This window comes from Rhipicephalus sanguineus, chromosome 2 (genome assembly GCF_013339695.2).
Source record: "Rhipicephalus sanguineus isolate Rsan-2018 chromosome 2, BIME_Rsan_1.4, whole genome shotgun sequence".
Lineage (NCBI taxonomy): Eukaryota > Metazoa > Arthropoda > Arachnida > Ixodida > Ixodidae > Rhipicephalus > Rhipicephalus sanguineus.
Window position 1 is genome coordinate 88,539,236 of NC_051177.1, and position 72,089 is coordinate 88,611,324.

Genomic DNA, 72,089 nt, shown 5'->3' on the forward strand with positions numbered 1-72,089 from the left:
CACAAAGCTCGAACGCATAGGCGTGCGCAGGGTGCCCCATTAGGGGGGGGCAAAGGTTCGTTGCAGCGCCCCCCCCCACTCTACTAAGTCAATGTATGGGGCAGATTTTGCGCACCCCCCCCCCCTCTTGGGTGACTAGAAGGGTTAATGTACGGGGCAGATTTTGCCCCCCCCCCCCCCCTGTGCGCACGCCTATGCTCGAACGTGCGCGAGGGGTAGCCTTTGGCATGGTACAAACGAGATCGTACCCATCACGGGGCCAACTGAGCCATTACAACACAGACATCACTCCCCAATGCCCAGATTTCAGAGAACTTTATTGTTCACTCTCGCACATGCTATGGCAATGTCCCGCGTTACCTCAGGGACCTCTCACCAGTGAGTCCGACTGGGAAGAAGCACTCAGGAGCTCCGAGCTCCACCAACAACTCAAGGCAGTCCAGAGGGCCCAAGAACTGGCGGAACGCCATCACGTTCCCGCTCCGACTCGGGCGTCGCCTACGGTAGCGGCTGCTAGGGTGTCCCCCCTGGATCCCCCGGCGGCCTAAACTCCTCAGGACCGATGAATAAAAGTTCTTGACTGACTGACCAATTAAGAACTACGTAAGTTGTGGACGCTGTCAAAATCGTTGACGCCACAGTGAGTTGGTGCAAGGACTCCCAAGGTGGCGTCTCAACCTACATTTTCTTTTTGAACGTTTTCTCGCATAGCAAGTATTCATTCTAAAAAGACAGGGCGTGCAAACACGGACACAAGAAAGAAGTTAGGGCACCACAAACGCTGACTTCTTTCTTGCGTCCGTGTTTGCACGCCCCGTCCGTTTAGAATGAATACTTACCAACTAGCTCAGCTCTCTGTTATTCTAAATAGCATACATGTATATTCACGCGGCAAGACTTGTGCTTTTGGTATTGTGAAAGGGTAATTTGCTAATCCGAGAAAAATCGTGTTTTTTCTCTAGTGTCCCTTGACCAAGGGTCGTCAGAGCACGAAAAAGCAAGAAAAGAGAAAAAAAAGCAAAGTTGATTATTTATATTTTCAGCTTTATTGCCAGTATCAGTTGTACCTACGCTTGTTCTCTGAGAGCTCCCCTGCCTTATCCTAATAGCACGCATTCTTGCTCATGCATGCACCATTCGGTTTTGATGGTTTTATTTGAAGTTTATGAGTTATGTTGGATACGTAGCATGTTGGAGCGTAAGTTTATTTAATAGCCAATTAACTGTCAGGATAATTCACAAAAGTTAATTGATTGAGTTCATTTAAAGAGCAGACGGTTTTCTTGCGGCACCAGGCTGAGCAGATCTCAACGACTAGCTTGTCTACGTGGCTTCTGCAGTGCAGCAAAGCACGAAGTCAAGCCAAGGAATACACCAGGGCACGCGCCAGAGGTGCGAGTGCCACCACACGACGCCTAAGTCAAGCATTACAGAACGTATTTTGGGCGCTACCTTCGCGTCGCCCATTTCCTAATATGTTCTTTAACTATGCCTCGGTCTCTTATGGACACCATACTCACGCTCTTGAATAAGCTAAATACCCCGACAGCCCGATTTGCCCTGCAGTTGATGAAGGTTCTTCATCCAGTGTTTTCAGCACTTCAGTAGTCACCGGGGCTCACCCCCGACACTTTTAAAGGCCGCAATTCCTCAGTCGAATGCACGTAATTCGTGTAGGTTAGAGAAACTCTGGCCTCAGTGACCTATACTCTACTCCTGTGTGCGTGCAGTGCTCGCGTTCTCTCTCTTTCTCGTTCTTATCCCCAGTGCCGGGTAGCAGGTTAACATCCCTGCCTTTCCGGTTCTCGCTTTCACTCTCTCCCCTGCTCAGACTCATCCCTCATGAATCCACTCACGTAGCAAGTTACCCTCAAGGACAGTGATTTCATTGTCGGTAGGATTAATTTGGTTGTGTTTAACAAAGAAACAAGCCCCTCGAAAACGTTTTGCTTTCTTTCTTACAATGCGGTTTTAGCGTAGTCTTAAAATTCGTGACATAGAAAAGCGCGCATGTGCGCACAGACAATAATGTCACTTAGAGAAGATCTTCCATCCAAGTATCTTTTACCGCCCTCTTGTTACGTCACCTTTCAAAGATTTCAAGGTATGCGCGTCGCTTGCGATCATCGCCTCGGCCCTGCGAAGACGACTCGAATCATCGCGTCTGCGGCGTTGAAGGGGAAGACCCTGCGGGCGTTTTCCTCGCCGTTCCGCGGCGTTCTTGACCCGCCTTGTTTCGCGGCGTCCGGCTGACGAGGGCCTCGCATTTGTGGAGGTCTCCACGCTCCCGCAACACATTACATCACCGGCTTTTCTGCTGGCCGTCCTACATTCTTCGCGCCGCTGCCGCCGATAACTCGCGTGTTTCTAAGTACCTCGCTGGCTTTTGACACCACGCAATTCAGCGATTGCCTGTTTTATGAAGCCGACGTCCGTAAAGCGCTTCGCCGTTCATGCGTTTTTGTTCTGCTGATTCCTCGCTCCCCAAATGTGATCGGCGTGAAATCTTTCCGATCGTATATTTGAACGCCGTTTAGTGCACGTTGTCTGAAGGGTGAAAAGACGATGAATGACTGCTTTCGAAATTCAACGAAACGACTGTATGCGGTGTACATGGCTCAGAGGTAATCGTATGAGGTATTACCAGCAACATGTGGCTACTCAGTTTTGAGCCACTCAAACCTTGGCCAACAGAACTTCGAGTTGGATATGTTCATTAGACACACGTACGTGACAGTTGTGTCTAACACGACCCTCGTTTGCCGCAGTACTAAAGTTCTCGTCTTGTTTGAAATAGTGATGTGAACAGATAGACAGGTTGGTTCTCATATTTTTATTTAACAATCACACTGTGTTCCGTAAATAGGAACAAAACACCCCCTAGCACGAGTTTTATTTATTTTTTTCAGCTTAAGTAGACAAAGAAAAATAATCGTGATTGTCGACGACTGTTCCTCTAAGCTGGTAGAAACGAGAAAAAGAAAAGTCTGTACAATTCGAGAAGAGAACTGGAACAACAAAATATCCTGCACGCATTAAAAAAAAAAAATTTTTTTTTTTCGTTGTCTTCTTTCAAGACCGCATTGATCAGCTGTGGAGAACACGCCTTCGGGAAATAATTTAGTGGCCGCACACCGTATACTCAATCGTAGAAGCAAGCACGAAAAGTCAGTTGGACAATCACGCGGTCGTGGTCGATGACGCAACGGTAGTCGTTGCTGCGTGCGTCGCCTCTACCTTTGAAGCGGTCGACGATTCTTCCATCACGGCAGCGGCGGTGACTGCTGGTGCTGAGCTGGACTCTGTCGATCCGTTCGTCGAAGTCTGCATTGCCGCCTCGCTTGTGGTCGCTGCTGCCGGAGCACCAGCCGTCGTCGCCGCCATGGCTTCGGCAGTTTGGGTAGAAGCCACCTCTGTGGGCTTGGATACTGCGACGCTGCTCTTGTCCGCGGACTCCATCGCTTCGGCGACTACGGCTGCAGTCGTAGACTGTACCTCAGAGACGGCCGGTTTTTCGGACGAAGAGGCAGTGTCGCTAGTCTTTTCCGCTTCCGTGCTGCTTTCGCTCTGAGTAGACACCTGCGTGCTGCTCTTTGTCTCCTCTTCTTGCGCGGCTGCTCGCGCAACCACTTCCGTTGTTGTTGCGGCGGTGGAACTCTCAGTGGAAGACGGGGCTCCGGTGCTAGCGGCGGTCGTCGTCACCGAGGCCTTCTCTTCAGTGTTCTCCTGCTTGGTCTCCGGGACCTGGCTAGTTACCGGAACCGCGGTTTCAGAGCGTCCTTCGGTGTCGGCTGCCTTTTCAACAGCGGCGGCTTCGGCGACGGCTTTGGGGGCTTCCACCGTGGTTTCGTTCACGGACGATGCTGCCTGGACGGGTTCCGCGGGCTCTGCCTTGACTTCGGTGCTCGCCGGTGTCACCGTAGTGCTAGCGGGGCTCGACGGAGGGACGTTTTCTGTTGTGACAGCGACCGGTGTCTCGCTGTGAGCTTCGACGGCTGCGTGAGCAGCGGCAACCGTAGCTTCAGTGCTTGCGGCTGATGCCTCGGTTGAAGCCAACGAGCTCGGACTCGCTGTTGCCTCCTGTGTTGCACCGGCGGTGGCGGTTGTCGCGTCAGCGACTGCCGATGCCGACGTATCCTTGTTCTGAGCTTCGGTGGTCGGAGCGTCTTCCCTGAATTCCGCGACCGGAACTGGTGACGCCTCCGACGCCTTCTCCATTGCCTCGACAACGACAGCTGGGGTCGTCACTGGCGGTGAGTTGGTGCTCTGAAAAAACGGGCAACAAGAGCAGAGAAACAAGGTCAATAATGTGCATTGAATAAACGACATCTTAGGAGGGCTAGTTTAACAAATCAGCTCAATTCTAGAAGTTGTCGACAAGGGAATGCTGCTGAAGCCAACACTTCTTTCGCTAAAGGAAGACCTTAGGAAGATGCTGGATGCAGGTATTATCTACCATTCTGTAACACTTTATGCATCGCCGATAACCATAGCGCCCAAGGAAGATAGGAGCCTCGGACTTTGTACTGACTACTCAGCAATCAACAGCCAGACGCAACTAGTTCTCTTTCCCATGCCTAGAATAGATTCAATTATAGACGAGAGAGGCGGATTTAATTGATTTTCCAGGATATACCTCTGTGAAGACTTCTGGCAAGTACCTCTTCAAGAGGTTACGAAGCAATACACCGCTTTTATAACCCCACTGGAAGACAGGGGCCTGGTGACGTTCCCTTGTTGATGCGCTGGTTCCAGCGGCATTACTTGTTCGATGTCTCATCCAGTGAAGTCTCCATCCTCCCCTGAACTCCTGTCTTGTTTAGCTCAGTACTTCACCACTTGTAAATTCAGTCTCCCGCCCAGTGTAATTCGCCCTTCATATATCGACGTTCCGTTTTCAAGCTGTGATAGAATACCGCACTTAGCTGCATTACTGTACTTTCTGCTCGCATCAACAATAATGATACCGCCGCGCAATCACTAAGTGGTCAGAGCCACAAGGTCGCGTGCTGTTCGCCGTTCTATAAAAGACGAGCGGAATCGGAATTCACGCTGTGGCGTCCTTCGGCCGCTAGGAGACTCCTTATAAGCGATGACCGCGCTTATTCACGTTCATAAATGACGCATGAATGCTCCCTGCATTCGACCTTACACTCTATTGAGTTCGTGACCTCAGACGCGAATGCGTCGAACAGAACATATGTTCACTATTATATTCCAGATCGTGTTACTTCAGCGTTTGGGGGACGCACGTTCTTTTCATGCGGCTATGCGATCATCTCTTTGCTTGTCTTGATCATTATCGTCAGGTGCGCGCGTTGGAAGTCTCTGATCCGATGCAGCGGCTGGACGGGCCCATGCGTGCGTGCTCACGACCAGGCGGCTGCCATTGTTGCTTCCTGCTTGCATGCATGACAACGAGCCGCTGCTGGAACGCGCGTTATTCAGTCTTCTCCTTCCCTTACCTGATCGCCAGATCGGCCTTCCGCTTCCTCCTGGCGAGCGGCTGTTGTGACCGGCCCATCGGTGGAGGCTGTCGCGTCGCTCTTGCTTGGCTGTTCCGCCGCTGCCGTCGCGGGCTTGGACTCGCCGGACCGCTCTGCGACATGGGAACGGATGTCGTTACACTAGACAAACGCTTGACAGAGGAAGGGCACGCATGCTGTAGCGAGGGATAAGAATGGAGCATGATCGAAGCGGACAGGCGAATCAGGTTGTACTCGTACTATATGCCGCTGGGTGGTCCGTGACGCTTTGACACTGAGGATCTAGACAAAGGAAACACGCACTACCACTACAGTGACCTAGAGTTCACAGTGTCTCATCTTCGTACTTTGATATCACAGAATCTACTATCGCGCTTATCACTTGTCTTTCCGCAATATCCTGAGTATCCTGCAATATCCTGAGTATCATGACTAGGAGAGCAGGATCAAATAGGTTATTGAAGGTAAATGGTTTTCCGAACTACCATGTTAGGGGCGAAGCACCTTAGGGTCTCGGCTTGTCGGCGGTGCATCGTCGTCTGCTGTCGCCGCGTGCATCGTCGTGACCCATTTTCTTGCATGCATCATCGTGTACCGTCCATTTGCTTGAGCGCAAGACAGGGCGCCACCGCCTCAGCGCTCACCGTGTGGCGAGAGCGAGCGAACGGTGCGCGTTGACTATGGAAACGTTCTTTCAGCGATGAACGCTGAACTACGAGGAACGAGAACGCGCCTTCGCCTGCGAGAGACAACGCCGACGCAGGCAGCGTGTGCTAGCGAGTTTTTTAAAAAGAACTGACTACTAGCGCTGCACAACCGTTCACCGGCGGCCACCCCGTATACAGAGGCTCTGGATCTTGACCTGCAATGTAGTGCCGCTGGGAGATTTCTCTTGTGCATAGTTGAACAAAAAAGATTCGCAGCGTGCACGTTAACTGAAAACGGACTGCGGGTCTCTGTGTCTAATCTTTCTTCTGTCTCTCATTGAATCTTTCTTCTGCCTCTCATTGCCCATTAGCAGCGATTTTGCTGTGAGAAACACCGGCGCACACTGCATGCTTCGTCCCTTCACAGGTTTCACGTTAGTGGAGCTGAAACACCCTTCCCTACATGCTTCGCCCCTCCCCAATTTTTTTTATCCCGTTCGTAATGCCTCTGCTACAACGTCAACTGACCAGAAGGCGCTGCGTTGCCCGCACTGCCCCGTCCCAAGTTCGCTGACATTGGCCGTTAGGGGCACGCAGAAAACAGACGGGCGCACGCGTCCCCCTTTGTAGCCCGGCCACAATCCGCCCACTCATGCAGGGAGGGAGACGTGCGCATCGCGTTCCATTTTGACCGACCCCGTCTCATTATTGCTTTTTTTATCCGCTAGGCTTTGCGTTCTGGCGCTGCAGTCGCACTGGAAAACTTGACTGTACGGTGCCTACACTCTGCAAATCGAGTTGACTGTTCGCTTTAGGCTAGGTATCGCGTTTACACAATGGAGTTCCACACATTTCGTTCCGTGGCACACAAATGGAGACTGTACTCATGGCAAGCTGGATCTGACTACATGTGAAAATGAAACTATGTGCTTCTGATCTACTTACAGTACAGGACAGATTTTCGCTCCCAGTCGCGCATTTCGAATTGAAAACGATGTCTCACCTTCACTGGCCGCCGACACCACTGGCGAAGTCTCCGGACCAGAGGTGGCGGTCACTCTCACGGTCTTGTCTTCGTGGCCTGCTTCCATCGCCGCTATGGTCACTTCCCCAGCTGTGGACGCAGACTCCGAGGGCGAAGAAGGGTTCTCCGTTGAGGACGCCGCCACCGTCGACTCGGCGGAAGCGGCAGCTGTGGTCACGGATGTGTATGAGTCTCCGACAGTGGACGCTCCCGCCTCGGTACCACTCTGGACCTCGGCCTTGAAGACGGCGCTGCTGCTTTCGAGAGGAACGGCGGTCGTGGTGCTAGGATCGGTAACGGCGTGTATGCTGACTTGAGTCGAGGAGCCAACCAGCGTCATAACCGGCGCCGCGTGGGACAGAGACCAGGTCAAGGTGGCGCACACCAAGAATGTCATTGTGGTTAGCTTGGGGGACCCCTAAACACGACGAAAGAAGAAAGGAGAGGAAAGTCGGGAAGTTTAGAGACGGTTCCACTTGAATGTACTACAGCCACATCAGGAGGGGCAATGCGTATTTCAAACTTTTGTATTTCAAACTTATGTGCGGACACCCATTTGAAATTGTAAAAGGACAGCTCTGCGATCTTAGGAAGGACATAGCTAAACAGTTCAAAAAGGACAAAGGTGAAGAAAACAGGCAGCGCCGCTTCCTGTCTGTTTTCTTCACCTTGTCCTTTTTGTGCTAATTAGTTATATCTGAAGTCAATTCACACCAACTAGCCCAACTCGCATCTCTAATACTGTTACTTTAGGAAGGACGCTAATATATGCAAGCCATAAGGGTGTAAGATAAAATAGAGTGCAAGAACGAGGCGACCTTCTGGAGATGTGTACCCATACACCACTGAAACGAGGTCAGGGCATCTCTCTCCTTTTTTAGTTCTCTTACTTTTCAAAGCAAAGTTTTTCCGACAGTTCAAATATTATAGTGCTGGGCACGCAATTGTAGCTGTCCTATAGGCTAGCGTCTGAGAGCTCCGGAAACAAGTAATGTGTCTTTTGAACAAGCCCTTTAACGTCAATGCAGGACCTCACTATTATTATGTTGGCCTCGTCATGAAGAAAAAAAAAAAAACGCAAGCAACAGTTGCTCGATTGGCACCACGTGCTTCATATGTAATTGATGTTAAATAACCAATTATTTTCCACTTCTTAATCAATCTTGGCAAAAAAAAGTACATAATGACCGTAAACACGCCAGCTAAATAGTCTGCAAAGTAGGAGAACGTAAAGAAGTTGTACTGTTGCAACACCAGGGTAGTTTTCCAAAACAAATTACTTGTAGTGCTCTTCACAGTCCTCCTCAACATGAAAGTAACGCTTCAGACCTAACGACTACCTAATTTGAACGTGAAACCAACTTGCAATATTACATTGATTGCACAGACGACAAAAAACTTGGAGGACGCTTGAGCTTCGCCTTCAAGGGTAGAACGCAATAGCGTAATCGGGCCCCGTGCGCATCGCCTTCTCAACTGCTAGCCTCGCTTCGGTTCTCGGTGCATGCCTCAACCGTGCCACAAGGAAACGAACGTCTGTGCGTGTAACATTGGCCGTTTTAAACTCTCCTAGAATGCCCACAGCAAGTACAGTTGTGCACTGCCCACTACGCCATAATTCTTTCTTTTGAGAATCAGCGAAAGGCCCACTATACGCGTCCGTGAGGCAACACGTGAAACTATGCAGCTGCTAACTTTGTTGATGCTTTTGCTGCTGGTGATGATTCAATATGTTTGAGCGCTTTGTGATGGGTGGGCCTTTAAAACACCCGCTCAATGCGCAATTCACACGTTTTGACGCCTGGCGCGATTCTACGTTCCTGCCACGCAATATTGCATGCGTTAAAGAGAAACTAAAGGCAAATATTAAGTCGACGTTGATTGTTGAAATAATTAACGTTCCAGAAACCTCGTAATGCTTGTTTCGTGCCAAGGAAATGTTTATTTTGAAAGAAAATCGCGTTTTAGTGGTCCGCACGGCGTTAGCGCACTTCAAATCACCCGCCTGAACGGGCCTGCTGACGTAGCAGTTGCCGTACCCAACGTTGCCCGCCTTTACTGCCCGGCCGCCGACGTTATAGTTTCTTGCTCAACAGCGGCCATCAACCTTGCCAAGACGCTGCCACGGGCCACTCCGAAACTGTATAGTTCACTGTAATGGAGCTTAGCTTGGCCAGCAGCAGCAATATAGAGTATCAAATAGCGAGAGCCAAGCACACGCAGCAGTACGCGGTACCGAAACTACCACTGAGACGCGCAGCTTGACGAAAACGGAACTTCTGAGCCATCCGCGCCGTTCCCCATGGTAACACCAAGAGGTTCTTTTTTCTATGAATCAAACAGAAAGGAACACGCAGCATTTTATTACGTGTTGTGATGCACGGAAGGTTCTTCTTTATCGCAACTAGTTTGATTACCAGTGGTTAATTGTACTCGGGACTCTCGACGTCATCGGGATCATTTCCAAAATGTCCCACTCGTGACGCACATCGTGTCCTAGATTTACCGCAATTTCTCAATTAGTAGAGCACTGCTGTTGATACTTCTGACGTTTTAGACGTTCTCACACATTCACCTTTCACTCTGACAACTGTTATTTATCATTTATTATTATTATTTATTATTTTTTATTATTTATTATATTTTATTATTTATTTTATTTGTATTATCTCGATTTTTCGGTCACGGAGAAGATGATGATTGTTCGCTCACAACCAACGACGCCGACGCCGACACCGGAATTTCTGCGAAACGAGCTCTTTAACGCTATCGCGTTAATACCTAGATTCGGCGGTATTTTTTAAATGCGAAGCATTTCTTAGCGAACCTCAGGCACTTTCGCCGTTTTTATCTATCTATCTATCTATCTATCTATCTATCTATCTATCTATCTATCTATCTATCTATCTATCTATCTATCTATCTATCTATCTATCTATCTATCTATCTATCTATCTATCTATCTATCTATCTATCTATCTATCTATCTATCTATCTATCTATCCGCCTACGACTGGGCGCTCTCCTGGTCGTCGCCATAGCTTGTAATATACCAAAATTGACATAGCAGGGGATCAGTGTATGACGAACACGATTCACTGGTCATGACATTCATGAATAACGCAAAACGTCTGGCGCGTACATCATGAAATTCTTTCCCTCAGTCACATGTGGCACATACAAGTGGCGTAGCCAGGGGGGGGGGGGGCGCACACCGGGCCCGTGCTCCCCCCCCCCTCCCGAAATATTTTTTTTTTGCCATGGCATAGAGAGCACAAAATGACACTCGACCACATATGCCTCCCCGGCCCCTACTTCAAATCATTACGGACAAGTATAAGCACTACATATCGGCTTACCGCGTCTGGTGTTGGTAATACCTATGTTGCTGCTGGCATCGTTACGCAACTGTAAACTGCTGGTTATATAACACATGTGCGACTCTTCAACATATGTGTGTGCGTATACCATTTGCACCTGTCTTTAGCGTCATCTCGTAACGTCTCGCGCAATGTAAAAAATTACGTCACAGACACCTTCCTGCTGCATGCTTGGCATTACATCGATTCCCACGGTACGTGGGATCTGCAGAATTTTCCTTTTTACCTCGATTCATCAACGGCATCCTTTTCATCGCCATAGAGAGAGCCGATAAAACTTTGTTTCGTATCGACTATTAGTTTGAATAGTCATTAAGATGAGTGGCACATTTTACGAGCAAGCACTTTGGCCGTTCAAAATGAATATTAAATACAGTGACAATAAACTCCTTATTTAAGAGAGCCGAATAGATTTTATCATCACATTTCAACGATTCATTTTTTTCTGCAAAACTGATGACTATGTGGTCGCTAAACTGGAACTAAGGTTATAGCAACGACAGTGTTTATAGTACACGTGTGCTCAAAACTAGCTTCATCGGAAAGTTTGCGTTGCATAAAGCTAAGCTGCCCAAAAAAAGTCACGTTGCGCGATACTTCCTGTGTTTACATTTTTGTTTCCTTCCAGTTATGCGAATGTCGGCGACAAGTGATAAGCTCTCGCTGGAATACGCTATCTTCAAGGTTATTATATATAAAACTTTGTAAAAAATTTGGGCCAATAAACAGAGCACGAATTTGTGATCCGGGCATAAATGACGTCATTTATAGATATCTGTGTGCACACAGAATGGAGCGTAGGCAACACTTTAATAGTCCAGCGGTAACTTTGCGAAATAAGGGCATATTGTTAATCCAGGTTTCAATTTTCTCTGTTGTCACCCTAAATGCAACAACGAAGCACACGAAGAACGTACAAAAAACATTGACGTGAAGTTTTTTAGTGCCGGCAAGGTACGCAGGGCATCGACAAAACTGCGTCTCATTATCTGGTTAGTCGGTATGCCTTAGCATCAACTACTGCTGTACGATAACAACTATGTCGCTCATTCAAGGATTGCACGTTCGGCATGCATCGTCCTTTCGATCTCATTTTTTCAACACCTTGGCTTTGCTCTGGACGGAAGCCCTTTATCACTACAAAACATTCATTTGAAACTTTCCCGCGTGGTAAACCTCGTTTTGTTTTCTGCGCGAATTTCTTCAAAGCGGAAATCAGGAACAGCGCTCGCATTAGATCCCACTTTTCTTCTTTCGAAACTGGTTGGAACAGCTTCATTTAGGACGTTTGCCTTGACGCGCCGAGGGCCAAACAGGGCGCCACGTGGAATGCAAGCACGTTTCTTATTTGCATGATGAATCACAAACAGTGGTGAACGAGTTGCTCGCGCTCCTTGAACGCAAGGATGAGGTCGCCGTTACTAAGTCCGATCACAGCTGCAGTGGGGCCAGTGAATCTCGACTCTTTACTCGATGCTAGTTATAGTCTGCGATTATTCTGTGTTAAGAGTGGGTAATAGCAAAGCGTATGGTTGCGTTATCAAGGTCTACTCCGAGGCCTTAGGCTACTGAGGTACTGCGTTTATTGGTGAGATACCGACTACGCGGGTGATTTGATGTTAAAACTTCAGGAAACATTTATTAAACTATTAAATATTAGCCTTGTGGACGCTCGCCTGAATATGTCGACACTTTGACAACGTCAACACCTGCTTGCAGCTTAACAGTACAGACAAAAGCATCATCTTGCTCAGTCCTAGTGCATGTACTCTGAAAGAAATAATCTGCGTATTCATCAGAAGTTAGTGAGCCTGCACATCTTTTCAGCAAAGAACTCCGTATCCAACACACGGCATACTCTGTGGCACACTAGATGTTCTGATTCACGCCTGTTCGGTCACTGTGACTGGTTAGTATTCACAGTATTGAGAGCATTACGGACCTACACTCTATGACAGTTCGTATGTCACATGCGCCGAGTGTGACGCCCCGAACGCCCCAATAAGGGGGATTACGAGTGGAAAAACATCGCTTAAAAGACGGGACGAGAAAGAACAAGAGAACACAGCGCCGTGGTCCTGTGTCCTTTCTTGTCCCGTCTTTTTAGCGATGTTTTTCCACTCGTAATCATGAACAAATTAGCGCAAATGCGTACCCATACCCCAATAAGGATCTTGCTTTATCAAGAATACGCGAGGCAACCATGGACGTGGTTTAAATTAAGCATCTGACACCTCTACTGCCAATGTTTTCTGCAGTGCTGTCCCGACACCATCAATGTGCGCAACTGGAGTTATTTTTCTCATTCGTTTCCCTCCCCATTCATGTTCACCGGTTAAGCATTTATTGATTAAATGCAATTGAGAACGACTTACACTTATTTGTTCTCTAGACGGTCACAGTCATAGTAACGGGGCAAGAAAACGAAACTGTAAACCTTGGCTTTGCCTTTTTGGATAGAAACATGATACCTAACGAAGCCTGCAATGTCTTCAGCTCGTCAAATAACCCGTGTTACTACAACCACACTCTAAGAAAGGTGTCCGTTTGACTTTTCTTGCGTACATGTGAGAGCCACATGCGTAGCACTCTCTTTAGAGGGGCATGTTGACTCTCTTTGGAGAGTCGTGGGATGTATAACTCTCTTTAGAGAGTCACATTGACTCCCTTTAGGAGAGTCGTGGGACGCCCGATTTTCCGAAAGAGAGTCGATGTGGCTTTCTAAAGAGCGAGCTACGCACGTGAGTCTCGCATTATAAAAGAAGAGTCAAAGGACACCTTTTTCTTAGAGTGCAGAATCAGTACAGGGACTCTCTCGTGGCGTTTGTATCGAAGGAAAGAAAACGAATCCCACAGGAAGCTTTTATGGCGAAGGCAGCCTACGAAATTTCTCGCGGTCAGCTAGCACGGCAGCTTTGACCCAAACGTGCCACACGCAAGGGGGAGAGTTCTCGGCGGCGCAATTGGGGACGCGGGTCGCGTACGGCCCGTCGACCTTGGCAGGCGCAGCTTGTCCTTTCCATCTCCGTCATTGTTATCAACTGCAGCGGTGCCGGCGTCCGTGGCCAGCGAACCGCGGACTCAGACCATACCCTGTACTCCGCGTGCCGTGTATATGTAGGTGTATATGTTTTGTGCCCGCGCATACATGGATGCCCGTAGGTTTACCGTGTAGTGTTCTGCAGTGCAAGCACGTAGCCACATAGACCGAACCGCGCATCACTAGCGATTCCGGAGAAGTACACAAAAAGTAGGCATTTGCTGTTGGTGCGAGCGGTATGTCGAACTGAGCGAATGGCAAACGTAGGTCTCTTGCGGAAACGTTCAATCGCGACAGAACGGCAGCGGTGTATGAATGAGGCATGTGCTGTAAGAGGCCTCAAAGCAGATAGCGGGTTGTTAACTTCGCCCAGATAGTTCAGAAACAAGATGCTCGGAAACTAACAGATAAAAAAAAAAATCCTGTCAGTTTTCATCAGTCAAAAAAATGAGTACCAGGAGAAAAATGAGCAATCATTTTAACGTTTACAATGATGATTCTAACATGTAAGCTGCAGTTACTTGGAGATCGCTTCCAAACGATGTGCCAGACGCTCTGGGCTTTCTGATTACACTGACTACTTCTTGTTTGCAACTCGTTATTAGTTAGTTCGCAGCTAGTTATGTTAGTGTCAAAAGGCATCTTGATCAAAAACAAGATCAAGAACTTGGAGTAAGCTTGAGCTTCGCCTTCAAGAGTAGAACGCGATTGCGTAATCGGGACCTCGTGCGCATCGCTTTCTCAATTGCTAGCCTGGTCTCGGTTTTCAGTGGATGCCTCAACCGTGCTGCAAGGAAACGAATGTCTGTGCGCGTAAAACTGGCCGTTTCAAACTATCCTAGAATGCCTACTGCAAGTACAGTTGCAAGGTGCCCACTACAGCACAATTATTCCTTTCGTAAATCAGCGAAGGCCCCACTACACGCCCGTACACGCGAACCTACGCAGCTGCTCACTTTGTTGATGCTTTTGCCGCTGCTGATGATTATTAAATATGGCTGAGCGCTTTGTAATGGGCGGGCCTTTAAAACAGCTGCTCGTTGCGCGATTGAGATGTTTTGACGCCCGGCGCGATCCTACGCTTCTGCCACGCAATTTTACGTGCGTTAAGGAGACTCCCTCCACTACATCACATTCATACAGTGTTTTTTTTTGTTTTGTTTTTTTTTTGGGGGGGAGCAGTTTCAAGCAGTGGCGTGCTCTGTGGTAGAACACCTGCCTGCCACGCAGAAGGCCTGGGTTCGATTCTCACTCGAATCCGAAGACTTTTATTACTTATTAGATGCGAAGCAGCTTTTGTTCGGGGCTGTGTCCGTCCTTCCGTTGGCGACCGTCTGCTCGGGAACCATGTGTGCTGGCACGCGCTAGCGCGTTCGGGCCTGTGTAAGGGGCTGGGTAAGACACTGTGGCCTCTCCCCTTTATACTCTCTCAGCAATCACGTGATGGCGTCGGGGAACAAGATTCTGCATACGCGCGATAAACCAACGCGTTGTATCCTAGTCAGAACGCGCTGGCACGCGCTAGCGCGTTCGGGCCTGTGTAAGGGGCTGGGTAAGACACTGTGGCCTCTCCCCCTTACACTCTCTCAGCAATCACGTGATGGCGCCGGGGAACGAGATTCTGCAGACGCGCGATGAACCCGTGTGGCGGGCTCCTACAAGAGTTCGGGGCGAGTAACAGCAACAGCTGCTACAGTGAATTAATGGTGTGCACCACTTGCAAGGACGCGTTAATATCGGGCAAGGTGCCCGTGATGAACGGAACTTTATGTCGACCCATGCGCTGCTTCGCATCCCCACATGGTTCCCTTTAGTGGGAGGTGGTGTATTTTTTTTTATTTGCCTCTTTCCCGATTTTCCACTCACGGAAAACGCTGATTTTTCCCTCACAACCGACGACACCGACGCCGACACCGACGCCGATCGCCGACACCGGAATTTCTGCGAAACGAGCTCTCTAACGCTATCGCGTTAATATGATCGTGGTCTGACCGACGTTTCCAACCCCGCCACGATGGTCTAGTGATTATGACGCTCGACTGCTGAACCGAAGGTCGCGGGATTGAATCCCGGCCGCGGCGGCTGCACTTTCGATGGAGGCGAAAATGTTTGAGGCCCGTGTACTTCGATTTAGGTGCACGTTAATGAACCCCAGGTGGTCAAAATTTCCGGGAGCCCTCCACTACGGCGTCTCTCATAATCATATCATGGTTTTGGGACGCTAAACCCCAGATATTATTATTACCTATGTTTCCATTTTCATTTTTAATGACCTCATGAAACACCGCCAAACACTTTCGCAGGTTACACGACGCAGAAGAGACACGTACTTAAGAGTTAGAAGTGTGTCCAACGCCGGAATTTCGCGCATGCTTTAGCACAGCCCATATTTCAACCGTCTGTGGTTACATCTCCTTTGTGTTTGATATATCTGACCGCTCGCGTGCGTGCCTTCACTCTGCAATGCGCGCCCACGCTGCCTTTTCTTCTGTGTTTCGCTAAGCGTTGCACGCTCCCGGTGCCGTTCGGGAGAACAAAAGCGCGACCCGCACGGAAGAAGAACCCGGCAGCGGTTCGGCCTTCTTCTTATCACCCGCCTCTGTGTTCTTCCTGACCACGGCGATGCGGGTAATGACCGGGCGGCTACACTGCTGCTATTGTTTGCCGCTGCAAGCGTGAGCGAGCTGCCGCGCGTTCGTTTGTGGGTAGACATACATGCATGCCTATACTCTCAACTTGTGGGCAACAACCCGTCATCTGGGTCAAATGTGTTCCGACCGCTCTTTGACTTTCACTGCTCCGTTCACTTTCGCTTTCTCTGCAGAAACCAAGTGTGGCGACCAGCTCCTTTGCTAGCTTACTTCCTGCGTTGCAACGCCGTTTAGAGTTACTTGTCACTGTAAGTGAAATAAAAAGAGAAGGGGGACGTGCGGGACCTAAATAGAAAAATGATGCTTTTCACGCTAATTATGTCGTCTTATAATAATTTATACAAATGCGCTCGTTATGAGCTTCTCAACGTCCATTTGGTTTTCGCCATATATGTTCTTAAGCGGAACAAGCAAGTACCTACTTTCTGCTTTTCTACTTTAAATTTGTTTTCAGGTTCGAGGTCAAGCCATGAACTCCATTATCTGTCCAGATAAGTTTGCAGTGAGCCACCGTAAGTCCTTTACAGCTTTAAATTGACTCCTTTCTCCCTTTTCATACACCCTTTCCTCTTCCCCTATACAATTTAGGGAAGGAATCTTCACCCTGCAATGAATCTCTGTCTCTTTCGTTTATATATCTCGGCAGAATACATCCCTACTCTCGAGTAATGTGGATGACCTTGAGCATTGATATCTCACAATTGTATAAATAACCCCAGCTCGTATATGGCAAAAGAGGTGCCCAGCTGCAACGCAATATTTATTTGGTACTCTTTGCTTCGAGCCCAGTCACTAAATTTGTCACGCACACAACTTCCGTGGTTCTTGAGGTAAAAGAATTTGGTTTAGCTCAAAAATGAAGGAAGATGAAGGGACAGATTCCTGTGAGTTAGAGGTGCAAGCCTAACCGATTGCCTTTGCTACGGAACGAGGCTATACATGCACAGACAGCGAAGAAATCATCATCATCATCATCATCATCATCATCATCATCATCATCATCAGCCTATCTACGCCCACTGCAGGGCAAATGCCTCTCCCATGTTCCGCCAATCAACCCGGTCCTGTGCTTTCTGCTGCCACGTTATACCTGCAAACTTCTTAATCTCATCTACCCACCTAATTTTCTGTCTCCCCCTCACGCGTTTGCCATCTCTTGGAATCCAGTCAGTTACCCTTAATGACCACCGGTTATCCTGCCGACGTGCTACGTGCCCGGCCCATATCCATTTCTTCTTCTTGATTTCAACGATGATATCCTTAACCCCCGTTTGTTCCCTGACCCACTCTGCTCTCTCCCTGTCTCTTAAGGTTACACCTATCATTTTCCTTTCCATCGCTCGCTGCGTCGTCCTCAATTTAAGTTGAATTCTCTTTGCAAGTATCCAGGTTTCTGCTCCATAGGTATGTACCGGTAAGATGCAGCTGTTATACACCTTCCTCTTGAGGGATAGTGGTAGACTACCATTCATGATTTGATAATGCTTGCCGAATGAGCCCCATCCCATCTTTATTCTTCTAGTTATTTCACTCTCATGGTTCGGCTCCGCGGTTACTACCTGTCCTAAGTAGACGTACTTCTTTACAACTTCCAGTGTCTCGCCACCTATCGCGAAGCGCTGTTCTCTGCCAAGATTGTTCCACATTGCTTTAGTTTTTTGCATATTAATTTTCAGACCTACTCTTCTACTCTCCGTATCCAGTTCAGTAATCATGAGCTGTAATTCGTCTCCCGCGGTACTCATCAATGCAATGTCATCAGCGAATCGCAGGTTACTGAGATACTCTCCATTAACTCTTATCCCTAATTCTTCCCAATCTAGGGCCCCGAAAACCTCCTGTAAACACGCGGTGAATAACATTGGAGAGATCGTGTCTCCCTGCCGTACGCCCTTCTTTATTGGGATTCTGTCGCTTTCTTTATGGAGGACTATAGTGCCTGTGGATCCGCTCCCAGCGAAGAAGTAATAATTAACAAAACCGCCTTTTTACCTAAGTTTACTTTTGCGTGCGAAACAACATAACCTGCTTGCTTTTAGCGGTGTCCTTTTTTTTTTTCGCCCCACTGAGTAACAGGCCAAAGCAATCTTGAAAGTTTGATATCTGTAGTTTAATATTATGATTTAATTTTTATGCGTTACACGTTTGTGTTGTCTCTAGGGGTGTGCGAATATCAAATTTTTCGAATACGAATCGAATACGAATATCCACCTTCGAATATCGAATCGAATATCGAATATCAAAAGAAAAATGCCCCCACAGTAACAATATTTTATTTAACATGTAGCTATTTGAAAAAAAAAAAAACATTAACAGCCTGACTGGCAACACAACATACACTGCTATCTCCAGAACACAATGTCCAGGCTAGCACAATGCGCATCACAACACAAGCAAATGTCACGGCACAATGAAAGTAATGACTACATGTTATCATGAAGAAATATGAGTTGCTCCACATGATCAGGCAGCAGGCGCTCCCTTGTAACTGAGACAACCCCCCCTCCCCCCTGCCACTGAAAAGGCACGCTCGCTTGGAACAGAAGTGGCTGGTATAGGGAGTTATATGGGGCAAAGCTTTGGCAGACTTGGGTATCTGAAGGTGCCTACAGTCCGCCACCAGTCACATGCGTCACTGTCTTTCTTCAGAAATGGCCCCACATAGTGAACGAGTGGTAGTGCGGCACGTTACGGCCGCATAATATTGAAAATGTACGGTTACATGATCGCCAACAGCGCTGCACGTCGGAGGTACACCAGCAATAAATCATACGTATTGGGGCGCTCGTCGCAGGCAGATATCGTGCCTCCGTGTACTTACGATGTTTATCGCTCCTCTCGGCAACGTTTTTAGCGATACGAACGCAGCGGAAATGTGGAAGACGAGTTATTTTATGCATGATAATCGAATCGCATATTCGAATTTTTCGTATATTCGAAACTTTTCGAATACACAATTTTCGAATCTGAATACGAATATTTCGAATGTAATATTCGACGAATATTCGAAACTTTCGAATATTCGCACACCCCTAGTTGTCTCAGTTCCCAATTTTCAGGCTGAATGCTCCGGAAATATCTGCGAAATTTTGTCTTTCCATCCCGCACCTTTCTGTTCTTCCTTTGCTTCTGTTTTCTCTCTCTTTCTCTCTCCACTCCTACTAAGACGCGTGTGGCTGGATACATGTGATGTCTCTATAGAAACAAACTGTCTCTTCGGTAGCTGGTCAAAAATACCTTGTACACATTTGCCGAAGGCCTTTTTGTAGTGTGTTGTTCTGATGCGGACGCGTCAAGAAAAGCACAGTATGTTGCATCCATTCAAGCACTTCTCTTTTTGGTAGAGTACTCAATGCATTCGCCGCAAGCGTAGAACGATTGCGATAATAAATAGGAAGGTCAGTTCTTATTGTCGATCACAATAGACGCCTCTCGTGCCATCTATTCGCAGTCATTACCCTTGGCGCTTCTTACTGCAGGTGCCCCCGGTACGCGCCAACTTTCTTGTTGTTGCTGTCGAGGCTTCCTTCGGCGCTTGACAGACGAGTAACGCTTGGCGAGCTGCCACGAGATCATGAGAGCAGGCGGAAGCGAATGGCATGCCTCGGAGGAGACCTGGAGGCGAGTCAATATTGGTGCTAGTTTTCATTCGCGTGTCACAAGATGTCATCCGCCCTGGTGGCTCCTTCTTCGGCAACTTCCAAATAAGCTCGAGATGTCTAAGCAAATATAGACGTAGGGGGTAACGTGGGGGATTTTCGTAAATGTCTTGCTGCCCACTTACGTGCGCAGGCACGTGCACCTACGTCGTCCTTTATGCGTCCTTCTTGCCCGTCAAACTTATTCTGTTGACGTTAAACGTTCTTCGGCAGAAAGCAATTTGGAAACAGTGAAATACCACGTGATGTGTGACAACAATTTCATGTTTCGCACGTGCAACATGCCTATTGTCGAACACACACACACACACACGCACGCACGCACACATCGCATTCGCTCACGGATGAAAAGGCCGTACAGGTGTCGAAGAGCGGGTTCAAGGGCAGGTTTCTCTGGACGTGCATTCGACGACCCGTCCAGGAAAACGTAAATAAGATAAAAATAAAAACAAACGAACATAACAGCATGTTTCAGCGTGTTGACAATGTCGTATACGAGTTCCCCGGGCTAACCGCTCCTGCTATATAGTCTATCCAGTCTTGCTTGCAAGCCTGCAAACCCTGCTGCCTGAAAGTCCGTGGACACCGCTCATACGTCCCCGCAGCTTCGCCTCTCACTGGTGGTTAAAATTAAAGCGTGACAACTAATCTTTTTCATTGTGCGGTTCGACGGTGACGCGAAACGCCGCGGAGTCTGCTGTCCGGAACTGCGCCCCTGCTTTTTTTTTCGTCTTTTTTTCTTGTTTTCTCCGTGTGTAGTCATCTTGGACCCACAAACGTGAACGGTGACACAGCACCGAGTAAAGAGAAACCGTTTTACAGTATATCGCTTTGGGCGAAGGAAAATCCCTTTTTCTTGCACAAGTTTCGTTCCATTGTCACTATTCTGCCCATCAGAGTTGAACAGCCCCTTTTCCCCACACCGGATAAACTCAGCTTCCAAGCGTTGCACCGAGGTATGTCATGGTTTCAGCCATATATATGGGGTTTTTGTTGCTAGTATACTTCCTTGAATAGCGATTGCACATGAACACGTGCGCTCGTACTCAGCATGGAAACGACCCTGCAGCCATGGCATGTGTTGGGGCTGTTCGTTCTTCACTCCCCTATTTATCTTTTCACCAATTTCCTATTAGCTTCAAACGTAAACGTTCGGCAGGTATCTGCCTCGTTGGGGAACAGAAATTTGAGGACACTGCTCTACCTCTACCGCCAAGGCTTAATTACGACAACTCTCGGCAAACCTAGCACGCACGGCAAGAAAGCGTATATAAGCGCTGTGCATATCGGGTCTTCTCACCCCTGAAGAAGAAGCCGGTAAGGCTTCGAAACGTCGGGTAGTTAAAATAAATCTCGGTTTGAGTTTTCTCATTTCCTCAAGTTCCTATTAGCTTACATGGCGCTTATGACGCCCTCACACTCGAGATATGGAAGCATAATGTCCCATTTCTTCCGCCTAAACCTCAATATTTCTGAAACGGATCACTCTATCAAAGCGAGAGTATCCTAACTTTGGATGTAACATTCAAGCTACATGCCCAGGTGTACCTGAGCTAAATGTTTCCGAGTACTTATCGCTGCGCAACAACCGTACGCGTGACGAACTTTTTCGGAACCCCAAACCTCATGTCGGCAGGTGTTTTAAGTAGCGACAACCCGTGAGCATCACAAGCACATGGGCTACAAATGACTCGTGGGCGGACTCTGATGCGTCGCAATCTGTTGTCTTGGCCTACGCAAATAAAAGATTTTCTTTTACTCCAGCTTTATTCTTTTTCCTTAACCCAAACGTTCATGACCAGCCGCTATCGGTGATACAGTACAAGTGGGGCGCAGTTCGTATTTCTGAAGAACAGCGAAGAGAAGCAGCACCCGGAAAAGTAACATTACATCTGTAGTGCCACGCCGAGCGGTATGCGCATGTTAGTGCATGACTGTAAAAAAAAAAAAGATAGAAATGCCGCTTTTCATGGAAAGAAATGATTACGGACGCGCCCTTTCCGTATATATGCAACAATCCAGACGACAGGATGGCATTGGCCGAACTCTTTTTCCAAACGCCGAAATACACGCGTGTTAAAGACAACAATTGAAAAGATATGATATACTTCTTGGGTTTAACGTCCCAAAACCACGATATGATTACGAGGGACGCCGTAGTGGGGGGCTCTGGAAATTTCGACCAGCTGGGATTCTTTAACGTGTACCTAATCTAAGTATACACAGGCCTCAAGCATTTTCGCCTCCATCGAAAATGCGGTCGCCGCGGCCGGGAGTCGATCCCGTGACCTTTAGGTGAGCAGTCGAGCACCTGAACCACTAGACCATCGTGGCGGATAACAACTGAAGATAATGAAGGCGTAACGAGGGGGCAATAACGAAGCAAGTGCGAAGCGGTCTTCCCTCAACCCAACGACACCAGCATGGCTTTAGTGAGTTACTTCCTCGCTTGGCTTCTTTTAGTGGGGAGGGCATCGCTTGCAGGTACATTCCCCCCCCTTCCCTTCTTTTACGGCGTACTTTTCCATTTTAGCTAATTGTTAATGACCTCGAAGCTTATTAACAAATTGTGCTGTTGAGGGTCGCAGTCGCGGCGGAAACGCTCCGCGGCTCGCGCTCGGCGTTTTCTGGTAATGACCTCCGACCGCAGAGCCGCTGTACGTGCGAGGCCGCCGCCCCGAGATAAACAGGTCGCCCTCGCCATCATTCGGCGGGGGGTTACCTGCGCGCTCGCCTTTGCCTACTCCTCGGCATGCGGAGATCGCCATGAATACATGCAAGCGTGCGCACTCCGCGGGTACAAGCACTGTAGAGGGGGCCCCTCTTGCTGTACCCTGTCTGCGCCGCGTTGCTAAAGATGCAATTCATGTAGCTCCACACCGACGGTTTGTTACACTGCTGTTATACTCTGTAGCTTGCTTTCTCTCCCTGCAGTGTGTGCTGCAAGCTCACTAAGAATGCAGCATTGTAGCCTCGCCCGCATTTGGACATGCAGAGCACCAGCCGCACTCCTCTACAGAAACGCATTGGGCGTTCTCTTTCGTCTTTCCTAGATGTAGAAGTCACTTTTGAAAAGTAGATGAGGCGCGAGAAGGACGCATGATGAAAGAGTCCCAACATACGCAACAGTGGCCCCACACTCACTCACTCACTCACTCACTCACTCACTCACTCACTCACTCACTCACTCACTCACTCACTCACTCACTCACTCACTCACTCACTCACTCACTCACTCAATCTCTCTCTCTCACGCACACACGCACACACACACACACACACACACACACACACACACACACACACACACACACACACACACGCGCGCGCGCGCGCGCGCACACACGCACGCACGCTCTCGCCCTCAGTTTATTCTTATTGCAAGTACAGACAGTGCAGATCCTGCTGGCAAGCTATAGCCAATCAAAAATTTAATAAATTCTTTATGCCTCTACAATTCAGACGCTCATTGGACTCAATGATAAGTCACCTCACAACCTAAAAGAGGATGCCCCCTAAACTGTTGAAGATTGCCGAGGTACTTAAAGAGAAAATTAACTAAGTTATGACACCTATGTTGTATTCTAGAGTGCCTGCTCCTAAATGCAGGAACTGTATCTTTGCCCGTTGGTAGCGCGAAGCTGGAAGGAAATTCATGCGCACTTCTCAGATTTCGAAAAATTCCTCCTGAGAAATCTGTGTGGATTTCCTTCTAGCTTCGTGCAACAGACGGACGAGTGCTTCTCTTCCCCTACCTTGCGGGCTTGAACAGTCCTAATTCATCATATTCACGCAGTGTCTGTTCAACATCGTTGTCTATCTGCCCGTTGACGTTTCTTTCTTAGTAGGGTGTGGGTTAGGACTATAGTAGGTGTCGGTGATCTATAGCTTCGTTTTTGCGTCAATTCAAAGTAGACAAGGACATAGAAAGGCGAAACGTGCACAAGCGCACGGGTGCACGCTCGTGCATATTTCGTGCATGTCCTCGTCAACTTTGATTTGACACAAAAATGCAGTAATGTTTCTTTCCCTTGCAGCGCGTTATATTCAAGCGTTCCATTCAAAAACGTAGGCCCCTGTACGACCCATCTGTGTTCTCGCGTGACGTCACGACTTAATGCTGGCAGTCGTGCTGTTATCTTGTAGGTCCCCAACGAATTCGCAGTCATTCGAAATAGGTCATCAAAGATGCATCTCCGTATGCCTGGTATGTCACGCGAAATGGATTACAGCAGAAAGTTTTAGCTCTTTGCTTTGAGACCTTGGGAAGTGGGCGATCGTCGGGCCTTAGTATCCGCGCCAAATCAAGACGAGCCGGAAGAAGCTGTACGGCAAGGTCGCTCTCTCCAAGTATAATTTTGTTGCGCCAAACGTACGGCCGCATGCATAAACACTAGTTAAGCACCAACTACTTTATTTTGCGCAACAACCGCGCATATACCGACAGAAAAGAGAAAATATCTGCAGCCCGTCTGAATCTGGTCAAATTTTCATACATTGAACATATCTTTTGTTTTTTCCTCAGAGTATTTTTTTTTTATTCAAGCACTTCATGGCGTATGGCTTTCATGACATGAGTATGTTTGCGGATTGAACCCATGGCGAGTCAGTCATGCACGTGTTGCTATTTGCGCTCATTAATGGCAAGTCTCCTTTCGGTAGTCTTTGACGTACACTATAGTTGTAGGGATTGCTCACTGCTTCGTAACTTAGTGAATTATGTAAACAAGAAAAACTAGTTTACTGAATACCACATCGTTAAGAAAAAACATCAGTTAAAAAGGACGAGGATAACAATTCTTAAAAAAAACTACAAAATGACAAAAGCAGAAGGACAAGATAAAATTTCTCAAGAGAGTCGTGAATGTTAAATGCACCTGCCACGGCCGGGATTCGATCCTGCGTCTTTTGGTTCAGCGGTCGAGCGCCCTAACCACTAGACCACCGTGGCGGAGTGAAAGACTGATTCATAATACTAAAAAAAGGTAGCCTGCATGATTTTGTCAAGCTAGTTGCAATCATGTATTCATGTAATAGCGTTGTTTTGCAGAGTAATGTAAACGTTAATGTGCGAAATGAACACCGATAACAAGTCAACCAAGCCGGCTGATACTGTGTCGCAGATGCAAATTAGCATTTAAAGAATACGTCTACGCACTAATCAGTAGCATCTTGACGTCATGAACATTAGAAAATGATGCTTGTTTGAGCAACAGAAGCGAAAATGACAAAAATGCAGCGGTTCATCCTTGAGTGCTATCAAAAGCAGCTGCCTCGGTGATGCGAGCTAGGCTGAGTATTCTCTTAACGCTGTCACAATGCTCCAATATTTCACGTTTACTCCATATAAAGTTGATTCATAGCAAGGCTTGCACTGATGGTCACATCAAGAGCTCTGCACCATCACACCGCTGTAACATATGTGCACAGTAACCTTGCAGCAATGGGGATAATAGGCAGATAAAAAAATTGCGTCATATCGACCAGCAACAATGCCTCTAGCAGCAGCAGCGCTCACACACCAACACTTTCGTTGTTTTGAGACAAGTAGCGGGGACTGCAAATGCATCCTTGACCCAAGTGCACCCAACATAATGGTGCGGCCAGATCTGTGTAACGGCACGCTAAAGGAGAGCGGCCCACGCCGTCTCTTTTGCGGTGGTGTTGCTCGTGAATGGAATCTTAAGTGACTGCCCGCCTTCGCGTTTTAAACGGTGTTATCTTTGGAACGAAGGCGAAAGGACTTGTGACCACACGGTTCAGGAAGCAACAGAACGCAGCTGCCACCTTGTCCCCCTCGACCCTCCGGCAGGTTCTCGCCTTCTCGAGTGCACTGTTTGTCGATGCCGCTTATCTAGCGCAATTCAGGGCCGCATACTTCTCTCTGTAGCTGCTCGTTAATTTCACGCTATCGCAGTTATTTCCTCTGTAGTTTCATTTAGATGTAGCTGCCGAACTTGAGCTTTCAAAAGATAGGATTTGCTAGATGTGTATTCCATTTTTAGTCGTTTCAACTCTAGTACGAGCCTCATTATGCAGGTACGTAAGGCATGTCGATTGCCGATTCCTTTCCAAGGGAAGAGAAATGTGTTCCCGGAGGCAAAGAATGAACCTCAGAGACGATGTCGGAAGATTAGCGGCTGTAGGGTGTTTACGATTGCGTATCAGGTATGGAAAGTGCGGAGCATTTGAATGCGTTGCGATGGTGCCATTCCTCAAAATAGGCTCCAAGCGCGCAGAATAACTCCTACACTTCTCGTAAGGGAGCTCTATCGAGAAGAAAAAAAAGAATGGTGAACTAGACCAAAACAAAACTTGAGCAGCTAGATGTCATTAAGGTGATGCCACGAGGTGTGTTCACATCTGTTTTCTGGCGTAATTTCTGCAGCCCTCGTCTCTCTCGTATGCGTAAAAAATTCCACGTAAATATTGCTCCGTTTGGTTGTCCTCAGGAGTGTGCGTAAGGCAAGAAATGCATTTGATACGTGCCACCTGCGTTACGTGAGGTTAACGGGGGTCAAGCTATCAATTTGAATGAGGCCCGACCCTCGGCGTGGGCTGAAGAGAACAGCGAAAGGAAACAAAAAGATAACATGCAGATGAAACGGCTGCGCACAGGAGTTGCGCCGTATGAGCTCACACGTGAGATGACCCTGGTGATTGAAGTGGCAAGAGTGACGCGTCGAGGACAGATAGTGATCAACCTGTCCTTCCGCGTCAAAACGTCTTTCCGCTTGAGTCATTTTCAATTCGAGAATTATGCCACCGCTGTGATGCCGCCGGTGTTGAAGCCGGTTACTTCAGCGAATAGATGCAAGCGCGCGATAAATGATAACAGCGAGCACTTACCATGGTGAACGAAGCAATCAGACAGGATGTCGGCTCAGCTTCTGCGTGATTCCTTCCGCAAGGATTCCGGGTGAGCAAGCACAGTCGGCGGCTAATTGACCTCGAGCCGAGGCGAGAAAGTGATCTCAGCTCAGGAAGTGATGGTGGATGCTGACCAACTGCTTCCCCGAGGTGGTAATCGAGATATTTGCCCGCACCGAAGGAATAGTATCGGAAGACTGGTAAGTACGGGATCTTAAAGACAGGACCCGACTGGGAGATGCTCCGAGAAGTTTTTTGTACTACGCCGCGGTGTTTCGACCGTGGCGAAGAGAAAAGGTATAGAGATGCGACCGGACCCGCGTTCTGCGTGCGCGATCAGCTAGTACTGGCGTTTCCGAAGGATGGCACGTCGGCTTTACGGACGACCCTTCCTTCCTCACCCCCCGGCACCCTCCCCCCTTTCTCCTCGCCCCGACGGGCGGCTCTCTTATTCTCGCGCTTTGTTTTGTGTGCCGCCGCGCCGCCACCCTCAGCATCACGAACCAACAGCTCCGGCCGAGCGTACCCTTTCCCCCTCTCCCTAAACCCTGCACTCTCCTCGCATGCCCCACCTGAGGCGCCCAGGTAGCGAGCACGGAACGGGTAGGAAGAGAAGCGCGAAGAAAAACGAGAGATGGATCTGGGTAAGGGAAGTGAGCCTGCGCACGCAGCGGGGCTCTGTCCGGTGTTTTGCGAGTGGCGGTTTGATTGGCGCCGAAGATGAGGCGGCGGTGGGGCGAATATGTGCGGCCGTTTTCTTCCCTGCACGGGCAGTCTTTCGTCTTGGTTGTCGCCGCAACGATGAGCGTCTGTGTGGTGGCTAGCCCGGTCAGACGGACGCCGTGTCCGGCGCGACGGGGCGCCGGTCGACCCATCATGCGGTCGCCTCGCCCCAGGAACATTCCAAGACTCGCAAAGGGTTCCCTCCTGTTCCCCCTGGGCTGCTTATCAGTCGGTAGACGTGCGTGCCAAAGTCTTTGGTGTCGCGTCCGTACCTACGGCACCGAGCTCACGTGCGCGCGCATCCCTTCCTTTTCTCTGCTTTCTTTGACGATCTTTAACTTTGCCGGAAAAGTCCGTGAGCGATCCAATCTGAGGAAACGTGGCGGAAACTGGCTGCGTCCTCTGTTACATTTGTCCTCAAATAACCTTCAGAGACAGCAAAGCCGGAATTCCTCTAGCACAGTACACCCTGGTAGTGTACTATTGTATCATTTGAGAGTTTACTTCTATAGCTTATTTTTCTTGCGCATTGAAATGTATTACCTCCGGTAGCAGATTTTCTGATCGTAGCAAGATCTCTCCAATAAGACTGCAACTTGGGCGAGTTGGTATTGGTTCATGATGATTTTAAACAACACAAAAAAAATCTAGGACTAATGAAAGAACAACACACACATCAGCGCTTGTTGCGTGTGTGTGTCCATCTTCTGTTAGTTTAAGCTTTATTTGTTGCTGTGCGCTCTTTAAATTCATGAAGATCTCTCCCTTGGTGAAGCAGCTAAGCGTTTCCTCGAATGTTGTCACGTGCCCTCAAGTCGCTGTCAGCTCCTACTGACACCATGAGTGTATTAAAGCCAGCGATACCTATCTAGGACAAGTTCTTTAAGATCGTCAATACGTTTGCCAGTTTCCTGAAGAATACCGTATAAGCATCTCCTGCATGGGTGACCCCGTTTTCCATTGCCCTCCACCTTGGCTAGCGTTAAGTTATACATTTACCAAAATTTAGACTACGTGGACACATTGAAAGAACTTACTGCCAAGTTCTCTCTCAATACGAAGCGGTCGTCAACCGTTGATTTTCTTTCAAGGCGAGTAAACTTAAGAAATGGGTATAGCAGAAAATTTCTTTGCTCATTTGCGAATTTTGCTAAAACAGAAGCAAGCCTACAATGTCTGCTATGTTTACACCTGCGTGGGTACAGGATAAAATGAAATAGCTGGTCGTCAACTACATGGTGTGTATTTACAGGATTCCACTAATGGCACTACGCTGTGCAGCAACTCGTTTAATCGCACTCGAAGTTTTATGACCATGGGCGCACAGCTGTGACCAGCAGCCACTTGCAGTGGTCGCAGGTGCAGAGGAACGCTGCAGGTATTGGACAGTGAGCGTTATCATTTACCGTAACCACGAAGCACGGGACGCGTCTTTCTCGGTTAATAATCAGTATCACGTTCTAACCTTACCATTGTAGAAAAAAAGAAAAGAAAACCGGTGCCATTCGTACAGCCCCATATACAATGTCTGCTGCTTGTAGGCCGGAGAAAAGAAAATCGTTTATATATCGACCGATTGAATAGAAGTACTACATTTCATTCACGTGCGTTTAGGTTTACGTGTCTCTATTTGGCCTCCGTTATTAGATTTCGCAGGCAGAAGCAATTGTACAGGTTCCCGCCTACCGTAACGTGAACGAAAAGCGTGCATTGGAAGGGAGGGCTGTCGCAGCGAGTGTGTGCACAACACACGCACAAAGGAGGCGCCGCCAGCGATGTCGCCCAGAGAGATGTTCCGCGTAAATCAAACGCCATCTTTCTTCGTCCCTTTGTTGTCGGCCGTCTTCGCTGAGTCACGCCAGTGTAGTGGCACAAGCAAACACGCGAATAAACGGCGCGGACGCTTCGGGGCAAAGTGGTTTATAGGCCCTTGGCAAATGGAAGACTGACGTGACCATCTCCGTTTGCGTCACAGTGTGGGCTATGTGAAATATAATGTAGTGTCGACATCGCAAGTTGTTGAAAGAGAGGCGAGGCTTATCCCATTTCGTCCCGAGCCAGCGCCGACGAGACCAATAGAGACTCGGTGAATCACTGTCACCAATAAGTTGTCGAAATGAGAAGCCTACTAACGAGCGAAGGGTTTGCGGGAGGATCGGGCCGCCCGTCCGCCGCGGTGGCATAATACGGTGCACGGCTGCTGACTCGAAAGTCGCGGGTTCGATCCCGAACGCTGCGGTCGCATTTCTATGAAGGCGAAACGCTAGAAGCCCGTGCACTGTGCGGCGTCAGTGCACGTTAAAGAACACCGGATGATCGAAATTTCCGGAGCCCTCCAGTACGGTGTGGCTCATAATCATACCGTAGTTTTGGCACGTACAACCCAACAAATTATTATTATCGGGGTCGACCCGCCTTATTGGCAAACGTCGTATAACGTTGCTGAAAATGGCAGTTAGGGTGCGCACTACGTTCGGGTTTCATTACTTATGTATACGACTCCGTAATACGAATCTATCGCAAGTCTCAGCGTATCGGCTTGTTCACTCATTTTCGCACGTGCCTTGAGTGCCAAGCAAAATGGCCGCTTTCCGCAACTGCTTGCTACGTCGATATCTGGATTGCTATAGCTACGATGGTCATATTTGGATAGCGGCGGCACACAAAAATACTGATATCGCCGTTCGGGGCTTTGAGTCTTGTGTCTTTGCTTCACTATCCTGTTATCCCTGTCTGTTGTGGCAAGTGCACCCAATACTACTGTGCAACATAACCAGAAGAAAGCGCAACAGTGTGAATGGGTTTGAACATTTTGTTTCTATACTCAAGTCATCTGCCTTCTTTTTTATTTTTGCATGCTAACAAGCATCACTCATACTGTCATGTCCCATTTATAAATGAAATGGAGTTGCATGAAGGCCATGCCTCAAGGATAACTCCGTTGGAATCTTCCCCACCAGACAGTAGCGTAGCCAGCAATACCATACCATATGTGTGTAGGTTCCATACCATACTTTATGTATGTTCGTGCTTTCGTTTGTATGTGCGCCTGTGTATATACAAATGCAAAAATGAAAAATTTCGAAGGGATAATTTAAACCCACCCACCCCCTTACCCTGGCTACGTCGTGCAGTACACCCCTATGACCTTGCTAAACCTGTATGTCACTATCACGAGGCTAAAGTGGTAGTAGGGGATTTTAGCACACGTTAAAAAACTTCCGTTAGCTCTAGCTGATCCATCCACTTCATCATGGCGTATCTTGACGTTATTGCGTAATGGTGTCAAGGAAAATAAATTTATAAAGAAACGACTTGTCGAAGTGCGCAGGCAAGACAATGACATGTGTTCGCCGTGGTGTTGATGCAGTCAAATACTGGAAGAAGGACGCGTATGTCGTCACAGTCGTCAATACCAAGGGATCACTAGTTAACGCGGCCACGGTGGTCACCGGCTTCACTCACGAAGCCGAGGAACTGGCTATCGCGGTAGCTCTGCAAGAACGAAGAAGGGACGTCACCATCTTTTCAGACTCACGAACTGCCATCAGGTCATTTTCATCCGGCTTCGTCTCCGCCGTAGCCGCAAGCATTGTTAATAGACGACTGCTGAGGCTACCGAAGGGGAAGAGCCTCTAACGCACATGACATGGTTCCCGGCCCATATGGGTAACATATCATCCTCCCCAACCGGCAACCCTAACGAGAGGGCTCACCAGCTAGCGCGTGAACTAGCTACCCGCGGCGGTGACCGGTCATCTCAGACGGGACGGGAACGGGGATGCATGGACTTCAAGGATCCATTAATATCATTCCACGAGATCACCGCAGCTCACAAACTAGGGCGCAGGCTCTTCCCCTCCCCTCCACACCCTAAATTGAATAAAGCGCAAGCGGTCACACTACGACAACTACAGACAAACACGTACATCGCTACAGCCATGCTAAACAGAATCGATCCAGACTTTTCACCTCACTGTCAGCACTGTAATCACGAGCACTGCAATTTCGAACACATGCTCTGGCTGTGCCCCTTTAATTCGGGGTCAGGATTATCAGACAACCCCGCCTGGGAGGCTGCCATGCGCAGCATGGAACTCAACAACCAACTCCTGGCAGTCCAGAGGGCCCGGGACATCGCCGAGAGGCTCCAGCTTCCGGCACCTTCCTGGGTGGAGCCACCTGGCTGAGCTAGCGGGACCTCCAGTCGCGTTCAGCTTCTGCCACTTTTGGACCACAATAAAGTTCTAAGTCACTCCCTCGCCGTGGTGTTAAATACATATGCGTAAATAATAATAATAATAATTGTTGGGGTTTTACGCCCCAAAACCACGATATGATAATGAGGGACGCCGTAGTGGAGGCCTGCGGAAATTTCGACCACCTGGGTTTCTTTAACGTGCATCTAAATCTATCGGCGTCAAATGAAACCCGAACAGCGGCAAGCATTCACAATGGTATGGTGCCCGCCGTCCAGTTATCACCATGGACAGGCGCGCGCATCCGGTTCGGCAGCACTGTGCACATATGCGCACCTGTACACGGTGATAACTGCGAATGCTTGCCGCTGTTCAGGTGTCATTTGACGCAGATAGTACACGAGCCTCTATAGCGTTTCGCCTCCATCGAAATGCGGCCGCCGCGGCCGGGATTCGATCCCGTGACCTTCGGGTCAGCAGTCGGGCACCATAACCATTATAGACCACTGTGGTGGGCCATATATGAGCTTTTACGACATGTACACCGATCGCTTAAACGCCGAACCGTGCGCGCGACCGTCATCTTTTTTCTCTCTCCCACTCGCACTTCCCGTGCGGCTGTCACGAGGTGTCCTTAGAGAACGGAAAAGAGGTGAGCAAGGAGCGACTCCCTTTCGGCCCGCAACTAATTGGAAGTGAAACGAGGCCACGGCGTTTCCGGATTTCGGGTCGATTGTGTCGCATGCGAATGTGCCACTTTTGTGCCTGCTGCTCGCTTATCGACGCCCAAAGCGCAGGGCGGATGCTTGCCTCGTGCTTGCATCGGCAAAATAAAAGCTTGTCCCGCGTATATGTACGGCTGCACCTCTCATTCCCATTCACAGAAAGATGTTTATATGCGACGAGCGACGAGACGAAAACAAAGTTAAAAGGAAGAAACGGCAACGGGGTACATGATCCTCGCGTCGTTTTTTCTTCCTTTGTTTGTGAAACAGTTGATTGCCCCGGCCTTGACATTGCGATGCCGGTGGTTTTTGCCGCTGCATCTTTTGTTGTCTATCTCTACTAGTCAGCGCGACTCGCGCACGAAACATTAGAAGCAGAGACGAACACGAGGTACTAATAGTTAACGTATTGTAGGTATGTGGTAGCATTTCGCAATTTTCCATATCAGTGACTCAGGTGAATCGCAATTGATAGCACTGGACTTCGCGCCAGACTTCAAGCCCCAAGGTTGAGGTGAGAGAGAACAACTTTATAAAAATAAACGAACCCCAGTCCGGGTCCACTAATGAAAAGGCAAAAAGTATGTGAATGCCAATATGAATTTATCGCTCGCGCAGTAAAAATTCACACAACCGAAATTTTCGTCCTTCTGCCACGCTTTGTACGCGGCATTCTATTCTGGTCTATATTGTTCGTTGCTGTGTGAACACTTTTCTGGAAAATGTATACCGAGTCGTGCAGATTTCGCGCCATGCTTTGGCCATTTATTCTGAAGGCGCAGCAGTACACATTAATGTTCCGCCAGGTATCTTTGATATAACGTCCAAACATGCTGCAAGTAATAAATTACCTGCGCAGTTATATATAAAAAAAATCACAATTTCTTTCGCACTGCAATGTCAGCAGCGTTTTTTACTTGTGAACATTTCTAAAGAACTCTGCTCTATTTAGGAACTAGCTCATTTACTATCACCATCGAATTGTGTCCGTCTACTACCAGAAGGGTTAAATCATGATCTTTGGCGTTAGTCGTCGGGATGGAGATGTGCCACTGTAGGCGTCAACGTGGGTGCTTCCACGTCAAACGGTGCTATAGCTGCCAAACACTTGGACTTTGTGCGATCTCTGATATATCAATGTACAGTAAACAATCAACTATACTCCTGTGATGACACGATTCACTTTCGTGTTATACCGATTCTTATGACGAAAGAATCAACCATGTTTTCTTTTTTTCATGTCTGTTGGTTCTCAGAAGACCCTCGAAGATTACTATGTTCTCAACAACTGCTTAGGAACTGTAAAAATTATAGTTCCACCTGTTTTATCAACTACGCGTCATTAATACAGGACACACTGCGGTAGAAAGTTGTTGAAAGCCTTGAGAGTTGTTTGCCTTTACTTTATGAGGTCGCTACGAGGGATCAGCAGTGCTACAAGATAACTTCGCATAGTCCTTTTAAGAGTCACCTCCTACAAAATCGGAGCTATACATTCCGTTAGCATTCTACTCCCTTTCTATGTTTTCTTCGGTACATTTTCTGCAAGCATCTTATCTCAAGTTCATCAGAGCGCATTTTGCAAGTGGGCGGGGCCATCGGCGGGCGTCACGAAGAAAAGCGAGTATGCAAACGTGTGCCTTGTCACACAGCTACAGCTGTGATTTAGCCGCAATACATAATAAATACTTCAAGAACGTTGAAATCCGGAAACAAGCAAAGGAAAGCTGGCAAGAGAGCAGGAGGGGGCCACCCACGATGCTTTCGAACATCTCCGCATTCGTCATTAGCGCGGACGAAACTCCCCTGTCAAGGTACAACATTAATCGTTTTCCCAAAAAGCCAGTGCCACATCTCTAAGGTCCCACAGTTCACGTCGATGGTGTCGAAAACATGACCTTCTCTGGCGTACATTTTTTTGTACAGTTTGCGCGCAAGGACGTTCGGAGCGTAATAGGTTATGGAAGTCAGTCAGTGTAACGCATCATCTTCCTTCCAGGAAAAGGCGCTCGCCCGCCCTTGACGTCCGCGAGGTTTTCCCGTGTGTCATCGCACGCAACGGACAGAAATGAAGACCACTTCCTGTGACTCATCCGTGTTTTGATGGGTGCACGCGGGCATACGAATCAGTAAAGGTGAAGTGGTGTATGACAATGCGATGACATCCTAGAGTGGTATTCTGTAGTTGTCCATTTCAGCGTACTCAGATTGGCTAAATCTTGACACCGAGCGGGCCGGCACCAATGGCGAACCCCAGCTTCGATCTCTATTCAATCCATGTACGCTGAAACGGACAGTCAATTTAATAGACACTTACAGAATACCACTCCTGGGCTAATTCTGAGTTTCGCGTCAAAGCGTTTGTTCTTATCGTTTATAACAACCACGTGACCTGCAGCAAAACATTTCTGTGCAGCTCATGTGGATTCCCTGGCTTCCACCCGCCAGAACACTATTGCTCTAATTGGAAGGAAACGATCAAGGGAATAGAGGAAACGGCACATATCACGCGCACGTGATCACAGCAGATACAGGATCTTAATTAACACCAATTAGCGATATTAATTAACTCTAAAATAATTTTTTACAGGTTAGCTGTATGTTTTGTAGCACTGCCTTTGTGGTGTTGTTCTCATACTTATGAGGTTTCCATACCAAAATGGTCTGTTTTCCCACTGGTCTGTCACCAGCTTGAGACTGTGTCTGTACTGGTCATGAAAGACAATCACGCAGAACACGTTAAAAAAAATACCCACTAAAGTATATCATGTACACTATAGGCCCGGTGGGCGTATGTTCTGCGTCCGAGCAACAATGTGGTTGTGTCAGCTCTTGTCTTGAACGTTGTGAAGAACTCGTAGCGGTGACATTGATTCAACAAACCACTTTCCTTTGAGGTGCATCCCGTCAGGAAATAAACCTTGTTCCGTTCGGTATGACGCTTTCTTATGATGAATGATATCAAGCTAGAAATATTCAGAGAGAAACAACTTTAATGAACATATAAGGCTCCCTGACTACTTAGGGTGGAGCCCCTCGTCCAGGGCGCCACTGGCAATTGCGGCTCTCCAGGCCTGGTCCCCGACTTTATTCGCCAAAGGCGGGAGCTATTGTGCCGTACGTACTACTTATACAGTGGGGATGGAAAGAAACGCGAACAGTGCGGCATCTACATTCCCTGCTGTTTCACATTTCTTTTTAAGCGGTTATAGCCTGGATGGTAATAAAAAGCCACTAGAGTCATGTATGATACAATCAAGAACCATTGTAGCATCTTTTTATTCCCGCCAAGGTCAGAACGTGATGTAAACAGTGCGCCGCGCTTTTCGCGTTTCTTTCCATCCATGAACAAGGGTGTCAATGCAAGCTAGTTGGTATCCCCTCTGTACACTGACCTAACACGAATGAAACACACATCTGCGAAAATTTTCTTATGCCGTCATGCTTCTTGCGACAATGACGCAAAAAGAAAAAAAAAAAAGAAACTGTAGAACAATCAAAAGGAAAGCATCCCATTTTCTTTTCACACCTTCGATCGCTACGCTGACTTCAAGAAGCGGCTCGGCCTTTGATAGTCGCATATGGCCATAGTATTTGTAAAAAAAACAACGGGAATGGCACCGCTATAGGAATGTTCCTGAAATATTCAAGGACGTGTAGAGATTGTAGTTTGTTTTAAAAAAAATGAAAATCGGGTTTGTATCAGCACTGCTATTTTGCATTACAAGCTTAAGCGCCACCATTATATCGGCTTTATTTGTTATAGACCACATTATGCTAGATATTTGTTAATTTTTTGAGGATGGCTTTATGTAGCAATTCGCGGGATGCGTTTGATTTATATGTAATAATGGTAAATGAAACAACGAAGAGGCCTAAACTTGTTGGTTATATTTCTTATATGTACTAAACGAAACATCGGAGAACGACGGTTTCTAAATATATCGGTCATACAATTACTGCTCCGGCAGAAAAGCATTTCTGTTATTGTTGAGGGAACATCAGGAACTGACAAAAGAGCAGCGGCTGCTCGGTACAAAACTGTTGTAGTTCCTTAGAACCGCAGGTATAATTGTGACTGAAGAAATCATTTACTGACTTTACTGCTGCGCACTTTGCATTGGTCCACATCATGACTGTTTTTTGTTTCTCTTGAAAATCGTCTTCTTGCGCACAACTTTGAGCCTTGAAGTTAACAACACACCCCTTCCGTAGAGCAGCAACCAGCTTTTAAGCACGCGTTCCCGAAACTCTCGCAATAGGAGCAGGAAGAAATATATATATACCCAAACCCAGCACAGTTACTGAGTGAAGGAAATAACCGAAGCAGCAGCGGTAAAGCAATGGACAGTTCGACGTGCATGTTTCTAATCCTCGCTGGATTACAAGAGAACTGTATACACACTGCAGAGGCCCCAGGAGGAACGTTGCGTCTTCGATCCGCTGTGGCAGGTTTCTGCGAGAGCCCTCCAGCCGACATAACTCAATTAAGCCTCCCGCCGTTCAGGTGCAGCGTCAGCAGAAAAGTCGTCTGGTCCTTCCTCGCAAAATTTCAAACGAGGAATGAACTGCAAGTTCAGCTTAAACAACAGCTGTTGTGAGTTTTGGCATAAAAGGCTGCGGTAATTCTTTGCAAGTGAATTACCCTGACCTCTCCGCGCTTGCATTTCTTAGTTACCTTAGCAGAAGATAAAAGTGAAAGAAACAAAAAGAAAAACATTGGTTATTGCGCGACCTTATTTTTATTCAAACTATTTGTCCCAAGGTGAATTCCTGCATTGCTAAGCATATTCAATTCAAATTTCTAGTTGAGAAGGTATTCGGTGCTGTAGTCTAGCAGTTATTGCTCAATGTTATACATTAGCTATATGTAATGAGATGAAATTAAGAAGTTTGTAGGTATGACGTGGCTGCAGCAAGCACAGGACCAGGCGAATTGGAGAAACATAGGAGAGGCCTTTTCTTCGCAGTGGGTGTAGATGATGATGATTAGAATGATATTACTAACATTTATTTCGACTCTCTACAGGGCATAGAAGTGTTCCAGTTAATGAAGAGAAATATTTTGGGATATAGTGCGTACCATAGTGAACGCTAAGCGAGGTATTGTAGATTCTGAAGTTTTACTTTGTTTCTGTATGCCTTTATATTTGTTAAACGCAGCACATTATCCGCAAGTACACTATTGCCATCCCATATTCTTATACTTTTCAGGTATCTCGTTATTGTTTACAAATAGTGGCATTAGGCCACCTATGATTTTACTCATTGCCTGCATATTGAGTCATGGTTCCAACATAGGCTTCCGTGGGTGTGTTTGAGACAAGTTAAAACGAGCTTTAAAATTTGTAACACCTGTGTACAATGCAAGGGTGCTTATAAATTACCCATAATGCTTCGCATAGCAGATTTTATTTTAATATATCAGTAATAATATCCAATGCTAGTTATAGCAAAGCATCTGCCATGTATTTGGCCATCAAACCGCGGGAGGTACTCGTCGTTGCAGACATGCTGGCATTTTTTTTTTTCATGGGAAACAGTCATTCGTCCACCTTTGCTATCTGCCGCTGAAGCAGCTCGGCGTGATTGGTTTGAACGTATAACTTAATGACCGAGAAAAGAACACATTATGACAAACGTCACCACAGCCGAATTGGACTAGCTGATCTACAATTATGTGGTTCGTTTCTATATGATCGACGTTCACACGATCTTTTTTTTTTTTTTTGGCAAGCGCTGGCACAAACAGGAAGAGAAGTGTACGGTTAGGCGCCGTCTTCCGTTGTTCCCATGCATTTATTGGGGTGCTGTGCCGACCGGATGCGAGCACGACATGGGCTCCGTCTCAGTGACGGCATTGCACCACAGGGTGGCAACAGCGCTGTAATAACCACGTTTTCCAAGGCCGATTCAGAAGTTAAGTTATCAGAATCGAAAAATGATTGTCGCGCCGCGTAATGCATCTAAGGAGAAAGGATGGCAACCGTAACTGTACCGTTTTGCTAGTGCTTGATGGTGGCAGTTTCTTATTTCATGCACCCATTGCTCGCGAGTCCTCTTACGCAGGACAGAGTGCAAACTCTGAAGTGCTGCCTTTGAGTCGCAGAATGTGACCCTTCGCTCTTTCATGGTATTTTCTAGAGCAGCTCTTATAGCAGCAAGCTATGCCGCCGTAGATGTCGTTACGGGCGACAATATAACTTTCATTCTGATGGCTGCAGCCGGAATGACAACTGCACGTGATGAGCTGGTAGACGAGACCGAGCATATTCATGAGCTATCCATGAGCATATTCAGCTATCCCATGAGACATATTCGTGCTTTCGGCACCAATATGTCTCATGGGATAGCAGCAGTGTCGCTTGTTGTAACGCTATATATTCCTGAGTCTATGGTCTTCTCTATCCCCGGAATAGCAAGACTTATCTGTGGCTGGTCGAGGCACCGATGCTTATGTAATCAGGGAGGTAAAAAGCCTGTCACACGGTCAGAAATGTTTGTAAAAGACAGACAACTTCATTAAGCACAGCAGTGTTTCCAGATATGATTTCAGATACGAGTGCTAAGTTGGGTGCTGCAGCAGTGTGCTTGCTGACAGTGTCCTAATCACTCCATAGCGCTATCATAGCTTGCACATTTATACCTGCAACGTTGCAAGCAGCTGGATCAGCCAAGCGGAGGATGTCTGAAAACATTTTTGCGCGCAGCTGCACAGCTTACGCATTAAAGCTGTCCCGCATCTAGCCGTGGGATAAATCTAGCTTTTCTAGAAGGAAGAGAGAGAAAGAGAGATGTTTTAATGAAAAGCTGGAGATGTTTGCCTGGCTATTCGCCTGACATGCTACTTCAGGTGCTCCAGGGTGATGATTATGATATATACACTGCCAACCACGCACACATACATAGCCTACACTGTTTACAGAGTTTCGGTCAGGCTTGTGGCCCTCAAGGAAGTCAGCAGCGCTTTCGTTGCGCGTAACGCACAGGTGCTGTTTTGCCATGGACCCAGAATGTGCCGCAGTTCTAAACACGAGTCCTGTTGAAGGTGCAAGGCCGCCTTCAGAGATCGTATTTCTGTTGCGTATCGCCTGCATTCGCAGAGAACGTGTTTCAGGTCTTCTAGGACGTTACATTGAACGCACAACGGCGAGTCCGACAGCTTGATTTTGTTCTTGAAGTAATGAGTGTAGGCGACGTTTAGTCTGATGAGGCCCACATGGCGGACAATAATAATTCATGAGAAGCTTGTTCGTAGAGAACGAAAATTGCTACGTTCACTTAAGATTGATAAGGCTTTCAAGATCTAGAGACGTTAAACGTGTACCCGCCACCGTGAATCCACTTGTAAACAGGTTCTTATATCTCGACTATTCGGCGCCGAGTGAAAATGACGCTCCCGCGAAGAGTGACCCATCGTTTGATAGAGCAGTTCCTCTCTGCGGAATCACTACTATCCTGACACAATAGGTCACCGCTGACGCACCGTCCAACTCTTTGTAGCAGTTATGTACGCATGCGCGGCGCACGTAGCATACACACGCCAGAAACCACTCGAGCCAAAGTTTTCAAAGTGCCAGATTGCCGGAGGAGGACAACCTTCAATCTACACCGATGCGGAAATCGCGGCATGCCCAGCATTGGGGTTCGCCGGGCCACGGACACAGAGGCCGCTAGCGTATGCGAGTGAACAGGCCGACAAACGAACGAAAAGGAAGAAATGAATAGAAATAATGACGATATATTGTTCTCTTCAATGATGAAGATGCCATGGAGAAACGATATAGGCGTGTACGTGTGAGTTGACTCTGTGAATCAGCTAGGACTAGTTCACCTTCTTTGGTTCAGTCTCATGTTGAGAGAAAGTGTGGCGTTTGAAAGATGGAGGAGCCACGAAGCCTCCGAAAGGCCGCACCATTGTGCTGAGTCCCGTCTGGTAGGTCATTGTCTGAGAGATATACTTAAATATTCCCCGTTGCGCAAGTTTTCATTATGGGCCTTTCTGCGAAGTAGTTTTCTTCTATATTCGTTCACGCTCACCCACTTGATGTCATCATGTACTCTTGTACATAGGAGGAAATTATCGAAAATTGAATCGTTGTTGATCTGAGACCACGTGGTGGCGAGTGTACATCACATAAATGATCTTACGATGTGTAGCGTTTGTTGTACTAGACGAAAAGGACGCGAGGCTTATGCGTTCGATATGGATGCCCTTCAAAGCTTGGAGTCATTCAAGAGCGATTAAGCAAGAAACCCGTGGCCATCGCCCCGAATTTGCAGGGTGTCTTGAGATGCTACTCGGGGTGCATATGTAGCATGGTTGAACATCCAGGCTACGCTTACACTGTAGCTCGCATTGACAGTTCGCTTACTGGGCTCCAGAGATGCTCCAACGCCATGCTGTCAGAAAGCCAAGGAGTGGCACGCGCAGGGTTAAAGAGCAATACTGCACTGCGCATGAGGAGTCGGACTTCAGCTTTGACAGGGCGCATATATACCGTGCAGGAAAGATGGGCAAACATCACAACACAGAATACAAGTTACACGTAAGATTTGTTTTTTATAAGTGCCATAGCAAAATAGTGCGTAAGGCGTATGCATGCTCTGTACGGAAGAGTGCGAGTCAGATCATTCGTGCCCTACGTCTATCGTTACTCGCCTTCTCCTGAGCTCCTAGATACTGTAACTACGAAATTTCCAAACCAAATAAAACCTCCGCGCGTAGGAGTAATAATAAAAGATAACGTGGCAGCATCCCAGGGCAACTCTTGGTTTTGAGTTCCGGTAATGGGGGTGCCGGCAGAAATTTTCTTTTCTTTCTCGGTTAGACCCACATAGGAGTTAATAGACACACATCGCGCACACCGCTCGTCCGTGTTAGAGTGAAGACAAGCGAGTCGTTACTCAATCTACATAACTCGGGGAAAATTCCATGCGTTGTCCGCGCTCTCTCCGTTCGCGGCCTCCATGCGACGACGAAGGTTTGAAGCGAAGGAGAGCGAGAGCGTTATGAGCCGTCACGGTTTCCCATTGACAAGCGGGCAGTTTTCTTCTTCTTTTTTTTTCCTTTTCGACTCTTCCACGAGAGTGCGAGTGAAGAGCGGGCCGCTACCGGCGAAGCCTTTTGTGTCCGTTGCGCTTCGTGATTTCCGCAGAACCACCGGGAGCACTATGGGGGCGCGATGATTTGCTTCACCATTGCGCGCGTTTTGCCCAGAAAGACTTGACTAACTCTCTCGTGCAAGAGTCGCCAAATTATTTGTGCTTATTTCTGTTTCTATTTTACTACGGCTCCAGTTAGAAGCTCGAACGAGGGCGTGCTGTATTCGTCCATCTCTCCATCGTTATTACACAGTTTTGTTCGTCCTTTTTAGGCTCAGCAGCGTGACGTCACAACAAAGCAATATGGCCACAAGGGGGTGTCCTATGAGGCGCGCAGAATTTATTGCTGTTAGCAGATGTGACAGTAAGAACTAAAGTATTCGAATATATTAGCACCAAAGCTCCAGCGTGCAAGACAGTTTCCCGATAGCCTTGCAAAATTGAGATTAAAAAAATTACACCATCTCCCACTAAAGGGAACCATGTGGGAATGCGAAGCAGCGCATGGGTCGACTTAAAGTTCCGTGCATCACGGGCACCTTGCCCGATGTTAACGCGTCCTTGCAAGTGGAGCACACCATGAATTCACTGTAGTTGCTGTTGCTGTTACTCGTCCCGAACTCTTGTTGGAGCGTGCCACGCGGGTTCATTGCGCGTCTGCAGAATCTCGTTCCCCGACGCCATCACGTGATTGCTGAGAAAGTGTAAGGGGGAGAGGCCACAGCGTCTTACCCAGCCCCTTACACAGGCCCGAACGCGCTATCGAGTGCCAGCACACATGGTTTTGTCCGCGTTACGGCAAGCTAGGACAGCATACGGCAGCCAGGGCCCCTAAAGTGCTCTGCACCTATCGTCATCAAGACGGTTGAAGAACAAGAGGAAGAAGACTTCTCTTTGGCGCGAGCGCGCGCTCAGATGGCTATGCTAGGTGGTAGAAAGCGGACGGTCGCCAAGGGACGGACACAGCCCGAGCAAAAGCTGCTTCGCATCTAAAATTGTTGGGGTTTAACGTCCCCAAACCACTATTTGATTATGAGAGACGCCGTAATGGAGGGCTCCGGAAATTTTGACCATCTGGTGTTTAACGTGCACCTAAATCTAAGTACACGGGCCTCAAGCATTTTCACCTCCATCGCAAAATATAGAGAAAGATATAGAGGAGGAGGGTAGGAATTTTAGGTATACTGTCGAATATGTATGTGTCATAGGAAAGGCATAGAGATAAGTGCCAGACAGGACGATTATCCGAGACCAGATTCGGTCGATTACACAATTCAATGTGGGCGAAGGAGATGTCGAATAATGAAATACGGTGGGGCGAGAAAAAGAATAAAGTAAAATTGTCTACTTCCGTGCAATTGTATATAATAGACGAAGGCAGTATAAAGAACAAGCATTGAGAGTTTATCAAGAGGCTGCTGCAACGTGTCACATCAGAAACATGCTATCTCTATTCACCAAATAAACGGGGGCTCATATCCACAAAAATGTCTTACGCTAAAAATTTTCTTAACAGAATTTTTCAGCGAATCACAATACGGGACATATCATTAGTGAGGCTGGCTGAGCAATGGGAAAACGCCCTTACGAAAGAGAAGTTCTGCGAATTTGGCCCGAGATATTTAAGACACGTAGAAACAACGCTCTCACAGCTGTTACTTGTTCAACTTGCTTAAACTAGAAGCATGAACGAGCGATTACTACTCTTCAGTCACCAGTCGATCGCTGTGAGGAATAATCTAAGTGTCCTCTGTTGAGACAGCCAGTTCAGTGTATCACAAACCGGAAGCGTTCCACTAGGCCATCGATATTTATAATTCGTGTGGTAAGCTACCCCAAGGAGTCTTCACACAAAGTCCTCGTTGAGGACCAAGTAAGTCGACCCTGCGAGCAAAGCACACGCGCGTCATCCGTGGAAGGGCGACCAAAACTGCATCTCCACGCTTCTGTCGATCGGCCGCAACCGTTGGCACAAACGGAAACGCGAGACCCCTTATACGAAGCTGCTAATAGCTTTCACTTCCTTCGATGCCAGCATATAAGGACGCGATCTCAAGGAGCTGGTCACTCACACGGCGTTGTACGTGTGGCGAGTGAAAAAAATAAATGAATAAACAGAAAAGCGCAAGCGACGCCTCATTTGCCCAGCCGCGCCACAACGTTCACCCCCGTTGATGGACTCGGCACGACTCGCGGAAGACCTGACGACCGTGAAGCGCACTTTCGCAGGTCTGATTAACATTTTTATTAATGTTTCCGTTCGCTTTATTCTCTCGAAACCGCCTGCTCTAAGCTACGAACGAGCTCACCCCTTGGCGACGGACATTATTGTGCCGGTGCCGGTCGAATTAGCCACTGCTATTTGTCTTACTGCAAAGGAGACAAGCGCGCGCGCAGTTTACGAACGCAGCCGAGAGGCTTGCTTACGACCTGCTTAACCTACATACCATTGATTTATGCCTGCCTGCTTATCGCTTGTTTCTGTAGCAAAATAACATTTATCGCCCTATTGAGCTCCCCCCCCCCCCCCCCCCCGACCTCAGCGTTTTCCTTGAAACTTTTTATGAGGCCACTGTGGATGAACCGGTGTCGACAGACATGGTGGCCATCTCCTATAAGGTCTCCACAAATCATATCGCTTCTATGGTTGTTCCATATAGTACACGGCTACATCGCATATAGTTTGGACGCTTGAAGGCATAGCAAAATCGAGGTGTTAGTGCCAAGACCGTACTGCGCAAACACTTGAATATAAGCCGAGCTGTAGTTTACTTACTGAACAACATCATAAAATATTCGTGAGTTTATCACATGGGTTTCACAGGAACGCAGTTATTCTCCGCTTGTGTCTTTTAATAAATACAGGAAGGAAAGCAAGCTCCTATGTTCCCTAAAGTACCCAAGTGTCGTGTACATCACCGTTGAATCTTAATTTTCTATTATAAGCCTGCGCGATCTTGCAATATACTTACAGCAATAACATGAATCGTTGCCGAAGGGAAACAAAGCGTTGATTCTTTGTTTATCTGCGACAACGCTTGATGTCATCGCCGCATAAACGACGTTTGGAACAAGGTCTCGTGTAGGCTCCGTAGAAACACTAAGATTCAACGTTAACGTACACAGCACTTCGGTGCTCTTAAAAGCATAGACGTACTTCATACGGCTGGGGTGAGTTACTTGATGTACGGCCGGCCCATGCAATATACTAAATGTTCTTATTCGTGACCTTACGGGTCAGTTCTACGGTACCTTGAATCGCGATAGCTTGGGATAAAGGTTATGAAGCGATAATTATGCATTTAAAACCTCCGGTCTCTGATCATGTTTTGATATCGCCATCTTTGGATGGTGACACTTTCTGTTTTCTAATATATAGGCAGCCGCTCTGATCGCTTCGGAGAAGTCGGGCTCGTAGACCTTGAAAATAAAGTTTCCTCCTTCATGCTTTGTGCAGGGGTCCACCAAAACTTCACTGACGTATTTCCGTTATGTATATGATCTTGGTAATATGTAAACTAACTGATGACAAAGACAAATTAGAAGAAAATGTTTCATTGACGCGAATACAACCCACGACCTCTCGGTCCGCGACGATAGGTGCTGGGCGCTCTACCCACTGCGCCACCGACGCATATGTACGAGGCTCCACAAACGTGTCTTATATCTCTCACACAATCTCTCTCGCACGGTATTCTTTGGCTTGCGAGGTCACCGTCTGTGAACGGTGAAGTAAAGTACTGCGTCATGACACTAACGAGCGCCGATAGGGAACGATTCCGTGACGACGCAGTTCGGGTTCGGGCGCCTCGATACCAGTGCTGGCTGCACTGGCATCGAGTATGCGCTAAGTTATGTGCTTTGCATTTCGCGTCGTCTTACCGTGTGACGGCTCGTTGTCAGAGTAATGCAGCTTCCACACGCACCAATGGGGTTTCTCCGCCGCCTACGATAGCACCAACTAATATAACTGCTGCAATGAGCGCCGCAGAAGGGCACCGATGTACACGGGAGAATGTCGCGCCTTGGTGGAGCAAGGCACACACCAGCGGAACGCCTTCGCGCGTTCGCGGCTCAACCTACGAACCTCTGTCTCCTGCGTTCCTGAAGCGCAGTGTGGTAGTGTATGCATGAGCGCAGGCGCAGGTTACCTTGTTACGGGGGAGCGCACACCTTGCCTTTCCTCACCTCAATCGACGACGCTTTGAAAGAGTGCATATCGAGTACCAGTGTTTATTATGTGCTTGTTGATGCCATCTTTGTGCGGGATTCACCCCCCATATGCTGTGTCCAAGTATATGTTAACAACTTCAGCTACCACAAGGGTTAAATCATGATCATGGGCGTTAGTTTTCGGAATGGAGATTTGCAACCAGGCGTCAACGTGGGTGCATCCACATCTAAATGTGCTATAGCTGCCAAACACCAATAGACATTGTACAAGCTCTCATATATCAATGCACAATAAACAATCAACTACTTCTGTGAAGATACGTTTCACTTTCGTGTTATACCGATTCCTATGACGGAGGGATTAGCCATGTGTGCGCGTGTGTGTGTGTGTGTGTGTGTGTGTGTGTGTGTGTGTGTGTGTGTGTGTGTGTGTGTGTGTGTGTGTGTGTGTGTGTGTGTGTGTGTGTGTGTGTGTGTGTGTGTGTGTGTGTGTGTGTGTGTGTGTGTGTGTGTGTGTGTGTGTGTGTTTCCGTGTCATCCGTGGGGTATTGTAATGTTTTCTTTTTTTCTTGTATGCCGCTGCGCTTTGCTGAACCTATTGAACTGCTGTATACGTGTAGCTCTATCACAGAAACGATGGAGCAGGGGTCTGAAACACGAGGCCCGCGGGCCGCATGCGGCCCGCAAACCTTTCACTGGCGTTTCGGCCTGCACACGATTGTCTTCGTCCCATATCATTTTTTTTAAATTTTCTTAGTAAGTATGTTCATGAGCTACACAGCCATGACTTGTCTCAAGCATTCTTTTCGTGAGGCACCCCATGCGGTTTACATGTGTTGAAACATAACTGTGGAAGAAACGCTATTTCAGAATCAGCGTCCAGATTTAAGTCATTCTAGCGATCGGTATCAATATTTCTCGAATCTCACTCCAAATCCTCTTCAGAAAGGACCATATATGACATATGGAAAAGGCCTTCTTTCAAATGGCAACGTTGGCCGGCATCTTGTTCACGCCCCTCCCCCACCTCTCGCTCCAACCTTCTTCAATGGCCCTGCCCTTGCGGGACTGCATTTAGCGACTGCGGCCTTCTGGCTTAGGTGAGTTTGAGACCCCTGCAATAGAGCTACACGTCAGCAACACGACACAAACCGCAAAGCTTGAGAAGGTTGCTAACAACGATAATCGTATTAAAATAAAAACATTGCCCGCCACCTCTACTGAGAGTTGATTTCATGCCTTTCTGGCAATTCGTTCGTACAATGAGATGCTGGGCACGCTAAGCACTGTTTTGCAGCTTCTAGGCTTCGTCTCACATGCGGGACCTGCCGCGTGCGCGAGCTGATTCATCTGAAGAGTTTTGTGGCTTCAACGCATGCATACTGGTTAAAACAGCAGGAAATATGGCTTACGCAGTATTTACTAGGATGCAGCAATAGTTCGCAAAGTGGCTTTCAGCCAACTATGGTCATTCTGAATAGCTCATTCAGGAAAAAAAAAAACGGTTCTTCTCTGTTTTAAATTTTTGTTCTTCAAGTATTGTTGCTATGCCGCTGCCGCAGCCGTCGTTGTTTTCTTGTCTTACCTCCGCCATGCTGCATTGATCACTTTGATGTACAGTACGGTACAATGTTAAAGGGAACACTCATACCGTCATACATGCCCCTGCCATGTATATTGCGGGCACCTTAACTGCGATTGGCTGCCGAGGCACCGTCCGCGCACTGTGCATTCGTGTCGAAAGGAGTCGGAATGAACTACTAACTACAACTTATCCGCTGGAAATCTAAGCGACTTTGCTCTTGCGAGAGAGTGAAACCCGTAACATGCCCTGCTACGCAAGCGTTACCGTTAATAGTTGGGCGCATCCGTACAGGGTCGCACGAGTTTTGCATATATGAATTATGAGTTGAGGCGTACTGGTGAAGTCGGTGGTATAAGCGCTCGTGCAGGTAATGCTCCTCTGCCGACGCGTTACCACCAGTAAATTGATTGTGCTTGACAGCGCGAAAAGCAATGAACGAAACAGAGGGAAAACAATGAATCATCTCAGCATCGTTCGTCGTTCTCGCGCTAAACTGTTTGACCATAAAGTACCAGCTATCCCGACCTGCGATGTTGCCACTAAATGAAATCAAATCCGAGAGGTCGCACCAGCCTGCTTGATTTCTTTCTGAAGGCCGGTTTAGCGTCACAGGCTCGTCACCTTTCTGTGCGTGGCACAGATGTGGCTAGACGTGAATAGCTCTTTAGAGGGTAAACAAAATTATTTCATCTTTGACATCCCTACGTTCCGTGCGCAGTTCCTGGCGCCTTGTGTTCACGCTTCTGACAGTTCCGTCATTCAATTTCGCCCAAAACAATTTTGTCATTCGCTCTACCGAAAGAACCCTTTCAAGGCTTCCAATTACAACACGCACGTGTGAGCGCGACTCGAAACCGGAACCTGAACGCCAAGACGAAAACATCCTGCCACAATGCTGGTTGGTCCAGTTGTACACCATTCGCCTATCACGTCACGCGCGCATCAATTCGCTACACCCGGCTACATCCACGCGGGACTTTCACGCGGAGCCCTTTGCATGCAACGAGTCTGTCGTGTCACACAATCAATCTGCGCCAGCACGTATATCGAAACAAAGCTCGCCCGAAGTGGTGCGGATCGTCTCCATTGAATTGCATGCGCGTTCCCCGGACCGGGCCTTTCACTTTCGCGGCTTTTGATGCCGGGTCGACGCCAAGGACGCTCCTCGTTAGCTCCTGACCCTGACAGCCACAATCCACGCTGCTGGCAGGAGTTGCAGGCAAGCGATGAGCTGTAATACAGTGTTAATTAACCTTGGTTGTTTCTCTTCCTGTTCGCCTTAACCCGTGCCTTGGCTTCCGATCCTTCTCTCTCTCTCACTTTATTATTATTATTTCTTTCTTTTTTTCTTTTTTATTTTGTGGTGCCCGCAGCTGATGCCCTCAGAATACATTACGGGAAACATAGCATCCCCGACCACATCCGTTCGCGTTCGCGCGACGCCTTTCCTGTGTTAATGAGTGAGATTTAGCAGCCGAGCAATTAACACACGTAGGGTGGTATTACATTTTGTGCAGAACAAAAGATCTCTCCACGATATCCTGTTTACAGAAAACAAAAAGGCGACCTACCCTACTTAGCATATGATTGTCTGCTTAACAAAAGTTTCGTTCTTCAATCGGTGTACTAAACAGCGGCTCGCACACACTGTAAACACAATACAAAGTAATTGTTACCCAGTCAACTAGTGGCACGAAAAGCTTTTATAAAATTAAGGTACGCCTAAATCACCGTTATTATGATGCACAAGCGCAATCATGAAAATCGAAAGGCTTCTGCGTCGTTCCTGCGTTGCCGTGTTCACGTTCATTTTTCACGGCGTACAACAGAACCTAGATGAACAGATTATTCGCACTGCTTTGCTTTTTGGGGGCGATCTGTGTTGTGTTCCCTCGAGCGGACCAGGAAAGTGTCAATGTCAGAGTGTACACAAGTTATTCAACATCTGGAGGTGCTAATTTTTCTTCAACTCTGGGCGAAGAGCTGGTATTCCGAAGAGCTGGTATTCGTTTAATTTGCAACTTCGTAAAATATTTTGATATCAATATCAACTTTCCCATTCTACACATCACTTTCCGTGTCGCTCACTTCAGCAGATCTTGTGCATCTTAGCGAGCGCAACGGAACAAACACAGAAGAAAGAGATACGTAAACAGCACGGACGCTATCTTGCGCAGCTTCGCTGCTCAGCAAGCTCGCGAAATCTATGCGGCACACTGCATCAGTATAGGAGCTGATAAATGTGTGAGTACACCTTCGTTGGCTTCGCATGCGAAAGAAACAGCTTACCTGAAGCGACGTTGCAGCTGTCTGCGTTAATAGCACCTCTGCATGTTCTTGTGGGTTCTTTGTGGGTATATTTCCATCGTTTTACGTCAGTAAACATTTAGTTGATGTCGAGCGCCCGTCCTGTTTACGTATCTCTTTCTTCTGTGTTTGTTCCGTTGCGCTTGCTAAGAAGCACAAGTTCAAGAGCCACCAACTAGCCCAAGTTTCTGCTTTGAATATTCAGCAGAACTCTCTGTTCTGTTCTTAATATTCGGCGTATTGGAAACGCAGTTTTTTGCCAAATTGGTATGGTATCCATACGTAAGTTTTCCGTTGTTTTGTTTAGGCTGCGACTCCTGTTTCTGTGTACGTGGTAAAATCTCTATTTTTTATGTATGATTATGCAATCTATAATGGCCAAGTTAAGCGAGTAGCTGCAATACACGGATAGCTTCTCTCCAAGAACGCCCTCCTTAACTATAGCATCGTTGTCTTTGTTCTTCTGCACGATGGGTTAACTATGACATCTTCCCCAAGGGCTTCAAAGAAGTTTAGTCAAACATACGTGACGTAAGTGGCATCACGCTTTCCTAGCACTTGTTCTGTAGTGCAGGCCATGCTTTTCCTGACCGTTAAGCTGAACATTTGAGCCTGTTGGTTGCATTCGCTAAAAACGTCTAAACCAATTTGCTCGAACACTGAGGATACTCTTTAGCTTCCAAGAGCTAATGAGCAAGCAGTTTAATTTCAAAGCACTGTTGTTCGGCAGACATCATTGCCTTCTTTATAGCCTCTGCACACGCCGACGAAATCGTTGTTCATGGTTAATTTCTTTATATTCGCGCTTGCGGTCTACATACTGCCTATCAATAATAGCAAACTTGAAATATGATACGAAATTTGCAAGACAAATAATATATACGCATTGCGGTAGCAAGCAGGTAGACCGAAACCACACATGTGGTCAGATGACCATTTAGACAACCGGCCTCCTTGTGACACTCAAATTTTCTAAGGAAATACGTAGAGTACTACGAGCTTTTTGAACGCGAAGGCTTTGCTCTGGTGCAACACGCGAAGTGCTAATTTCCGAGCATTTACAAAGAAACTGCGAGCCTTTTACGGATAGCACAGTCATGAGTGGGTTTACATCGCCGCGCGCAGTGCACTGCGCGGCAGCACAAACGTGAATTCGAGAAAGGCGAGAACGAGGGGGCAGGAACGCATAAAAGAAAAGTGAGGAAACAAAATGGGTTTGTAGCACTGTGGACGAGGGAGTATCCGCGCAGCAACGACCGAGAGCTCGTGAAGCTGGCGAGTGTACGTGAGGGAAAAGATGTCGTGATTCCCTCGTTGGAAACGACAAAAAAGAAATATGTGTCAGAAGAACGTTTTAACCCAAACTCGGCATGGTTTTCTCATCGAAGCCGCCGAGAAAGTTGCAACACGTCCAAGGCCTGCCGAGACTGCTGGTCCCTCTTGACGAAGTCGTAATGGAACGCGCTCTCGACGGAAGGGGCGCTGATTTGCCGGAGGCTGAGGGCAGAAAGGGGGGAATTATTGCAAGGAGTTCCATGTAAAAGACGGCGCACTCGAAAGGAATGCCGAAGGTCACACGTGTCCTTCTTTACTCACTCACTCGTAGCTTTCTCGCAATATTTCTCGACGCTTCCGATGCTTGCATACTGTGCAACAAGCCGTGAAGCGGCTTTAGGCGGCTCTGGGAGATAGGGTTAAACGAAGCTTCTGTAAATAACTGGCAGCCCGATAAGCATTGCACTTAGGGACAGGTTATCTCAGTATTACTCCTTTTTGTTCGCGGTGTATTACTATGCACTTTTCATGAGGTGAAATGGAAAAAAAGTCCTGAAATTTTCTGCCCAGAGTAAGTATCGAAAGATAAAATGTTAGCTCCAGTACTGTACCGGGCAGCACGTGAAGCGAGAGGATGTAATGATGAAGAAAAATGTGAAAATAATCGTTCGCTGCGTTTATACTGATTTTTCTAGCTCTACTACCATTCCAGCGCGTCTGTTATCTACTTCATTTAAGACACAATTCGCCAAAAAAGAATCTTAGAAGAAATATTTGGTTGGAGGAGTTGTACTTTCACGCTGTCATATCAGCCGCCGCGAAACGTGCTCGTGAGCAGCTGTAATGACGAAGCTTCTATATATCCTGCTCTAGCCGCATGCAGTGCAAAAGTTTAATAAGAGCTCATTTGATAGGAAGAATGGAATACCTAGGTGAGAATTACTAGGGTCACAATTCACAAAAATGCCATCTCGCGCCAGAGTTCTTCGGAAGTTATTCATTCGTAAGAGAAAATTTCAGCCTATTATCCTGAAGCTGAACGTATCGTGAGTGAAGGCAGCCGGTCAAGCGCAATGAGCGATTACGAACCAAAAGCTATGCGAATTCCACCACAGGTAAGTCGAAGGCAACCCCGACAACTAAAATGACCATGGTTGAAAATGAGTGTGGCAAAATAGGTTGATGCAACACGGGACATTACGCGCACGTACTTTGCTTTCTCCCTTCTTTTGTTGGTAACTTTTTCCCCACTCGCCTGTCCGCTACGGCTGTCCAATTTCAGTCGTGAGCTAAACGCGCGCAATGATTTCCATGCCGTCTTACTTGGCCTGCGAACATCTCGATTGAGAGGGGGAGAAATACATTTAAACGACTTCTAGTCTGAGTCATCACTGCGGTCTTTATAGTCCTTGTATTGTTTGCGCTGCATTATACAGTATATTCGAAGTCGTAGTCAACCTGGGACTCTACCGTATGGAATCAAAAGTTTCCTCAGTACATACTTGAGAATTGATGCAAGAAGTTCAGTATTCTCAATCTTCCTTCAAGTTTCGCAGAATGTCGTGGATGACAGGATGTACTTGTATAGACAGATAGTATGAGGCTACAAGGGAATCCCCTGACTGAGGAAAGAAATCTCCTGGAGGGCAACAACCAGACGCATTGCGACGCAGACGCATTTGAAGGCCAGGTATATCAACAGCCTTGAAGAAAGGCAACATTGTACGACGGGAGTCCATCACTTCGTTGCTAGTGTAAGGCATGTGAGGGTAAACATTGGGATGTGCCCCGTTGGCTGCCTTCATCCTTTGTTTTATTTCATTCTATAACCAACAGCAAAGAACATTCCACATTCATTTAGTGAATTTTTACGCCGCAAGCCCAACTGAGCAGCGTGCTAACGCGACGCGCAGTGCCCCTACACTATAATTTTTGCTTTATTTACACGCCCATAGATTTCGCGCAACATCCAATCGCATCCTTTGCCGGTGGCTCTGCTGAAGGTAACTTCTGCATTTTTTTTCGTGTGCTAACTTTACATTTTCTGTCCTACCTGGGAAATAACAATTTATCTCAGGATTAAGCAAATCCCTCTGTATAGATGTCCCAAGAGTCGCAGAGTTATCTTGCGCCCTTTTTTCGAAACTTCGATTCATTCAGGCATTCAGCCACCTCCTTCTTCCCTCGTTTGAAGCAGCAGTCTAAATGGGGGGTCAACGATCGCCGCGAAATGTAAAATCTCTGCACCTCGACGAGAGTTCGATCGAACAGGTCGTCTGACACTGCAGTTCCTGGTTTAAATACTTTAACGGTTCAAACACCATTTGTAACCACGCACGCAACGTGTCCATTTCAACCATCCCAACTTGGTTCGGGCGCCTATAAGGATTATCCTCCAAGAGGAAGAAGCAGTGAGAGAGGAAGACGTATTAAGTTGTACCATGACCTCCCGGCGTCAGCTTCACTGGCGTAGTAGAACAACAAAACAAGCGAGCGCCCATGTTTTCACGTACTTTATCTCGCAATGCGAAAGCAGCGCGTTCATTACGATTACGCATCAAGCCGTCTGATCGGATTCAGGAAGGCTTTTCTTGGGCCATGCATCCGAGACAAGAAGGGGACCATGTCCTTTTTATCGAGAGGGCCCACCAGCAGCCTGCAGAACTTGCGGATTCCTCGTGGCGTGGCTTCGTTTTCGCCGGCAAGGAATGCAATTTGTTACCGAGCTAGGCGCCCGTGTCGGGCGCTGTTCCTTAGGAAGAGGGCACTTGGCTTACGCGAGCAATCGAGTTTTGTGTCGTGCGTTGAACCGGACGCGATCAGTGTTGGAGAAGGGAGCCTTAGGTTGTTGGCACGCGAGGACTACCGCGGTTCCTGCAGCGCCCATCCATAGTCTGCTTGGCCCTGGCTATTCTTTCTCGCTTAATACTCTCGGCTGCTTTAATTTTGTTCTTCGTCAGTGCAATGTTCTCGTGCGTTCCGTAACAGCGTGCTACGACTACGAGCGAGCTGAAAATAAAGAATCGCGATAACCAGTTTTTCTTAGGGCTAACGCCCTTCGAGCTGGTCAAGCCAGGGACGGCTGGCCAGCGTCTGTAATGTAAGGAGGTGTGAGGTTTAGGAAATTGATTAAGAGGAACTGTCTGGAGGGTCACCAACTCGTTCCATTATATATCTGTCGATATTTTACTTATTTATCTTGGCTTCACGCAACTTTCTACCGGGTCTGAATACTATATGCCTCTGAATAGTCAAAGAACGTGCACGCATTGAAGAACTAGCATTTTATTTATTTTTTTATTTTTTAAGCACCAGTTATCGCTGAATTCATTCCGCGCGTGTCAGTTATGCAAGAAGAAAATGCCTGTAATTGCATTTGTCTTTCGATGGCTCAAGGAAAATAGTGACTCCCGTGTCGAAGGTTCCTCGCGGTTCTCGAGACAATGACGCGGATTATTCGTATCCTAAGGGCACTGACAGTTATGGCTGGCCTTTCGCATTGCGCAATGCTCCACCTTAACTGTTTCCTTCCTCCATGTCGGAAATGGTACCTTCATCCACGTGCTTAGCAGCGCATCACTTCAGTTGCTACGGGCAACAACGACTGCCATGCGTTCATGCCCAGGCAACAATAACGCGTGGCAACGGGAAATGCCAAGTCACCTCGATAAAACATCAGGCAAGCATATCAGACACGGCCGATCGCCGACCCGGCCACGACCGAGATCTCATCACTTAGTGGGAAACGGCGCGTACAAATACGCATGTATTTGTACGCGCAAATGCCGACGCACCTTCGAGGGCCGCATATCTGTACGCTCGCCGGCGCCGGGTTTATAGCGTACGACGCCGCCACTGAAATCTGCGAGTTATAGCAAGCTTAGCTTGAAAAAACTGTTTGCAAATTGCTGAGAAATAACTACCGGCCCCGGGCCGCCATCTCTTTCTCATAAGCGTTCAGCTTAGGCGGTTCAGTCGACTCTATTTCCCGAACGAAATGAGCGCAGCCGCGGTGTAGCAGGGGCGCATTTCCCCACCATTCGTTTCGTCTGCGCCATTGTAACTTTCCGTGGCAATGAACTGCGCCTGTTGCGTGACCAGGAGCTCGCTCGCATTGCTGCACCGAACGAAGCGCAATCAAGCGACCTATCTGTTATTACACAACTTCTCGGAGTTCGTTGACGCTTCTGTGCTTTCGCGCGGCTACTAAGTGAACTGACGCACCATTATTTTCCCTCTGACCTCGCTACAATGATGTGCTAGCAGGCTCCGTTTTCTCTGGTAGACATGCGCCGCTGTCGCCTGGCAACCTATATATATATATATATATATATATATATATATATATATATATATATATATCTATATATATATATATATATATATATATATATATATATATATATATATATATATATCTTTTTTTTTCATGTTTCGCGATCGGGTTCTCTGAGCTCCCGTACTGGAAGATCCCGGATTCCATGAATTCAGACACTATTTTCATGTGCTTGGCAGCCAGTTGCCCTTTTATTGGTGCGATGACTGTCATTTTGTCCATATATGTGGATTCATCACCATGATGACCACAGAGTTCATAGGTCAGCAAACTCACTCATGAGTCGACTCACTCAGACTGAGATCGAACCGTGAGTCTGAGTCCGAGTGAGTCCGGTTGAGGAAAATTTTGGTGGGTCTGAGTCAGAGTGAGCCCTAAGAGCAATGCCACCTGCTGCCTCGGCCTCCCCGACTCCGAGGAGCTGTGGCGCGCTGCGGTGTCGTTGCGCATGTCCTGGGACATCTTCAACCTTCTCCGCCGGCTGAAGCGCCCCATTTAAGGTCAGCCTGCCTTTCGAGAACGACGTCAGCAGACTGTTCTTCGTTGCCTACTGCTTTTTCCTTTGTGCGAAGGAGGGCAGACCACAGAGGCACGTCGCCTCCTTTTAGCGCTCATAATTCAAGCGGCCAAGAAGTTGCTCATTCGCGCCTGCGTCTACATTACATTACAATAAAGTTGAGTTGGGTGAAAAATAACTGAAAGTTAAGTTTTTAAAAATATCTACACACCGTTCGCGTAACCACTTGCGGCTGGCGACCAAAAAGCGACTCAAGGCGACCGATGGTCACGCCTGCGAGAGACTTATACCCGTCGCCACACGGAAAATATCGCGTCCGCTCGCATTGATATTACCTCGAGAAATAAGCTTACGTCCTGTTGCTGCGCATCTGGTCGGTTCAGAGGTTTGCGACTGAGAAATCGAGTAGCGAGCGACTGAGCCAAAGTAGTCGCTTTGAGACCAAAGCAGTCATTTTCAGCGAGTCGCTTTGCGACTAACTTGGTCGCGTGACCGGTGCTAATCGCAGGTGTGAACGAGTGTTACGTAATTAGCATAAAACCATAGGCCATTAAAATTCGGCCATATCAACTACTCGGGAAAATGTGCTTGATACCTCCGGGAAACAGTGTTGACTGTTTCCCTCGCAGGGGGGGGGGGGTCATGTGCGGCTCGCTCAGCAACGAAACGAAGTATCTAGATTAACGGATGATAACGGCGCTCGCCTATCCTCCTCCCCCCCGTGCGAGGGAAACAGTGTCGTCACTGAGGGCAGTGAATGGCAGGCGCGCTTTTTTGGTGCGTAGGTTTCGGTATTGCCAGCAAAATTAACCAGATTTCATCGCTCCGCGGTGATTACCAGTGGCCGCCTTTCAAAAATTTCAAAGCGGCTATGCTTGGGCTATTCTCAGGAACTGCATCCATTCGCCCATTTGACTCGACCACTTATTTCCACTGGTTAAAAAGTCAATCTTCTTAATTTCTACAATTACTGCCGTAATTAATGTTTGTACGCATCTCAAATTGCCCTCTCCCACAGTAAAGGTAACGCCGCAGATAGCACGTAGATACCTCCGTTCTGTGATTTTTAAATTATATTGGACACATTTCTTGAAACACCCTGTATAACTCGAAACAAGTTAATGTCATAAGATGAATACAGAGGAAGCGAAGGGCTGGTATAATGTTGTCTACCAAGAAAAACTGGCTATAATGCAAAGTTGCGTCGCAACAACACGTCGATACATCCCTGTAATCACTGCTTTCCTGAACACTTGACTTTTAAACTGATTGCGCAAATATAATATGAATGACCGCTCTTCATAACTGATTCTGGGAGGGCAGAGAATGCTAGCACGAGTGCACCATTGGGAAATAAGTAGATAATTTTTTTAGTGACTTCATCGGAGATGTTAGCCTGGTTCATCGACTGGCATCGGGTTTTGGCTATGGTATATACAGTGATCACATGTACGCACAAATAACACGTACTTCTACACTTATACACAAAATAGTCCCTCATATAGTTTCGTTAAGGTATGTAGTCCTCAAAAACACCAACAGCTACAGACACGAGGAATTGTTTCTTGATGTCTATAGTATACCAGAAGAGGAATTGGAAGGTCGCCATTACTTTCTGTTTTACGTCCGCCATGTGCCACATATTTAAAGATTGGACGGCTGTAGGGGAAGCCAGGTGTGTATAAGGAGGTTTCATACCCATGAACCACAGAGCATAACTGCTAAATGAGCACTCATTAAATACCAGCGTCACGTTGTCTGAATGAAATTGCCGCCTTCGTTTCATCGCTAGAAATGACAGAGAGGGATCTTCCTTATGAACCTTTGCGAGCGACCATTTCTAAATCTACCGAGACGTCCCCGTTATAAAAGCATACGACGAACTTGCGCAGAAAAGCTGTGTCCCATTACGAATTAAACGAAATTGACGTCATCACTAACTGATGTATGCAAGATTTCGACGGAAGCCGACGTGGAAGGAAAGATTTGAGAAAGCACGCGTCAAACATTAATTGCGAATCGCTATGTGGGCTTCACCGATAGCATGCAACACAGCGTGTATGATATATCTAGCGCACGTTCGTTCGATCATGCACTCCGGAAACCAAAGAATTATGCTTGACCTATTCTTTCGCTAGCGTTTAACGGCTTATATAGGAGTAGGGCTCTCAAGCATGACCTATAGAAGAAATACCAAGGTAACCTGAAAGGGCTCATGAAGTTGGGCTCGTCACTGAGCAACGTCTCCCAGCATGCACGTTAGCTTTTCGTACGAATAGCAGCAGTTTATCAGGAGTAATTACGCAAGCTCGTGTTCCACTCATATCATTTAGAGACCATTTACAAGGTGCTGCTTGGACGCAAGTGAAATGCGTGCGTCATGACGTGGCCATGCTTGCATTCTGCGAACCCAGGGAGTTGACACGAAAGGGTCCACCTTTATCAGGGCATCGCGACGGGCTTTGATTATTTGGGATCGCCTAAGGCTTTACAGTCGAACAGCGTCGCCTGCTTCCACACCACCTACAGGCAATTTGTTCCGGCAGTACATATTTTCACACATCCGCACACCATCACTACACGTGTGTCTACAACAAGACATACTTTAAGTTGTATACCTAAACATCTCTGGGGCGCTATCAGCGAAGCTCGAAGCTGAGAAGACTAGCGGAAAACAACTCTATCGTCGCCAAGACCCGGCCTGTGTACGTAGTGCCTGTGGTTGACGAACGAAAACAAAAGAAACGTTCACACCCATATTCGCCTTGCACGACGTGTCGGTTGTCTTTCGGATGTCATGTAAACCTCAGTTTTAGAGCAGGAAGAACCGTTATTACGCGTGCAATACCCTTAATCAAGTCTTCGATACGGGCTAGCCTCGATCATGCGCGCTGCGCATGGGAGACAAGGCCTGGCGCGCTTGCATTCTCGCGTAATTGCAGCTTCTCTTCCTACACGATTCGATGTGGCCAACTGTTTCACATCCGCGATGCACGTGACCACACCCTTCGACGTTGAGGCGACGGAGACGTTAGGTTTCGGGCACAGCAACTGATCCTTTGCTTTTCTTACATTGCACGGGATGGTGATTGTTATAGCGTTGAGTCTATTTGCTAGTTGTACACGCACAGAGGGTAGACGCTGGGTGAGTAGAAAGGAACCAGCTGGGGCTAGCGTACGATTTGAATGCACTGCGTATCATGGACCAGAATGTGTTACGTCAAGTCCCTCTGGGCCTTTGCAAAGTGTGCGCCCTGCATTAGAGTTTTTCAGCAGGAAGCATCGTGTTGGCTCGGCACACGCCGAGCCACCACGATCGACGAGGTCTGTCTTCCGAGAAGAAGCTGCTCAAGTGCGCAGTGTTGTTGAGGCTTTTGAGCCCGTTCCGGAGTGGCTTGTACTTCTGGGCGATTGTGTGTGTTTGCCTGACTTTTGAAATGCCTCCTACTGTAGGAATAATGTGGGTGTTGTGTATGTTTAGGTAATTTAATGTGACGAATTATGTAGTGCGCGGTTCACAGCAATAACAGGCCATCTTTCCATGAATTAAAGAAAAAAAAAAAAGCGGCATGGCTCTGTAGTAGAATACTGGGCTCCCACGCAGAGCGCAGGTTCGAACCCCGTTCCGTCCTGGATATTTTTTCTTATTTCATTTTTTTTATTTCGCGTAATAGTGGTTACGGACGCTGGCGGCGGCGGCGGGCAACTACGGCGCCAAAAACTGCCGTTCTTGTGATCTCATAACAGCTTTCGCTGTGCAGTGCCGGCAGGTCAAACTTTGTTCCCTTTTCCTTTTACGCACGCTAGAAAGCACACTGTTGGTCGGGAAGTCTCCTGTTCGTGTGTTTCATTTTCACAAGAGTGATATGATGTTATATCGCGTTTGTTTACCGCGTCTGTATATCAACACCGCTGGCTCGCGTGAAGCTTGCGGGAGCTATCTGCATTAACCGTAATACGGAGACAGTTTTTTCTTGCTCAAGGCCTCTCTAGCTGTGGTGCCTCTGGTTACGACGATGTTGTTGGCGGCTTAGTCAGTATACCGCATGAACATATCATTACATCTCGTTGCAGACCCCGCACAATCAATACGCTGAACATTTTTTGGCAACCTACGTTTTCAAAAACATGCATTTTTAACACGCAATGCTCACACGGTAACAGAGAATCCGAGACATGCAGTAGTGAGCAGCGTCGCTTTAATGAGGAGGAAAGCGGGAGTGACGGCGTAAAGTTCGCTGGTTCGTCACTGCATCAGTTATGAGGACGGGGGTTTACCTCAGTGTCTGCGTATCATCCTGCATATAACCCCCTCCCCCCTTCATCTCTCCCCCTTTCTCTCTTTCTCTCCTCCGCCTCATACATACACTTTCTAACGCTTTAGAGGTCCGCTGAAACCTAGCTCTTGAGAGACATCCAATGTACCGCTTTATATATGCTCTTGAGTGAGCTTTTTCTTTTGTTTCGTTGTTCCGTTTTCTAGTTATCAAAGTCACGAGAAGGGCTAGAGATGAACCACAGTAATCAGAACGTCACTAGCAGTTGTTGACGTAACTGTTTTCAGGTTGGCAATTTGGCGTCTTCGTATCACGACACACACGTCCAAGAGATCAGGAGAGAATGTGAAAACAATGCGTTATTATCCGCAGTCTGCAGCCACAAAACCATCACATATCTTCGTCACGTTGTCAAGACCTCCATTGTATTCTTCATTCTGCAATTCATCTTCATACCAGACACAGCGTTGAAACCTTATTCTAAGGTTTGCGAAAGTGTGTGAGTCAAAACAAACAAACTCGTTTTACTTCAGTTTTTTTCATTATTTTGTTTTTATTGACAACACGATACAAACACTATAGGCGAAAATCCTTTACAGCCACTTCGAAAGCGTTCAATATGGAAACAGTCACAACAGCGTTCTATACTGAGGCGCACGGAGTGAAAATTTCGTTTCCTTTGCAATTTAACTCGCGAAAGTATACCGAGCGATAAAGAAGCAAAACGCAGTTATAAACTCACGCTGTCTTATATTGTTAGTTCACTTATCAGTCAAGGTATCACAGCGAACATGCATTGAGAAGTCCATTTATAGCAACACACCCATAACGAAGCGGTGTTATACCACGAGCCAGCGCTGCATGCTAAAAACGGGCAGATCCCTTGTTGAGCCAAAGCAAATTGCTATTCTGTTAATAAGGGCGTTAAGAAAAGGTTTTACACATGTTTGCGAAAAAACTGAGAAGCAATGCTGGCGTGAATAAATTATATCACAGTTTAATGAAGTACTAAACTTTCACAAATGTTGAAGTGACTAGAATCATGTGCACGACAGCGATTATTTCACATGTATACGATATATAACGGACCCACCAGAACGAAAGCAAAGCACTGTTATGCTCGTCACCTATATCAGTTTGGCCATGCTTTTTTTTATTCTTATCACTAACGCTTCGATATGAGATCTCTGCGCCACGTTACCTGAAGCAAGTAACGACCGCATATTTCAAGTACGAGCATTAGGAAAGTGGTAAGTTGCGAAGCCCATAATACTGCAAATCCCATTACATCCACATACAATTATACGAGAAGCAAGCGCATGGCGGGAGGGCTGGTGAAACAGTCATAAACAATTTTTAATCATGGCACGCTGAGAACTGAAATGAGATCCAGTGCAAACCGTGAATAATTTACAGCGCAGAATGGTTTTATGTTAGAAAGCGTAATTCTAAAACTCGGCACTAGTTTTTTACCGGAACTCACGTGGCGTATTGCTGCGACGACTTGCGGTACTACAGGAAACGGCATAACACGACATTGCAAAATACAATGCCGACTTAATGGAAGGACGCTGTCCAAAATATGACTGAGAAAACGAAACATCTTGATGGAAACTTACGCTAGATCTAATGTAGCTTCTATGTCCCCGTTACAACCCATACCTCTTACGTGACAAGAGACTCCGTTTGATTCAGTTGTGCTTTCTTTTCTATTGAAGTACAATGCAGTTCTCTATTTCGCTAATAAATTATTGACTCGCACCTGCTGCAGTATGCTGCATCACGGGGTACATGAAATTCAAGATGGCGTCGCCAACCGCGGTTTGCTGTCTCGTGGTTCTGCTGCTCAATGGGCTTCTGGAGACGATAAGTTGACTATAGCATTTCCCACGTGTATACCATTCCCCACTCCAGATTAATATTTCTGTTAGACGTCATTATAAGATGAAGTAGGTCGTTTCTCTTCCCGCAAGGGGGTCTACAAAATTCGAAAAATATGTGCTCTTGATGGGTACTTCTTGTTTTTCTTTTCTTTTCTTAGGGAAAAGGTTGTCTTTTTGCCCAAGTACCTGCCTATGTGGCAGTTTGTTAACGTTACGGCCACACCTACGCCTCTCCTTGGTTGAAAAACAAAAAGCCGCCATAATTCAAGCAGACCTATCTTGATTGGCACAGATACTGTGTTCATAATATGCAGCCAGTTAAACTGCCTTAATGGCTTTTAAGCGACTGCGAGGTAATTATTGAAAGAGCAATCTCCCTTGCAAAGGGACACAAATAAAAATACGAGGTTGCTTGAAATACGCCGCTACATCCTCGCAGAGGCAAGCATGCGTGTGCCGGATGGAATGCCTCGGCAGCTGGGCTTCTCGCAGCTTTGTTTCCCCGGCTTCGGCAATTGGAAGCAGCCGGCATTTTCATGGCTTTCGGCGCAAGTACTTGATTATGGTGTCGGCGATGTCGCAGTCTGGCTGGATGTAGCCTACGGTACTCACGCACTCCTCAGCGCACTTGCCGCCATCGAAGTACTCGCCGTACATTATTTTGCACTGGCCACAGTTCCTGCATGTTGAATGTGCACATTGAATAAAGCGTTTCCCGTAGACACGAAAGCAAGACCACGCACGCTTAAGCAAAGAAAGCTGCACAAATCGTCAGAAGAAGATAAGGAGGCTACAGCCATGCACTCTTAATCAGGCCCCGCTTAAAGGGCTAGATATAGCCAGGAAACCGGACATTTTTCGTCTGGTTTCCTGGATATAGTTCACAGCTCGAGCGCGCACGGCATGTTCAAGCGTTCATTATTAACCACTCGCAACGGTCACATCGGGCTCATAGTTCATAAGAAACGTAGATGTGGTAATGTTTTTTTTTACATTAAAGATGCACGAGACCATCGTACCGAAAAGCTTCTGTGTATAAAGCTCTTTCATTTAATTGCCTCAAGACGGTGCGAAAGAAGCGTGAAGCTGGCTGCATGCGGCGTAGGTAAAAACATCATTGCGATAGGAATTACATGGACAGTCTCGGCTGGTTTTTGCCGCCGCCGTCATGCACCGTATTTGTATTAGTATATATATATATATATATATATATATATATATATATATATATATATATGTCTCAAAGAAAAATAATTCAGAAAAATGCTTCCGAAACGCGGAATCGAACCCGCGACCTCTCTATCCGTAGCGCGTGGCGCTAACCAATACGCCACAAAGCACAGATAGTTCAGGTAGCTAACGGCGAGAGTTATATACACACCCTTTACCGCTGGAAGGACTCAGAGACGGCAGGCGCTTATAAGCGTTTCTTCATTACCAGCGAGATGGCGCGAGGAGCGCAATGGGCGCATTTAAAAGTCGTCGGCCAGCTCGCTCGCTTCTTTTAATATTTGCGCAGGGAGAACCTTGCATGTCCTTCCGCTGTCTGCTGGCGTGGTATACTTGCTGCCGGAGGGCAGATGTTTTTGCAGCGTAGCAGCGCGTCCATCACGGGCCGTTTTCTTGCTATCGCATTCATTGCTTCGCCCTTGCGGCGAAACTGTGACTTTTTATAGGTAGAAAGCTACGTGGATAGAAATGTGAAGGAGAAGTACACACGTGGCATGAACAGATGTCGTGTGCTAAACGTTACGCTATAACTAAAAACAACGAAAGAAAGAACATTGTAAATGTCGTCGCAAGACAGTAACAATAACAATGAAACAGCAATAAATAAAAAATTATTATCTAAGCCCTACCTTTATACATGATCTGCTCTAACAAGAACGGTAAACACGGTATAAAATTTTTAAACAAAAATTAAAGCCAGTTCCAGGCCAGTGCAGTGTGTGTAAACAGCGGAGATGGCAAACAAGCGCCACCACCTGGCGATTGCGTCAGAATGCAAAGAAACGCCAGGCCTGCGCGGAACCCGCAGCACAGTCACAGCAAAAGCTGGAAGAATGGCCTTTCTATAGAGCCCGTTGTAGACTCCCTTGAGGCAACTAATACAAGCACACATGCAAGGTATCCACAACACCATAAATCATAATTTTTGTGAAGTAAGGAAGCACCCGCTATGCCATTATTCGTCTTTATGCGGATGAGCGAAATACCCGCTACACATCTGTAAGGTATCATGTGCATTATGTTGACGCTGCATGTGGCTGATGACGATAAAGAATTATGGTCAAGCACTTTGCGGTGTTCATCGTAATATAATTGACAGCGCAGCGGGTTAAACACAGATAGAAAGAAGAAAAGGACTGCGCTGTCAATTATTTTACGATGAACATCCACCAACTAGCCCAACTCGCGATTCTGCTGCAGCACTTTGTGGTGGGCGCGAAGCATTAAACCCCACACTCGTTGCGCAATTAGCATTCTGTGACATCTGGTTGCTATTTTACTCTTCTCCCACGCTACATTACACATGTTAACGCGATTCGTTGCCCGACATGACGCCTGTATAGCGTCTCTTTGCCGCCTCTGCAGAGGGTCCGGGTTGAAATCCCATCCGATCCTGCATATTTTTTAGATGCGAAGTATCTTATGGCGGAGCTCAATCCGGTGGTGGTGGTGGTGTGCGACGTGACCACCCTTACTGCGCATGCGTGCACCCTCTCCACTCACCCTCACCCATCCCCCTCTCCACTTTTCCTCTCCCCTTTCCACCTCCACATTCCCTCTCCCCTCCTCCTCTATACATCCCCTCACCCCTCCCTCTTTCCACTCTTCTTCTGAAACAGGGGCTAGACATGCCGAGATTATCTCCATGCGCAACACCGCGATGATCAACAGCGCATGCGCGTCCCCTCCCCCTCTCTCTCCTGTCCTACGCTGCCCCTCTCTCGCACGCCTGCCGACCGCGTTCCCCGCTCGCCCTGTGAGAATTAAGAGCCAGGCTAGAGAGAAGACAAGACGCGCGTAGCGTTCCTCTTCGCGTTCCACGACGCGAGGTCGGTAGCATGCCCAAAGAACGCCAACGGAACGCGATCGTGCAAGTGCTCCAACTTCGGCTGGTGACTTGGGCGGAGGACGTCGCGGCTAGGCCGGCGCCCTCTAGTGGCATTGGCTAGGCACGGCCTGGACGCCACAACCGGCAGCCTGAAGGCCGCCCACAACGCTGCTTTTAAATTTTTTAAATGTATATTTTTTTACCTTTTGGCCTTCTCAAAAATAAAGTTTTTCACCACCACCAGTGCTCCGGCTTCGCATCGCCTCATGGTTCATGGTCCCCTTTAGCGGGAAATGGTGTAGTTTTATTTATTTCATTTTTTTCTTATTTCGCGCAATAGTGGTTATGGACACCGGCGGCGGCGGACAACTACCCCACTGCGTTGTGATCTGATAGTAGATTTCGCTGTAAAAACGCTCGTGTACCGCGCATGCAGTGCACGTTAAAGAGTTCAAGATGGTCAAAATGAGTCTGGATTCCCCCCACTGTATGGCGGGTCCCATAACAAGATTGCCGTTTGAATCATCGCTTGAGTTGGGAGTCGTCGACTGTTTGAGTACATCGTGTTGTCTTTCGTCCTCGTTTACTTTCCCCCGTTCATTTTACAGCGAAAGCTGTTATGAGATCATTTCACCGGGCGTTTTTGGCGCCGTAGTTGCCCGCCGCCGCCGCTGGTGTCCGTAACCAGTATCGCTCGAAATAAGAAAAAAAAACGATAAAAAAAACTCCTGGATGGAACGAGGTTCGAACCTGGGCCCTCTGCGAGGGAGCCCAGTATTCAACCTCTGAGCCATGTCGGTGCTTGAAACTGCTTTGCAAAAAGGTCCTATACAGGCTTCACGTCGGAAAGGAACCACATTAGCATATGCAATTAAGCGTGGTAGAAGAGTAAAATAAGCACCAAGCGTCGCACAACGCGAATTCTGTAACCAGGCTTCACACAATGCGAATAGCGCAACGAGTAGGTTGTTGAATGCTTCCAACCCATTACAAAGGGCTCTGCCATAATTCTTCATCGTCATCAGGCACAGCATCAACAAAGTGCGCATAATGCCTTACATGCGTTTAGCAGGTACCACGGCTCTCCGTAGAATGACGAAAAATGGCACAGTGCCTGGTGCGCTACTTCTCAAAAATTACAATAATTTATAGCGTAGTGGGTACCTCGCAAGTGCACTTATATTGGTTGCCAAGGAAGCCCATAAGCCCATGATCCATTTCCTCGGGGTCTCAGTAAAATTACAATGATTTAGAGCGTAGTGGGTTCCTCGCAAGTGCACTTGTATTGGTTGTCAAGGAAGCCCATAAGCGCATGATCCATTTCCTCGGGGACTCAGTAAAGTTCTTGCCCCCCCCCCCCCCCCGTCTCTCTCCCACGTCAACGTATGTTATACAGCATTACGGGAGAGGGAAATAGCGACCGGGCGTCACCCAATGCAAATTACATAACTGGTGGGCCGTTTAAAGCTTCATACCCATTACGAAGGGCTGAGCCATCGTCATCAGTCGTCGCGTCAACAAAGTGCACATAATGCCTTACAGACGTGTAGCTGGTGCCTCGCTTCTCCGCAGAATGACGAATAATGGCTTAGTAGGTGCTTCCCAACTTCACAAAAATTGTGATTTATGGCGTAGTGGGTACCTTTCTAGTGTACTTGTAGCCCCAAGAGAGCTTACAACGGGCTCTAGAAACGCCGCTCTTCCAGCTTTCGCTGTGACTGTGCTGCGGTTTCAACGCAGGCCTGGCGTTTTTTGACAGAATAGAACTGTGCGGACTGTTAGAACCTGTCGCTCTACGCAAATAAAGGAGCAAGGAAAGAAAGATGTATATTACATGTTACGACGAAATGAATAATGAAATGAGCAAGGGTAAGGTAGCGAATACATCAAGCAGAGCTGCGCATTCTATCTTCTTATATTTGCCGGGCATGAACATGGAATGGAATCTTACTCGATGCATATCATTGTGGCCTCGGGAAGGCGTGTGCTGATACGTGCCGCGACAAGGTGTACAACTGCAATGGCCACGCACGCCCAATTCAGCTGTGGTTTCCACGTCATTGGCTCCAAGTGGCGTCTGCAAGAGAGGCAAATAAATAAATAAATAAATAAATAAATAAACAAATAAATAAATAAATAAATAAATAAATAAATAAATGTCAAAACAAATAAGTTTTATAGCAGCGTTCAACTTCTTTTCTTCACCGTCGGATTGTGCTTGAAACATTACTAATAATTAAGTTCATTTGCGAAGTGATTCCCTATTCAGAACATGCAGCTCCACTGTGAAACCTGAGTAAATGCGTAGCACGGGCACCTGCAGCGACTCCCGTTGAGCTCTTGTTAGCGTCTGTCTATGAATTATCTCTCGCGGGAGTTCTAAACACGGGCGCCGGAGAAGCGCCGGTGGGAGGAGCAATCGCGCGCTCGGCGAGGTGACGGCGCCTTCTCTTGCTCGGCGCGAGTGTCAGCCGTATGTTTCCGAAGCATTTTTAGCAACTTTAAATTCATTATTGCGATTACTTCTTGGTTATTTCTGTTAATTATATTATTTTAGACCTTATTCGCTTATTTCAACGTGGTTTTGAGCATTGGTAGCCTTTTTTTTAGGCCTGTATTGACCACTTGATTTTGAGCGTGATCACGCTACATGAGATCTACGGATGGACGACAAGCCGTGCCCCTCAAGTGCTTATAATCTCATATGGCAATTATAATCTCATATGGCACGTATGCCTTGTATCCAATAATCTCGTATGAACATGTATGAATAATATGTGTCCTGGTATGATCACACCGAATTATTGGATATATGTCATGAGATTTTTCGATAGGGTAAACAGCATATTTCTGTGTGTACCTTTCTTTTTCGAGTGAAGAGCAAATGGACAATATCGCTGACGTAATCAATGGACGAACGTTGTGCCAACTTGGCGGGACTGTATATAAACTCAGCTCCCTAACTTACTATCGTCTTAGAGTGACAGTCCAGAACATACTATCGCTCAGGCTGACCACGTCGCCTTTCTGCAAGTAAACCTCTATCTCTCTCTATCTTTCGTCTCTCTGCGAATTATGCAGCAAAACAGTCCTAACATGACAGCTTTTATTTTATATTTTTATTTTATACTTCAAATGAAAGTCGTGTGTCTCTAAACCGTTTTAAAAGTAATCCTGGCGATCTTACGATGCCCGAAATAATTTATTTGCTAGCTGTTCGACAAACCAGTTTGGTTTTCGTTTCCCTGTAGGAGGGGTCCACGTGCCGACGTCACTATATACAGAAGGCGTTCAAGATTGAAGAACAACGCCGTACGTTTGGTCACTCGTTCCGGCTAACTCAGTCATTCGTTGAGCACGGAAATAAGAGCCGGGTATATCTTATCGTAGTTGATGCACCTCTGTAGAAATCCCATGGTGACATTCAGCAATGTAATTTGGCAAAGCATGCAACTTCGTTTATCTGCTGATTCGTCATTAAAGCGACACTAAAGAGAGACACGATTTTTCTCGTATTATTAAATTATACTCTTTTCAAAATATCAAAATCACCACGCTTGCCGCGGGAAGACGCTTGGTGAGTGAGAAAACGCTTAATAAGAAAATACGAGTGGCGACGCCACCTTGCAATCCCCACACCAATGACCGCGACACCATAGACGCTGTCGTCGTCCACTATAGGGCCTACGTAGTCTCTAATAGGTAAAAATATAGATTGTCTTCTGTGGGGGCCAGTGACTTAAAATTCCAAGTTTCAGAAAATTTCGTTCAGCCAATATCGCCAAAATGCGAAAAATGCACTTTGAAATCCGTGACATCACTCGCGGAGATTCCGGCGCGAAATTTAAAAACGAAACTTTGACATTGGTTTCAGCTTCTATTAATACTCCCATGATGGTGAAAGCAACGTCATTAGAGTTCTCAGAGTACAATTTATCGATGTAAACCGAGTCATTGATTCACTTTAGTATCCCTTTAAGGTGCCGAGGTTCGTTTCTACAGCACCAATATGAAACAGCCTCGCGAAAAGAGACATAACACACAAGAACACTTATTGAATCTGTAGGAAACATCCCTATACAGATTGTACGGAAGATCAAGCACGGAAAATGAGCTCAGATAGAAGTGACACCGTTGTTTCGATCCAAGCGTGTGCTTGTCTTGTGTGACACCATCAGCCAGAATCTCTCGCAGTACGCAAGACTTCTCACCTTCCTCCTCGTGTATGAATAGCGACACCGAGTCGACCGATCAACTGCAGGAGCATTGGGTGAAAATTGAGCTGAAAATGGGAGAACAAATGCCGTCTTCTGAACCGCTGATTTTCCTGCACAACTCGACGTGTCTTCGACGGCGAAAGAAATTGAAATCATACGGGTACAAGGAAAATGGTACCTTGTTGAGGATATACTGCAGGACATTTTCAAAAACCAGCGTTAACATTACGCAACGTGCGCTGCCAAGCAGAAAAGATAACAACCGAACTGCTCCAACTTAACCGTGAAACGCACCAAGGACGGCGGAGAAAGACGCATTCAGTACTTGGAACAAAAACGGCAAGCGTGAGTCAACAAGGAACAAACAAGGCGCTACGACGCTGACCATGGGCTGGACACCAGGGGCGTAGCCAGGGGGGGGGGCTTATGGGGCTTCAGCCCCCCCCGAAATTTTTCGTGCTCTCATACACCACCAACCAGCGGCGTCACCCGGGTGGTGGGATTTATTGGGCTTCAGCCTGATTATCATTTATTTAATTATTTATCTTTTTATGACCCTCAAAATGTTAGCAGAAGCAAGTTTGATATCGGGCTCTACACAGATGGCTCAAAAGTGGATGATGACACAAAACATCAACTGCTAGCTTCTCCTTGGATTCCTCCGCCATGCTATATGTTTAAGTCTATGAACGATTTTAAGCAGAAACGAATGTTTACGTGGCTTGGCTGGACAGGTACCGATGGCTTAGCTTCTCAGCGCTTCAAGAGGGTGCGTTTTGCCGAGTGTGTTTCCTTTTTAGCAGAAGTGAGATTGGCAAGGCTATATGTTTAAGTCTATGAACGATTTTAAGCAGAAACGAATGTTTACGTGGCTTGGCTGGACAGGTACCGATGGCTTAGCTTCTCAGCGCTTCAAGAGGGTGCGTTTTGCCGAGTGTGTTTCCTTTTTAGCAGAAGTGAGATTGGCAAGGGCCAACATGCGCGCACTAAGGCCCTCGTATCCAATCCATTTCAAAAGTGGAAGCACGCCCTCGAAGTCTTCGGTGCACATGAAGTCATTAAATATCACACTGACGCTCATCTGGTAGCCGATAGTTTTCTTCAAACCTTCTCAGGATGTGTGCCCAGTGTTGTTGATCAGCTGGACCATGGCAGGCAAATTCAAATAAGAGAGATCCGAAGGAAGTTACAGCCTATTGTTGAGACAGTTCTCTTTTGCGGGTGGCAAGGTGTGGCTCTCCGTGGACATAGAGACAGTGGTCCCATGGATTCAAGCATAGCCTCCTCTACAAATACAGGCAACTTCAAAGAGCTGCTTCGCATGCGCGCGGATTGTGGCGACACAGATAAAAAAAAAGCATTTGGAAAGTTGCCCAAATAAGGCCTCATATTTTAGTTTATATGTACAAAACCACATTATAGAAATCTCTGCTGCAATCATCAAGGAAAGCCTAGTCGCAAAAGTAAACGCTGCAGGCTGCTTCTCCGTACTTGCTGATGAAACGACGGATGTTGCGGGTATCGAGCAGCTTACTGTTTGTGCAAGGTACCTTAATAAGGATGCGAACGGAATCGAAGAAGTGTTCTTAGGCTTTGTGCCAATTCACGACCAAATGGCCGGGCCCTGGCCGACACCATCATAAGGCTCCTTATAGAAATGGGAATTAACATGCAGCATCTCCGTGGTCAAGGCTACGGTGGTGCAAGTTCGATGGCCGACAAAACGAATGGTGTTCAAGCTGCTGTCCGTGAGAAATATCCAGCCGCACTCTATGTATTCACTGCGCGTGTCACTCCCTTTATCTAGTTGTGTGTGCAGCATGCTCCATCACAGACATTCGAAACTGTTTTGGGACTCTGAAGGCGACGTCAGCCTTTTTCCGTAAATCTTCTAGCCGCTCACACGTTTTGCGAAAAGTGATAAGTTTGAGCTGTCCTGAGCCTACAAGGCAGCGCCTTTTGGAACTATGCGAAACGCGCTGGGCCGAGAAGCACGATGCAGTGCTTTCATTTGTGAGCCTCTTTCAGCCGTTGATCGCAGCACTAGAGGAGACTAAGTTTAACGGAAATGGCGAAAGTCCAGTGCAGGCAAACAGTCTAATGTTGGCACTCTTTTCACCAGCGTTCCTTGTAAGCCTGCATGTGACGGAACACGTGTTAGCACTGACTTTGCCTGTCAAATAAGCTGCAGACGAGGAGTATCGACATGAGCGCTGCCATTGACGACATAGAAGTGATACAGCAGACAATTGAAAGTGACCGCAAGAACACGAATGTTTCTTTCTCAAAAATATTTGCACAAATGCAGGCATTGGCAGAAAAACTGAATGTGGAGATCACCAGCCGTCGAGCCGGTGTCCGGAAGCAAAACCTTGGGAGCAATGCATTCGAAAGTGCGGAAGAATATTTTCGCAGAACCCTGTTCATTCCGTTCATGAACCACGTACTAGCCCAGTTAAACCAACGGTTCGAACAGCACAGGACACTTCTAAAGGACTTTTCATTAATTGTATCATCCGCAATACCACCAATGCAAGATGATCGGGAGAAAGGAGCAGAAAATCTCCTGACCGTTTTTGCGCATGACGTCGAAACGAGGGCTGGTTTTGGAGAACTGCGACTATGGTGGACAAAGTGGGCGAACAAAGCAGCAAACCAGAGCCCCGGTACAGGAACCGATGCCCTCTCTCATTGCGACAGCAGGTTCTGTGCGAATGTGTACAAGCTACTCCGGATTCTAGTCACCCTTCCAGTGACCACTGCCAGCGCAGAGGGAACGTTTTCAAGCATGAGGTTACTTAAGAACTACTTACGCTCCACGATGTCTGAGGAACGCATGGTTGGCCAGGCACTTCTGTACGCCCACAGAAATGTCGACATCAGCGTGTCGGAAGTCATTGACCGCTTCGCTAAGCTTCCTCGCCGGGTCAACGTTGTCCTTTGATACCGAGC

At 47.3% G+C, this 72,089-nt stretch overlaps 2 protein-coding genes across 2 annotated transcripts; both read right to left on the minus strand.

The window, feature by feature from the left end:
• Nucleotides 1–2,818: 2,818 nt before the first annotated feature.
• Nucleotides 2,819–27,091, minus strand: LOC119383336 (serine-rich adhesin for platelets). The gene is made up of 4 exons (XM_037651414.2): nt 26,737–27,091; nt 7,137–7,575; nt 5,466–5,599; nt 2,819–4,266 (listed from the first exon to the last, which is right to left on the minus strand). The coding sequence occupies exons 1-4, from the start codon at nt 26,737–26,739 to the stop codon at nt 3,181–3,183; spliced, it is 1,662 nt and encodes a 553-aa protein (XP_037507342.1). The 5' UTR covers nt 26,740–27,091; the 3' UTR covers nt 2,819–3,180.
• Nucleotides 27,092–62,369: 35,278 nt separating this feature from the next.
• Nucleotides 62,370–66,983, minus strand: LOC125757183 (eclosion hormone-like). The gene is made up of 2 exons (XM_049412479.1): nt 66,872–66,983; nt 62,370–62,541 (listed from the first exon to the last, which is right to left on the minus strand). Exons 1-2 carry the CDS (start codon nt 66,979–66,981, stop codon nt 62,397–62,399), a joined length of 255 nt encoding a protein of 84 aa, XP_049268436.1. The 5' UTR covers nt 66,982–66,983; the 3' UTR covers nt 62,370–62,396.
• Nucleotides 66,984–72,089: the final 5,106 nt, after the last annotated feature.

Excerpts from the sequence above, each read along its gene's own strand:
- LOC119383336 (XM_037651414.2), bottom strand. Across the intron at positions 5,600-7,136 it reads GGTGTCGGCGGCCAGTGAAG|AGCGGTCCGGCGAGTCCAAG; the intron begins GTGAGACATCGT and ends CCCATGTCGCAG. Across the intron at positions 4,267-5,465 it reads AAGGCCGATCTGGCGATCAG|AGCACCAACTCACCGCCAGT; the intron begins GTAAGGGAAGGA and ends CCGTTTTTTCAG.
- LOC125757183 (XM_049412479.1), bottom strand. The coding sequence starts at position 66,981 with ATGACGTGGAAACCACAGCTGAATTGGGCGTGCGTGGCCATTGCAGTT. Across the intron at positions 62,542-66,871 it reads GCCACAATGATATGCATCGA|GAACTGTGGCCAGTGCAAAA; the intron begins GTAAGATTCCAT and ends TTCAACATGCAG.